Source organism: Zootoca vivipara, chromosome 9 (assembly GCF_963506605.1).
Source record: "Zootoca vivipara chromosome 9, rZooViv1.1, whole genome shotgun sequence".
In the NCBI taxonomy this organism is placed as follows: Eukaryota; Metazoa; Chordata; class Lepidosauria; order Squamata; family Lacertidae; genus Zootoca; species Zootoca vivipara.
The window spans coordinates 25136679-25208767 of NC_083284.1; positions in this window are offsets into that span (position 1 = coordinate 25136679).

Sequence of the window (72089 nt, forward strand, 5' to 3'; positions counted from 1 at the left end):
TTTGAAAGGAGGTGGCTTAAATTTGTCAATGTTCAAATAACAGAACAGAGCAAGAACATAAGCTCAAAGTTCTGGAAGTGATTTACAAAACCCTATACAGATTGGGACCAGGTAACATTATATACCCAACTGATCACTGAGCTCTGTAGGAGAGGGGCTCCTGCAGACACAATCTCACCAGGTCCATCCTGAGTAATGCCTAGGTACAAGCCACTTCTGTTAAAACTTCCAGAGTTGCATTGTGCTTCTTCCTTCCATTTGCTTCTATGACGGGAACCCACGCAGATCAGTGGACCCCTGTTGACATTATTATACTACGTGGAAAGGCACAAGGAAAGCATTATGTTTTTGCATGTTTTTATGTTCTGCGTGATATTTAATTTGTGACTTTGTCACGGTGTTTCTTCCCATCCATTTTATCCATTTAAAATTCAAACGAGCTGTAAACTGTAACTTTTATTACAGAAAAATTGACAACTTGCAATTGAGTTAAATCTTTGCAGAGACTAAAACTTGATGTTCATCTTATTGCTCTACTTTCCTAATGCCACAATGACTCCCCCCCCCATTTTCTTTCTTTTCAAGATGTGCTTATATGTTTTATACTATAACTTTCACTGTGGAGAGCTGTGGGATGATTTAGCATGCACCTTTTAACAATGATGACTTCATTCGACATGAATTAGAATGTGGGTTTCTAAACTCAATAGCACTTGCATTCTCCATGTTAAACATGAAGCCTAACTTGTCTGCCCTGTGAAATGAGTGAATCTGAACACATTAATCATAATTATTAATTTGAAGGCTGTGACATCCATTTGAAAAGAAATAAACAATGGCTCTTCTGTAGCATGAGTAATTTCAGCCCAGTAAAGAATTGTTTTGATAATGCAAACCAGAAATTGCTCAGGATGTTGAACATACATTGGGCCATTTCACATGGGGTGTGTGTGGGGGTGTGCCTGTGTGTTCTACCGTGTTTCTCATATTATAAGACATGTCTTATATTTATTTTTTCCTCAAAAAAACACACTATGGCTTATTTTCAAGGGATGTCTTATTTTTTTCCTCCTCCTCCTGCCACAGCCGGCATTGCTGCTGCACCTATCACTATGTCTTATTTTCGGGGTATGGCTTATATTCCTCGAATGCTTAAAAATCCTGCTATGGCTTATTTTATGGGTATGTCTTAAAATATGAGAAACAGGGTACTTTGCAACTTACAGACACGATTTGGAGACTGGAATCATTTGTTACAGATCACACATTTCTACAAGCATTTGTCAGGTTGCTGTTGTCTCATTTTCTTTTCTTTTCTTTTTTTGGTTGTATCAGATAGTTAAGGAAAAGGTTGGTGCTAATGGAAAAAGATTGTTATGTGAGGGCAGTCATTCTCGGACAAAGCAGAACTTCAAAGAGGAAGCACATATGGTTTTGACTTCTATAAAGATGGCAGGTGGACATGAAAAAGGTTGATTTCAAAATTTATTTTCATGATAGCAGGAACTTCTTAAAAGTCCAGGGGGAAGATTAATTTTCAATTTGGAATTCCTAATAACTGAAACAAGATCATGGTTTTACAACTTCCTGAGGTAGAGTTTGAGAGAGGCTAGGTCATGTTGATATAATAAACCAGTGGTAGGATAAAATGTAAGAGCCCAGGGTAAGCAATGTTTGGGGAAAGCTGTTCTAAAAGCAAAGCATATGTAAAGGCCAAGTCATTCCATTATTCTTTCCCCTGTAATATACCTTGAACAGAAAGCAGACTAGTTCAAATGAGTGTTCACTACAGGAACAATCCTGGAGAATGCCTTGTCTCTTTAATTAAAATACAATCTAAATATGCCTAATTTTGTTTGTCACATTAAATAAATTTTGGTTTTAAGAATTCCCCCCTTTATATTCAGCCCATCTGTTAAATGTATTATCCAATACTTTCCAATGTCTACTTGCATCTGATGCAAGGCATACATTGGGAAGGAGGAGAGCTAATCTCCACATTCACAGCAAGAGTCCATGCCACAATGGGTGTCAAATATGAGGATGGAAGGGAGTCTGCTTGGTGGTCCATTTTCAATGCATTCCTCCAACTGTGGTAGTTTTGAGAGCCAGTGATGGTTATTTTTCCCTTCTGAGATGCATCACCAGGAGTGCAAACTAGGAATACTGCCCAAAGAGTTAGCATTTTTATGACCCAAGTGCAGTCTTTCATGGGTGCAGTTTAAGGAACGGGAAACAGGTACCAAAGCTTGATGTATTGGACTACACTGGCATTATTGTGGGGCTATTTAAAAAAACATTGTAGCAGTTCTCAAATTTGCATAAATTGAAGTCGGCAATGACTTTGGCATAATATTCCATTGCTCCAGGGGACTACTGCACCAACACAAAATATTGTCGTACCTTGGAAATCGAATGGAATCCGTTCCGGAAGTCCGTTCGACTTCCAAAATGTTTGAAAACCAAATTGTGGCTTCTGATTGGCTGCAGGAAGCTCCTGCAGTCAATGGGAAGTGGCGGGATTCCCATCAGATGTTCAGGTTCCAAAAGAATGTCCACAAACAGGAACAATCGCTTCCGGGTTTGCAGCGTTCAGGAGCCAAAATGTTCAAGTTCCAGGGCGTTTGGGATGCAAGGTACGACTGTACTGATACATGATATCCTGTGAAGCTCAGCTTTCATTTTTCAATGGGAGTTTCTGCCTCTTCTAGATATGAGAAAACATATGAAAATGTGTTGCCTGTTGTGGAATCTACACACATATAAAAACCATTATGAAAATGCTTAATTATTAAAAAATAATTATTATTTGCTTTGAGAAACTCCATTATTCACCTACAGGAACACACACACACACACACACACACACACACACACACACACCTTGAGTAAGGAGGGTAGAATATTTGATGCAAAGTTAACACCAGAATCACTGCTTAATTTACAAAATTCTGGTTGCAGAATTTGGATTTCCTTGGTTCAGCAGTTGGTATTTTCCCAGTGCAGAACTGTGGAAACTTTACACTCCCCTGCTTTTGGCATCCCCTTTCCCCGTCAGTGGTAGAAATTCTCCCCCTTAGGCATCATTCCAAAGAAGACACTGGGGAATATCATTTCATTCATCGCTTATCATATCCATGTGGCCCGTGGCAAATGCTGGCAACAGATCCTTCCTGTGCTCAGTGCACTATTTCTTCTTTGAAGCTGCTCTGGAGATGGTGCAATCTTGTGTAAAAGGGACTCCCCTGCCAAAGAGATATTAAGTCAGCTTTTCAGCTGCTGCTTGCATATCCCTTGGCTTTTGATTTATTGGGCTTTTGCTTTGAAGCTCATTTTATTTCACTAAAGCCCATAGGAATCTCAATTACTGTGCTGCATTTATTATTTTCTTTAAATGTAGCTCACCCTGTCATTAGGGACAGGTAACAACAGCTCCCTGCCCTATTCATCCTTACTGTGACACTGTGAAGTGCCATGCTGTTGTTCCCATTTAGCAGATAGGCAACCAATACTGAGAAGACAGAAATAAGATGGGGTAAGACCATCAGATTTGTTTCGCCTCAGTTTCCAATTTTTTTCCAATTTTACGTTCAGTCTACATCAGTTTGCTTTTTTAAAAAAGTGCCCATGAAAATTTGTCAGCATTTTTGTACATTTCTTCCCTAACACACACATTTTTGTATGCATTTTGGCTATTATGCACATTTCTTTACAAGCAACCCCCCCAATACAATGCATTTTGGTATATTTTCACGAATATATGCATTTATCCACACTTTCCCAAGCATATGCATTTTGTTTCTTATTTTTATTGTTTCTTATTTCTGTTTCTTACTTTGTTTATTATGAGGCTGGAGAACTGCATTTAAAAATTCAGAGAAGTGTAAATTTCAATGGATGGCTGTGTTTCAATCCATATATTGTTTCAGGTAATGTGAATTATGTTGATTCACCTTTACATGCAAACTGGATCAAATTTATTCCCCATTCTTAGGCAGAAACTTATGTGAACATCCACAGTGAATGCATGCGTAACCTGCAATTTGAATCCAATTCTTCACTGGAAAGCACTGGCTATGACATCCAAATTCACCTGAGCCCAGTGTTCAAGTGGGCATTAATGAGGGAAGCTGAACACCAAATGACCTCATTCAATTGGCAGTTGCTACACCCAGAATATTTGGGGAGGCTGCCACTACAAATCTCACAAACCTTTTGACAAGGTCTATTTTATCAAATGGCCTCTGGCCTTCAGGGGGGCCCATTCCACCAGCACCCTCCATCATACCTGCCAAGTTGCTGTCAGAGAATTAAGGGACCGGGCCGGAAATAGCAGACCGGAAGTAGCGCTGCCGCCATTTTGGAACTGGGCGGAGCATGCTCAGAAGTGACTTTTGATACTGCTTTGCCCAGTTCCAAAATGGCCGCCGTGCCAGAAGTCGCACTGCAGCCATTTTGGAACTGGGCAGAGCAGCATCAAAAGTTGCTTCTGAGCATGCTCCGCCCAGTTCCAAAATGGCCGCGGCGCCAGAATAAACCGGGAAAAAACAAAAAAATCCATTTTTTCAGCTAGGAACAGCTAGAAAAATAGGGATTTCCCGGGGAAAACGGGAGACTTGGCAGCTATGCCCCCCATCCCCCACATTTCAAGCCAAAGATTCTCAGTGAAAAATGTTTAGCATAGCCTTTGTCATGACGTTTTCTGGGTGGTGACATGCTTTGCATGGTGACAAACTGGCACAGATTTATCTGGTGATAGGTGTGTGTGTGTGTGTGTGTGTGTGTGTGTGTGTGTGTGTGTGTGTGTGTATCAGTAGTGGCTCTTAATAAGCAACAGAGGCAGTCACAGAGGCAGAGGCAACTGGGGAAGAGGTGTGGCTAGCTATGGGTTGGCTATCCCAGAGCTCACCTAGCCTTGCCCTGCTCCATCCCTTTCCTGACCCTGAGGACACCTCTATATCCATATATCCACTCCTTCCTTGCCACAAGCCACTCCTGCTCACAATGGAAAGGGCTTTGTTTCATGGCACATGGGAGGACATGTTTGAAGGGTCCTGCTCTGCATTTCTGAAGGGTCCTGATGTGGTGGCATTTCCTACCACCAATGAAACCACTGCCAGTTAGCTTAGAGTGGAAAAAGCAAGGGAAGCAGACTGGCCCAAGTGCCAACCCTATTATGATTCATGCCAAACTTTGCATAGCTGCCAAGTTATCCCTTTTTTACAGGGATTTTCCCTTATGCTGAATAGGCTTCCTCGCGAGAAAAGCGAAAACTTGGCAGCTATGACTTTGGGTATGGTGTTTAGCTCACAATGGGCTCAAGGATTCAAAATTCTCCCTGCTCTGGCATTCACTGCTACCAAGAACTCTATGATAGTTCTCTGCCCCCTTATCTGCTATATTATATGCATACATATTACTGAAAGGAACATTTGTATGAACTGCCTTTCATATTATTTGTGTGAGAGGTACCCCACCAACCTTCCCAAAGGATGATTTTTGTCATGCAAACAATAAATTTTGTGTTTCATGACTTTTTCGTGTTTTTAATGACTTTTTCATGCTGCAACATAAATAAAAGGTATGTATCCGTTCTTGTAAAGTGATGGCTCTTTGGGCAAATCTACACCATATATTTAAAGCATGTGGATTCCCCTAAAGGATCCTGGGAAATGTAGTTTGTTAAGGGTGCTAGCGATTGTTGCTCTGTGAGACGAAAACCATTCCCAGGGTGCTTTAGGGAAAACCGTGTGCTTTAAATCTTCACTGAATGAGCTTTAAATGTATGTGATGGATCTGTGCTTTCTCTGTCTTACAAATACCGTATACTGTCTTGAAGGTTTCAGAAAGTGACATCACTGGAGAATATGGACATGATGCATTTTAGTACCCTGTTCTTCAACACCTGTTAAAGTATTTAGTTGAGTCACGGGGCCTCTTTCCCTATAATAGCAGGGTGGGTTTTTTAAAAGCCAAATAAAATTATTGGTTATAAATTATCAAAATGATTCCTGAATGGAAAACTACTTACTAAAAATTATTTCATAAATAATCTTGGGATTAAATTAAAAGAGCAGTGTATGGGGGCCATTAAAAAGAAAATCAACCCTAAGATATTAACAATATGTTCTCTTTAAACCTGAAAAAAATATGTGAGCTGGAACATTTGCCTGCCCTTCCAAACCTTATTCCCTCCATGCCTGTTCCAAGACTTGGCCATTTGCTTTGGAAGAGAAACACACAGTGTTGCTGAAGATTGGAAAAAGAGCTTGGGGTCAAGGGTCGACACAGTAAGGGAGTTTGCTCTTTAAGAGGTTATCTGTGGATCTGCAAAGCCAAAGTGTAATTGGGTTCTGTGATGTGATTTTAGTGTGTAATTGTATATGATCTTGGCTAGTTTCAAAGACAAGCTTGGAAGATTTTTCTGGCTGGTTTGCGATAGCAATATTGGGCAGTCTATGAAAGCCTCTGATGGACAATTCGGCTACTTTGGGGCAGGGGGAGGGGAGAGGTATCTCCAATCATAAGGCCAGGGCTCTATGTTAATTATAAATTTAGCAGGCAATTTCTAATACAGATTGTGCTACCATCTGAAACTGAGGCAAACTGTGCAAATTAAGACACTTGGCTCGGTTTAGAATGATTGCAAACAATGTAATCTCCCGTTTGCTCCTGAGCATCAGCCTGTCCATTACACATGGGATGATTTTGCATCTTTATTAACACTACATCAGAGTTAACTGAATTGGTCTCCCTGGTCTCTTCCTCTTGCCTTTTGGGTTTATCAGATTTCAAGTTCCTGATTTTTTTCTTCTTCCCATCTTGCCCTCCCCCTAACAATGTGAAACAAACATTTCCTATTGTTTTAGTTGTTTAGGCTTTCCTTGATTAAGCTGTCACCGCTGTCAGTTATGCTCTTATAAGCCTGGTTGGATCTATTTCATGTTAAGAAAAAGCTCAGATAAATCCAGGAAAGCTTAATGTTTATCCAATGTGAAAATAATTACTCAAAAGTGTTATTCTTAATCCAGATAATTAGAGTGAGGAAGGAAAGATCAGTGTCATTGTGAATTATGCCCTGGCAATTGACTCTTGGTCCTTGTAAGTTTCAGGTGAAGATGTGAATGGATAAAGGTTAGATTAACCGTAATCCAAAGTATCTGCAACCTTAATCTGTTATGATACAAGGATGATCAGTTAAAAAGAGCTGGATTGTGGGATTGTTTCTGGTTGGATAAGATGCTGCTCAACTGGGACTCATCTTAAAACATGCTTAGTACCATGTCACTGCAGCTGTAAGCACTTCTGCACGGCGGCAGACTGTCACACAGCTAAAACACAGCCAGCCTACTGGCCTCATAGGCAGCTCTTGGTAACATTATCCTGCACAGTAGGATCTGTGTTTTGAATTTACATGCCTTAATGTTGGTCGTATGGAAAAATGGACAGGGGTAGTTAGATAGAAAGGCTTTGCTTGATGACAATTAGAGTGTGTTTTGTAGAAAAAATGACATTCGGTGCAGATTCCCACAGACATAGGCATAAATAAAATAATTTGAAGCGTTACACATAATCTGTAAAAAAAAAATTTTTAAGTAACTTGCAGACTGAAATTTTACTTTAGGAAAAGGTGCTCTTCTGAATGAATGAATGAATGAATGAATGAATGAATGAAATTTATTACGGTCCCAGACCAGATTCACATACTGTACTAAGCGAACTTAAAACACAATAGAATTAAATTTGAATTAACAATCAATATAACAATAAACAATATGAATATGACAGCCATTAGAAATGTGGTTTAGGTCTTGGTCTCTAAAATATTTATCTAGAGTTTGCATCTGAGGCCTTAGTCTTTGTAATAGCACAGCTTCTTCCCTGAATTTTATGGCAGCCGTGCAAAATTTGGCCACCCTTAGCATGATCTCTGGATCCTTATCCTCCATCAGGGATTTTAAGCATTCAGGTTCAGACCCACTTGGAATTTTCTGTATAACAGGGGTGATAAAAACGGAATTATTTCTTGATAATTCGTTGAGCAGTTCATTAGGCATGTTGTTAGCCATGTTGTTTGGGGCTGGTGAGAATTGGCATCCAACAACAATTGGAGGGCACCACTTTGGCAACCTCTGCTGTGGAGGCAAAGAGACCAAGATGTCAACCAGTGAACCCCAGCTTCAGATCTCACCACCACATCAAGCCCCAGATCCCTCGCTCCACCACCTCCTCCCACCTGCAATATGGGTATAATACTGGCCTATCATAAGAGGGAGTTGTAAGGTTTCCTGAGATGTGAATGATTGGGAGTCCTCTTGAGTGACACATACATGCTAAGTATTACTGAAATAGGTCATTAACCCGTTATCTGCATTGGCTTTGTTTGCATTGTCCATTATATTACTCATGTTGACTCAAAACCATTTAAAAACTCTTAGTGTGAGTTACTAACTACAGCATTAGCTACAAAAAGCCATTTATTAGTCATTTAATATCTGTGATGATATTGCTTCTGGTAGCAAACCCAGAATGTGGGACCCAGGAGGTGGCTCAGTCAAGGGAATGGAATCTTCTGATAGTTTCCAGCTCCTGTAGGCCTTGCCAAACATGGTACCTTAATGCTCGAGGGGTTTGGAAACAGAATGAAGGAAAACATAAACTTGCTGTGAGAAATCCTATTGCTAGCTGGACAGAATGATCATTTAATACCCACAGACCACTAGGAAAGAAGAAAATGTCCAAGACAACCATGGAGAACGGTACAGATTAGCACAGATTAGTCACAGTTCCATCTATCAGGTGTCTCAGATGTTTACTTTTTTGTTTCAGACAGGACAGGTCTGAATGAAATTCTGTGCATCACACTTAATTTTCCTCTTCTTCTTTTTTTAAAAGGGGAACTTTTCTAAAATGATTGTCAAATGAGCCTTAGAAAAATAAGCGAGATATAATTACCTTTCACATTTCTTGAAAAAATTGTAGCAGTACTGTGGAGAAAGGAGGAAATGTCCACTTATTCAAGCCTAATGTACCTAGTAGTGATAATCTAAGGTAAGCTTCCATCACGTGGTCTGTTCCCCTCTCCCCAGGGATTGGACTACAATACCCATGAGCCCTTGCCAGCAATGTCAATGGCCAATAGGTTTTTTTCCTTCTTCTTCAAAGAAGAGCATCTGCTGTTGGCCAGAATTATGAGTGGAGGACCAGTGGGTATGAGGCAAGGAGCATTAGCTCTGTTGAACCTCCACCCCCATCGTTCTGCCCGGACACTGAGGTCCAGCGCCGAGGGCCTTCTGGCGGTTCCCTCGCTACGAGAAGCCAAGTTACAGGGAACCAGGCAGAGGGCCTTCTCGGTAGTGGCACCCACCCTGTGGAATGCCTTCCCACCAGAGGTCAAAGAGAATAACAATTACCAGACCTTTAGAAGGCATCTTAAGGCAGCCCTGTTTAGGGAAGCTTTTAATGTTTGGTGGATTTCTGTATTTTGATATTCTGTTGGAAGCCGCCCAGAGTAGCTGGGGGAACCCGGCCAGATGGGCGGGGTATAAATAAATTATTATTATTATTATTATTATTATTATTATTATTATTATTATTATTATTATTATTTATTACAAAATAAGTCATGTGCACTCTTGCATTGAGTCAATTTGGAGCTATTTCATTGAAATCTCAGAGAAAGCTTAAGAACATAGGAATAGGCTTCTGGATCAGGCCAAAGATCCATCTAGTCCAGCATCCTGTTCTCACAGTGGTCAACCAGATGCCTATGGAAAACCAGCAAGCAGGATTTGAGCACAAGAGCACTCTCCTCTTTGGTGGTTTCCAGCAAGTGGTATTCAGATGCATTGCTGCCTCCAGCTGTAGTGGCAGAGCTTAGCCATCATGGTTAGTGGCCACCAATAGCCAGTGTGGTGTAGTGGTTAAGAGTACAGTGGTACCTCTACTTACAAATTTAATGTGTTCCGAATGCACATTCGTAAGTAGAAAAAAAATTGTAAGTCAAATCCCATAGGAATGCATTGGGAGAAAAAATTCGTAAGTCGAAGCAACCCTATCTAAAATTCGTAAGTAGAAAAAATCCTATCTAAACCGCATCCAAGATGGCGGACGGAGCTCCATTCGTAAGTAGAAACATTCGTAAGTAGAGTTATTTGTAAGTAGAGGTACCACTGTAGTAGACTCGTAATCTGGGGAACCGGGTTTGCGTCTCTGCTCCTCCACATGCAGCTGCTGGGTGACCTTGGGCTAGTCACACTTCTCTGAAGTCTCTCAGCCCCACTCACCTCACAGAGTGTTTGTTGTGGGGGAGGAAGGGGAAGGAGAATTTTAGCCCCTTTGAGACTCCTTCGGGTAGTGATAAAGCGGGTTATCAAATCCAAACTCCTCTCCTCCTCCTCCTCCTCCTCCTCCTCCTCCTCCTCCTCCTCCTCCTCCTCCATGAATTTGTCTGATGCTCCCTTAAAGCCACCCCAGTTGGTTCCCATCACCACCTTCTTTGGAGATTTAGGAAAGCAAAAGGGTATGATGAGTTCCTTACTTTTATCAGAGTGTGGAAAGTTGGAAAGTTCATTTTTAAAAAGGAATTAATTTCAACATGCTCCAAAAGGAACTAATTCCAGTTCACATCCATCCCTTGCAAAATGAACTAGTTCACGTTAAGTTCACAGTTCAGTTCAAGTTCATCCAAATGATCCTTGGTATTTTTTGGTCAGCATACAGAATGTTACAAGCTGGGGTGCTAAAATATAAAATATACCAAAAACAAACAAACCAAACGTACAGGTGAATGTGAATAGTTAATTTTAATTCTCCCCAACAATTATGATCTTTAAACTGAAAGTCCCAAAGAGTTTAAAAAATAAAAAGTAAGAATTAGCCTGAAGATGAACCCCAAAATGAACTTAATTCACATTCACTTCACCCAGCAATTATGGGAACTACTTTGGGGTGTAATCCAGAGCTTTTTGGACTTGTTCAGTGAACATTAAACCAAACTAGTTCATTCCCAAGCACTGCGTTTTACTTTTGCAGCCCAGAGATGTCACAGCCCTAGCTTCTTTCTAAAGGAGAAGTCTATCATCATAAACTGGCTTAGATTTGAATAAATAATGGGAGGTGTTGGCCAGTATGGAGCAGAACATGAGCGAAATATTACCTTAAGCAGTTTTTAGCTAGAATAACTAATATTGCCAATTTTTGACAGCAAGTTGAATCAGATGAATGCACTGTTTTTGTCAAAGCATCACTCTGTTTGTGCCACACCATCTCATTCTTTATAACCCCCTCTTTTCTCCCTCTCTCTTTTTACATTTACTTTGCTAATGTATAAAACACATGAACCCCCTTGGACTAAAGCAGGGTTTGGTTTTTTTTTTGGTCTTTGTCTAATGGGGAATCAAAACTTTAGTTGGAGACAGAAAATATTTATGGGGTTGTCACATTAGAGAAGTGATGACAGAAAAGTCCTATAGTCACAAATGAATGTGACATATCACACTCAATTTTGTGGTCTCTATGGCTCTTGCCTAGCTAGTGTTTCCCTTGACATATATGTTAGCATGCTCAGATTCTATTACTATTACTATTTTAATAGTTCTTCGATATGGAGAAAAAAATGGTAACACGTGGAAAATGAAATCAGCTCTATGGAATCTTCAATATGCTGGGTTATATGTATTAACATTTTTAAAAGTCCATTTAGACTTATCCCAGTCAAAAGTCTGTTAGGACAATATGACTCCAAAATGGATTTAACATTCTGATAATGTAAAAAATAAAAGAAAATCACATGTTGCATGTATATCCCACATTTTCCCCCATGATAAAATCAAAGTGGGACACAGTATGTCCAGGTAGTCTCACATCTAAGCAATGGTCTTATCCAGACCCACTTAGATTCAGGCAAGGTGGCTGCATCATGTGCCTTTATACCAGCACTTCCATTCTCAGTGCAGCTGGTTAGAAGGAAAAAGTAATTAATGTCACCAAACAAAAGGGATTTTTTTGGGGGGGGGAATGGACTTCTGCAGCATTAAGGCCTGTTCACATGTTCACATGACTAAAAAGAATAATAATAATTTTATTATTTGGACTCTGCCCATCTGACTGCGTTGCCCCAGCTACTCTGGGCAGCTTCCAGGATGTATAAAAACATAATAAAACATTAAGCATTAAAAAGCTTCCCTATACAAGGCTGCCTTCAGATGTCTTCTAAAGGTTATATAGTTACTCATCTCCTTGACCAACTAACACATCTCATCAATGCAATGATTTCTTTCTTTTGCAATTTCAGTAAACAAAAACAAAACAAACGTCAAGCTAAAAGCAATAATAAAAAACAGTCATAAACAAATGAAGAATACAAATACAAGATGATAAAATAATAACCATAACAATAACAGAAAGCTTAAAAAAAAGAATGGGTAGTGTAAGATATATCCATAGTGGAACACAAGGTTCGTATTGATACCAGACATATGAAATAATCACGAATGCTGCCAATTAAACTCTTATTTAGTCAGAATGTGCCATCTGTTAGATTGTTGAGTTATACAAATCACAAATGGTTCCCAAACAGAAGTAAAATTGGTTATGTCTGCATCACCTCTGGCAGCATGTATTTTATGAGTCAGTTTCTCAGAAATGGCAATGAACATGACTTTTTAAAACCATCATTCCATAGATCAGTGCAAGGGTTTCCACTTGCACAATTGAACTTCCTTCCCTTTCCTCCACCTGCATCTCACCTAGATCTGTTCTAGGTGTTTTCTCAACCCCGCAGAACAGATTGGGAGGAAGTTGGGTGCAGGCATGGGGAGGGTAGAGGGAAAATTCCACTGCATAAATGTTAGTTGGAGACTGCCTATAGTTTGCCGTCATTTGTTGCTGGCTTTCAGCCAACCTACCACAAGCTGGGTAAGATGGGTAAGTGTCCCATTGTTATGCAGTGATACTTAGTATATATTAAGCTCTGACAGCTGGAGGGAAATTGTGGTTGCAGTCAGGTGCAGCTGCTGCAGTGTCAGGCAGTCTCCTGGCTTCGGCTTGATTGGGGAAGGATATCACTTCCCCCTCCACCAACTGCACTGGCTGCTGCGGTTTGCCGCAGGTAAGCTAGGGGGTGTGGTTTGGGGAGCGGACCAGAGGGAAAACTTCTTGCCTCTGGTCCACTCCCTGGCTATAAAAGCCAGATGCACCCAGGACTCAGTCTCAGTTGATTCCCCACCCACCCTAAGCATTATGTTGCAGGAATTCCCATGGGTAAGCCAGCAGGCCTTGTGTAAGACCATGCTGTAGCAGTCTTCAGTTGCCATATTCAGAACCAGGGAGGAATTTAGATTGGACCTACCTCATAGCAACTGTCACAACTTGATGGCGGATAAGACATTGGGTTGGATCCTTAGTCAAGTGTACGGGGGAGCCCCTCCCTCTGTTCCAAGGGATCAGGGTATCCCGTTAAAGGAATGAACTCCCAATATGGTGATCTTGAAGGGGTCACCCTGATTTGATGTACTTCAGGGGGCGATCCTTAACCTTGGTTAACACTGCCAAATAGTGAACTAGTGGACCCTTGGTTTTGATCCAAGCAGAAAATAAGTTCATACTGAAGTGGACAAACTAACTCAATACCTGCACCAAAACTTGCTGACTTCTGGAATCAATAAAATTGAAGCTTGTTTAATCCCAAAATAACCTGTGTTTATTGCAACGTCCCATGCCTTGGTCCACAGCCCACAGTTTCACTGTGCCTGGAAACAATTCACACAGCTGTTCTGTCATGTGATGGACTGAACAATGTACTTGTTTGAATAGGCCATGAACAATGAATTATTGCTATTGTTATTATTCCTTTATATATCACCTTACATCACAAAGGTCCCATGTTGACTTACCGGTACAATACTGCAAAAATACATACAAGACACATACAATAAAAGTCAAACTGACTAATGGAAGCCACACTTCTATATCCAAAAGTTAAAACATCTAACCTCTCACAACACTACAGAGTGATCCACCATTAAAAACAACAAATTAACAAACCTTATACCAACCAATGAGAAAGCACAAATAAAGATAAACTCTTCCTCAAAATATGGGCTCCCTGTTCAGTCTTTGCCTTTATTTTTTCTTTCTTTCTTTCAGAGATACATTAAGGAGTTTAATAGTTCACATTGAAAGTCAGCATGAGAAAGACAAAATACTTTTATTGTATTTCACACTGTGCTTTATGGCAATTTATCAAATTAAGAGCATCGTTTTCAAGTGACCCCAAACAGTGTAAGTTACATTGGAAAAGCCCAGCTAAACTTCTCATTTTTAATATCACTTTCCTACCATGGGGCAGCAAAGTCTGAGAACTCCACTGTTAGCACCCGCTAGGCAGGTGTTAGTTATTGACTGTAAATATCAGTAACACATAATAATCTAGAGGCACTCTGTAAAATCACTTCTTTTCCTCTGTAGCTATTCCTGTGGATAGGAACATAAAACGGTTACACCACATAGAATTATAATGTGCGTGTGAGAGGCACCAAGGTTGATTCCCAGACCTATTCCACCAGAGCCACCAAAAGAATGCTCTTTGTTCAGTACTGACCTGCGGTGCTTAATTTCAGCTGGATCTCAGCACGGCTTAACCCCGGAACACTATGGAAAATATTTCAGGATCAAAAACCCATCCCTGGAAATGTGTGTCCTAACCAAAATGGGAGGTTTGGGAAGACTAAAAAAAATCCATAGGATCAACTTCCTTTGTCAATTGAGCTCCGTATGTCTACTCTGCTGGGCAGTGGCCCTCCAAGGTGTCAAGCAGAGATCTTTTAACATTGCTCTCGAGTTGGGATGCAATGCAACTAAGTAATACTACCTCTCTAGCACTTGCTGTGCAGTTAAAATTGGGAAGAGGGGCTTTCAGGACTGTAAAGATTTCTTACAAGCAGTTTCAATTCCTAGCATCTTAATATTTGGGAGCATTTTATAGTAGGATAGGTGCCAGGTTGTAAGTTCCACTTCCTTTGCCTGTTGCAGTTGGGTGGGATCTTGGCTGCCTTTTGAACAGCCAGTTATGACCCCAGATGTGGAGGGTGCATGGGATTTCACATCATTATGGATAATCTGATTGGCTCCTGGCAGTGGCTTGTTGTGCTTCTGTGCACTGACTTCATTTCAGGTATAATGCACTGAAAATGTGTTGCACCAGGATGCTGCTCCATACCCTTTGGTGGATGGCATCCGCACAGATTATTTAACAATATTTACCCCTGAAAATATTGCTGCTGTTTTTAACGGGAGGGTTCGTACATAAGGTTTCTATTGTCCATGCAAGAAAAAAGAGGGAAGCAGAATCAATTTCCTCTTTAACATATTGATAAACAACTCCAGATATAGGGTCTGGAGTCAAGGGTGGGGGAGAGGGACACTTGATTTACCTTTGTATGACCTGCGTAGGAATGCTGGAAAAATTAATTCCAGAATATTATGTCAACATTCCTTGAAGTTGTGGATATGATTTACATAGCAGGTCTTCTCTCTTTGTCCAGCTTCTTTCATCTTGATACTGTAAATTGCTTTCATTTCCCCCCACCCCACCCCACCAACCACCCCACCCCAATCTGTATGCTTGAGGTATTGTTGTGATAAATTATAGAGGTAAAGAACTGAAAATGGTGTGTAGATTGTCTAAGAAATTGAGTGCAGTCAGCCTTAAAAGTGGTGAATGATGTGCTAAAGCAGCTACCTTACCCTGGTCATGTCACATATGTCGTCAATGAGCAGCTGCTTTTAACTTTTGCCTTTGCCCAGGGGCACTCCAGAGCAGCTGGATTTATTGAATTAATAACTGCTCCATTTGGGGGTGTTTTGTTTTCCCGTGACCGTGAAATCTGGCTATAATGTTAGCAAAGTGTAAGACAGGGCTCCTTTCACCCAAACAAGGTGATGTCTTCTCTTTTCTCATCATTTACCTCTGCATCTTCAAAGTGGAAGATAATTGGGAAATCCCTGATGAGTTGTGGGATGAAATCATCCCTGGAATCGCGGGGAGATGGAATTTAGTGTGGAGCAGTATGTCCACCTACAAGGGGAAAGCGATTGCACAGAATTCAAGAGTTAACTGGTTTCTCCTGCAGGTTTCCAGAGACCGCTGTACCTGTTTGAACATTCCCACTTTGTAATCGGATTCTTCATACTGACCTCCTCATATCCCCCAAGTCTTTCGATGGTAAGTTATAATCAGCTGTACCCTAATCTCTTTATGTGATTTGGGCACATTCTTCAAGGGGGAACCAAACCGAGAGGGCTGTCTGGGAAACGGTGGCAATATGCCGCACACATGGAGAAGGTTGAATCAGTGACCTCTCGTGCCTTTGACCACAGAAGAGTGAGGTAAGCGCCCTACCGCAGCGCAACAGGGCAATTGTGATTAATGGGCTTTTGTTTTGAGTTACTATTATTCATGGCTGCTCATTTTTCAGAAACAATACATGAGGTAACACTTTCAGATTTCAGCGACTATGGTACATATTAAAGCCCACGCCACTTTACATGGGTCTTATATCTCACCGAAAGTACTGGCATCACCTTCGTTTTATGAAGGAGGGAAAACCTAGGGAGATTCAGTTTGCTTTTTTCTGGTCTGTAACTTGTTTTATTTACATACAGGGCACTGATTTTATCCTATGTGCGGTGGATTTTGTTTGTCTTATGTATGCACTTTAATTCCTTTATTTAGTCTGTCTCAGCAAAGCAAGAGGTCTACCGAGGCCACACCTATTTGATATTGAGCAACAGAACAATCTGTCTGGCACAAGAAAATTACGTGCTTGGTATAACCGTTTTCAGCGTGGTCCTCCTTGTACTATGGCATCTTATCTACAAGATCTAACAGTTTGCAGACTCTTAGAGTTTGTAGAAAGGTTTTTTCAAGTGCGCAACTGAATGTACTGCATTCAGTAGTACTTGAAGGCTCTTTGAAGAGAATTCCATTCCAAAATTGAGTCTGCCCATGTGGAAATGGCAGTGTTGAAACACAGGTTCATGTATTGCTATTTCACTCTCTCTCTTTTTTTACAGACATGTCCATAAAAAGGAACTTATTCCATTACTGTTATCTGATGCAGCACATGCATCTCATTTTTATGTGGACTTTCCCCCTTGCAGACCACGTCAAACTGGTGACAGAAGAGTATGCAAAATGTCCAGCAGTTGCCATTAAAGTAAGGTGCGGTCTGATTCTTAAATTTGTATCGTTTTAAATTTGTAAACTCTGGGTGGCATTCACCACTAGCCCTCCTCGGGTTAGACCCTTTGAGGTTAGCAGGCATGGCTAACTAAGGTTCCCTAATTTCAGTGGGTCTAATCTGAAAAGGACTTACTGTTTATTTATTTTTATTGATCAGATTTGTATACCACCCTTCATCAATTGATATCAGGGCAGTTCACAGCATACCTACCACTCTGTATCTCTTCAATTCAGTTTTTACATGTTTGACGTACTCTCTCTATAAATTGCAGTAGCTGATGTAAATACATTTCTGTCTATTCATGTTTCTTATTGTCTGCATTCACACTACATTATGTTAGAAAGTTTTTATATGAAAAATGTTTTTTTTAAAAAATGTTAAGAAATAATAATAATAAAAGTTTTCTGAGGGTTGCAAAAGAATGAGGGGATTACACAGCAGATGTATCACCAGGGCTGAATCCTAGTGATTTTCCTTTTTCTTTCCTAAACCTATATTTTCATTGCATATTTTCTGGAGGAGTCAAAACTGAAGAACGGAGAGCTTTGTGTTAATGTTTGTATCTGCTAGTTTTGGGGCCATTTGAATTGGCTGAATACTTGTTGCCAGTGGCTAGTTGCCATATCAATAATAATGTGAGATTAATTTATTTTTAAACGTGTCCAAACCTCTTTGTCCTGGGACTGACTTTAAATGGGTTTCACCTCCTCCTTCTGTGGCTTCCCAGACCTCCCTGCTGGTCACTCCTTCTCTGTATTTTATTCTTAACTACACCTGAAACCAAGCTATGTAACCCCAGTTCTGAAGTTGGCTTGGTTATGCATCCATGATGGCTACGGTCTGCCTCCACAGTTGGAGGCAGCAATGCTTCTGGATCTCAGTTGCTGGAAACCACTAGAGGGGAAAAGGCTCCTGTGCTTGAATCCTGCTTGCTGATTCCCGCAGGCATCTGGTTGGCTGCTGTGAGAACAGGATGCTGGACTATATGGGCCAATGTCCTTATCCAGCAGGCTCGTCTTAAGTCACATGGATACTCCTAAAGCTCTAAACTAGCTCAAAAGAGGGCCTTCTCAATGTTGTGGATGTGGAATGATCTCCCGTTGAAAGCACCTCTGGCACTCAAAGGATTGTACTGCTTATTTAAAATACCTCTGTTTTACTCAGGCGTTCTCAGGTCCTCGTTCTTAATACCAGCTTTCAACGAACCTCTGGGTATATTGTTGTCTATTTTGATTCATTTTAGCTCTACGGCCTTATTGCATCGCTCTTACTTTTGCAAAATGCCTTGTAATCTTTCTGGTGGAAGGTGGTATATAAGTGATTTGAAATGCACAAATAATAAGTAAGTATCTGGATTTGCCGTCTTTAGTGGCAATGCAAAGTACAATTTTTCATTGCTTACAACGTTTCCCTCTACATTTCTGGCAGACTAAAGCAGCCTTCTGCTAGGGCTGCTTGGATGTTCTTGGGCTACAGTTCCCATCAGCCCCAGACAGTATGTCCAAAGACAGGGATTATGGGAGTTATAGGTCAAAACACCTGGAGGGCACCAGGTTGGGGAATGCTGCTCTTGAGAAACATTGGAGAGAACTTTGATTCTGTGAAATAAGATGACAGATAGTTTAAGGTTGATTCACATGGACAAAAATTGTTGTGCTGGTTTATCACGCCAGCTGTAACCACAAAACAAACATTGAGAAGATAGAAAACTGGGACTTACAGCTGGTTAATACATTTAGAGATGAGAGTAGAAATTTGTTTGAGTTCACCTTTAAAGGTGAACTTACACAATTCACACCCTCTGAAACAGGCAAACTCAGCCCTCCAGATGTTTTGGGACTACAACTCCCATCATCCCTGACCACTGGTCCTGTTAGGTAGGGATGATGGGAGTTGTAGTCCCAAAACATCTGGAGAGCCAAGTCTGCCTATGCCTGCTCTGAAACAATACAGAAGCTGACGTGCACACGACCCTAGGTACAACTGCTTCAAAAATGGGCATAATAAGAGAAACTCACCCTTCAATGCTAAATGAATTTTCATGAGGACTTAAAAAATAAATAATAAATAAATCACAAACTAATATGGAAATGTGGAGAAGGGAACTTAAGACTGGAAAAAATGAAAAAAAAAACTGACAGAAATGGACATATCCAGCAATCTCTGAATAAACCAATCGGGGGGGGGGGGATAGGTAAGTGTTCATTCATTTTACAACCCACCAAAAAGAATATGTAACCACCCTACATCTGTGATTTTTTTCAGGGGTAGAGATTTTGCGAATCAAGATACTGGAGGTATGGGCTCCTGTGTGGAGGCCTCATATAATACTTGTTTTTAGGCACATGGAGGCCAAATCCCCCCCCCCCCCCAAGTGATACTGGGGTTGAGGACAATGGACGATGACTCTCCTAATGATAAGGCCATCAGTGGTAATGAAGTCCTATATATTGGATCTCTTGAAAATGAATGTTGTTAGAAAATATATTCATTTCAAAAGGAAAGAAAGAATAATATCCCATAAGTATAACCTGAGTGAGAGTATCCTATTAGCTGCTGATTTCTTCTTTTCCTTTTTTTTTTTTTTAGGACAAAATGATTTAATCCTTAGTAGTTATAATAAAATGATTCGCCTGTCCAGGGTATAAATGGATTCCTTTCTATCCGCCCTGGATTTATATATAGAACCAAATTCTACATGGTCAGGCAACTGATTTATCTTTTGCATCTGGCACAGAGCAGTAATGATTCACTCCTTTTCAAGACTAGTTTGGCAAGTTTATCTTGCTTGCCGCTTGCATTTTTGAAAATGAAAATATATTCCACCGCTTTTGATGTGTCGATTGGGAAGAAGGTAAAGACAGCTGCACACCCATCCCAAGGGAGCCAGCTCAATGGCTAAATGAAGACCTCGAGTGCTTTCTTGTTAGCCAAGATAGATCTACATCCAGATGAACCAAAAATTAGTCAATAGTGAAGGCTCTTAGGAGCAGGCAATCAGAAGCCACAAATCAGTTTTCCTGGGGACTTTGTTATTGGCAGATTGTGCCTTAGGCTATGCCCTGCTGCTGCTTGCCTGGCCGTAATTTTTCCCTGGGTGAAGTTTTAAAGTCACAGGCTGAGGCTATAACGGCAGTCTCTTGACTATGAGGCTGTCACCAGCCCATCAGATATCAATCTGTTCTCAGACAAATTGTCTGTGGCTTTAATACAACCACCTTTTCACTATAAGCAGGTTTTAATACACATAGGTGTTTGCGCATGCATGCTCATTCCTAACATGACCTTACAGCCCAAGTTTTCGCATGTTTACTTAGAAGTAAGCTCGCATAAGAGGACAGCCGAATTTCTCTAGATGTAAATTCATGTATTTTCTTATGCAGCGGAAAGCATTGAATATGTGCTCTTAGTTTGAACTGGTGGCAGTGTATGGAACCTGTCCTATGTGGGACGGAATGATGGGCCCATCTGTCTCAGTCAATGCGCTCTCCAGTACCTGGATAGTAATAGATGTTACACAACTCCAGAAGTGTATTAAAAATGCCAAGACTGCCACCTCATACACCATGGATGGGCGACTTTTAAAACTAGTATCATAGGGCTTTAATGCATGGTGCGAATGTGGCCTCTGTCAGGCACATAGACTGCGCACTCATTGAATATTCAGTGTGGATTACTGTTGACGTATACAGTTCGACTGTTTGTGTGCACAGACCATATACAGTGGTACCTCTGGTTATGAACTAAATTCATTCCGGAGGTCCGTTCTTAACCTGAAACTGTTTTTAACCTGAGGTACCACTTTAGCTAATGGGGCCTCCTGCTGCTTCTGGTGCGTGATTTCTGTTCTCATCCTGAGGTAAAGTTCTTAACCCGAGGTACTACTTCTGTAACCTGAAGTGTTTGTAACCCGAGGTGTTTGTAACCTGAGGTACCATTGTACTCACTGAATGTAACATGTTGGTCTGGTCTGAGTTCCTGAACCCTTTAATTTTGACCACGCTTTTTGGAGCAAGGGTCATCCACCACAGGTGTGTACGGATTTCATGCCAGTGCAGTGGAGACTTGAGGTGTCCTCTGTCCTAGCCTGTAAGTGACCTCCCCAGTCCTCTAACCTAAGGCAGATTCCAAAATGAAGGCTTTTCTGGGGCAGTACATCAGCTGAATCAAGTCACGCATCTTTTTCAGCACAGCTCTGCAAACAAAGGAGAAATTAAGGCTAGTAAGAAGCAGGTGTAATTCTCCTTAGATGGTTTGAGTGTATCTCAGAAGTGCTGCATAATTTTTTTGCAGCACCCTGCAGTGATAGTGATTAGTTAAAGTAACACTATGGTCCTGTTATTATTAAATCTCCCCCCCCCTTTTAAAAAGAAACCATTTAAATTATACAGATAGAATAAGGAATTAATTAAAATGTTGGACAATAACATAATCAGGGATATCTCTATTTGCAGTCTTTCCCCTGTGCTTGCATACATCTTTTGTCTGTCAAGTACAGCAAATAGCTAATTAGCCCCCTTTTAAGTGCTTCACTGCTTACATTGGTTGGAAGGCCTACTTTAGCCCAAGAGAAAGAGTTTTCAGATAACTTTGCCATGTGCAAGTGCCTATTATACAGAGGCTTTAATCCAGTAGGGATGATAAAAATCCAGCCTTACACAACAAAGGAGAAGACGGGTAGCTCAGTGGGTAGAGAGCATGGTAGAGCATGAGGCTCTTAATCTCAAGGTCTTGGGTTTGAGCCCCACAATGGGCAGAGCTTTCATGCATTGCAGGAGATTGGATTGCATGACCTACAATTCTGTGATGGTTCTCAATAATCAGTGATGGCCCTGTAGGTGAGTGGCTGCTGGCTCCAGGAATTGGGAAGCATGCCAATTGTGAACAGGGTTGCATTCCTTCTGAATGAATGCTTTCAGCTGCACAATCTTTGCCTATTGTAATGGTGATTTGATGTTTATATTGGATTGGTTTCTGTTGCAGATTGCCTGCACGCTACGCCTCCCAGCATTCACTAAAGCAGGTAGGCTGCTTGGCATTTTGCAAAAAAATAAGCATATTGCCTGACTTTGGATCTTTGTCTGTATGCCACATAATTACTTTCCGGAAGCTTTACCAATCAAAATAATGGCCTGCTTCATTCTGTTTCTGCACATCTCACTCTACTCTCTTCTCCAGGCTTAAATGCCTGCTGCAGGCACAAAGTTTGAGGTGCTGACATGTGGCCAGATCCTGAACTAGTTAGTCCTTGCTTAGCATCATGCTCACCCAAGTCAATAATATGTTTTACTAAGAACAACTATCATTGCAATTTGTTTCAAATGCTTTCATTTCTAACATTTGCATGAGCTGTAATTTCAGATTCTTGATTTTTATTCTTCTTCACAAAGCCCAGATTAGTTTATCTTAAAGCCTTATCTCAACATGATGCCCACACATTTTCTCAAGGTACCATTATTGGTTGCAGCAATGCCAACAGCGGTAGTCAAACAAGAAAAATGAACATTTAAGAACATAAGAGCTCTCCAGATCAGGCCTAGCGCCAACCTGTTGCCTATGGGGAAACTGGCAAGCAGGAATGAGCACAAGAGCACTCTCCCCTCCCAGCAAGTGGTATTCAGAATCATTATTACCACCAATCATGGAGGCAGAGCATAACTATCATGACCAATAGGCAACATTTTGAACAAACCTGTGCGGGGCAGGTGCATCCTCTAGCAGTTTGCAGAGTCGGCACAGTATAATGTGCCAAATAATACACTTTGCAATGAAACCATGCCTTTTTGTTATAATTATCCCATGTGTTAAGTCAACCAAACAAACCCATCATGAAATCAGCCCCTGACATTAGGCTGATTTTAGGCATGCAAAATTCTCCTGACATTGTCGGTGCAGCACTATTCGTACAAAGCACAGTTGATTATATATAAATACTTGTGCCTACAGATTAAAGCATCGGGGAAGGATATTTATGTAAACTTTCAGGATGGGGAAGGCTCCAGAACAGAAAAATTGTACTATACAATGTCAGATGTCAGATGGAGCTGACCACAGAAATAGCTCAGGGCGCCACTCTGCTGAAATTAACAGCTGTGTGGTGGTGAAGTTTCTACACAGGTGAAGAAAAACCTTAGAGCACAAAGCAAAAGGAAGGTTAAGCTACTGAACCATTGCCTAAGAAAGTAATTATTTCATAGTATACAAACATTGCACTCCCCCCCCACGACGAATCTAAATCCAAAGAATTAGGGCTATTGTATCTGATCCTATTCAGTGATGGCATTCCTGACACTGAGAAAACCAGGCTGTAAGATTTTATTTTATTCATTCCTGCTGCCAAGACAGACTTGTGCACACATCAAGATTTCCCAAAGAAAAGGGTGACTCATACTTGAGGAAATCATTTCCCCCCATGCATGTTTACCCAGGAGTACTTTCCCGGTATGTTCAGTGGGGTTTACTCCCAGGGGACTGGGCACAGAATGGTAGCTGCAAGCGTTTGTTTTTCTTCATTTGCAAGTAATAATCAAAAGGTTAAGGTGCATTTCTGCCCCTGCCAAGAATCTCCCTTAAAAGCAAAATGGGGACAATGAGTTGACAGGTACAGGTACAGTGGTGCCTCGCAAGATGAATTGAATTCGTTCTGTGAGTCAATTCATTTTGTGAAAAAAATGTCCTGCGAATCCCATAGGAATGCATTGAATTTTTATTTTTTGCCTATAGGAACGCATTAATTGAATTGCAATGCATTCCTATGGGATACCGCAATTCGCTAGATGCATTTTTCACAAAATGAATTCATCTTGCAAGGCAACCTCCGATCGCGAAACCCATTCGTCTAGCGAAAAATTCGTCTAGCAGGGCATTCGTCTAGTGAGGTACTACTGTACCAGTAACAGGAGTTGACCCTGGTGCACAGAGACAGTAGGAGAATGTATAAAGAGGGGGGGAAACACTTCCTCACTTCTACACTGTCATGCTAGTAATGTGAATGGGCAGCTTTAAGATTAACATTGGAAGAATGTAGGACACAACATTATGCTGAGTAAGATCGCTGGTCCATCCAGCTCAGTATATTCTACACTGATTGGCAGTGGCTCTCCAGGGTTTCAGGCCCCTACTTGGAGATGCTGGGGATTGGAACGGGGAACTTCCGCACACAAAACAGGTGCTCTGCCAATGAGCTGGGACCCTCCTTGTAAAAACCAGCTGTGTTTATTATGACATCACTCTATTTGAACTACAGAGAAGAGGAAGAGATCGCCATATAGGATCTCATTGAAACCCAGAAGTTTGTAATGCAAATGTCAAAGCTTTATCAGCTTAAATGTCCTATTGCTCCACAGATGGCTCCCCTCCACATTCTCTTCCATGGGAACAACAGACCTTAAAGACTCAAAAGTAATCTTAGTACATGAAAGCAACCATGAGAAGGAATTCACTGTTGCGCTCTTCTGATCATTCCATCAGAGGCTCTTCTCCCATGTGCTATTCGGGGGGGGGGGTTCCTCCTGACCCTCAAAAGTGAACTAGGGGGAGAGGTAGGGACTGCACAGCAAGAGGAGGGGTACTAGCGGGTGGGGGACTTCCACTAGCATCCCTGGTTAGTTGAATCTAGGCCTGGGCACATGGAATAACACACAGTGAAGACTTTTGCGCCACTGCTCTTACTTTCTAGAGGCATGGTTTGCTTACTCTATTTATTAATTAAATTTGTATACCACCTTCGTCTGAAGATCACAGGGCAGTTCACAACATGAAAATACAAAATGAGTACTCAAAATACATAATAACACAACAACAAACCAATAACCCTGCTCCCACAAAAACAATTAAAAGGCCATAGAATGTAGATCAGCGAAAGGCCTCGTTAATCTACAGAAACCTCATTACAGCTCTTACCGGTATTTCCTCTATATAGTCAAGTTTGACTGTCTTCTCAGTGCTCTGCCAGGGCTCTGGCTGACCTCAGTGGAGATGATCCAAGGACCTCACTAAACCAATCGGTAGTAGCAGCAGGCGGCACATTCAAAGGGCAGTACAAAACACACAATTGTGATATTTAGTTGTTCCAGTAGGCTCTTACAGGCTGAAGTTTTAATTACCGCTGCTGTTTTATAACAGTTTCGTGACTGTTGAGCTTTAGTCTCTCTCCCCACTAGTGACTAATTTGGATTTGAATTTAATAAACTATTTTTAATAGGCTTTAAAAAATAATATAAATCTGTATGTGTTGATAGCCACTCTGTTCTTAAGAATGGTGGTAAGTATAAGATTAAATAAATAAACAGAGATTAAAAGCAACATAAAACTAAAGAAATAGCCGCTTGCCAATTCTGTTCATGCAATCTAAGAAGTCTTGTGGTATTTACAATGTACAAATGTTCTGCATTCTAACGACTGAATTTCATGGTCTCATATTTTCTACTTTTGAATTTGTAACTGGATCTCGACATTTTCCAAATATCTGGAACACACACACACACAGCATTCAGGATGTGATGTGCAGTGTAATTTTATCTTCTGTTTTTAAATTAGCACAAATTAGTTTGCATTTGTTTTAACCAGTTGTGCAGTTTTTTTTATATTCGTCCCTTACAAATGGCATCATTTAATGGTATTGTATGTCCGTTTACACAAGTAAAAGCATCACAACTGCTTCAAATATTAGAAGATGAAAATATTTATGATCAAAGAGGTCTGATCACTGATTAACAACTAGTAATGGCTCTTTGCAGGAATTTATCCGTAATAATGCCATCCCAGTGTATTAGTAGTTTATTCAGCAAAGAAGTGGGTCCTATTTTTTTTAAAGAGTTTCAGCACTATTATATACATGCCTGCTTAGAAAACTTACTTCAACAGTGCTTCTCAGTTAGAAGATTTCAACTTTAACCCAATTAAATCACTGGGTGGTATTAGGCAAAACACTGTTCTCTCAGGCTTAGCAAGAGGGAAATAATATTTAATTTATAAACCTTTGAGCAGGTCTTTTTGTTTTTCTTACTAACATACTTATTTATAGATTTATATTCCTGCTCCTCACAATTAAATTGACAACTCCAGATTTAAACATCGTAGAATACCAAAATAAAATGGAAGCAGCCTTAAAATACCTCCAGTTTGGAGCTACCAATTTCTTTGCTTTTAAGATGCCTGGGGAAAATGCAAAAATATTTGCCTGCCACTGAAAAGATAACAGGGAAGTTACGAGGTGGGGAGAGAATTCCAAAGGGGAGGGCGCCACCAGGGCCAGCCCACCCATGAGCCAAGATGAGGCAACCACCTGGGGGGGGGAGCAGGATCCATAGGGGCAGCAGATCCAGCCTCTAAGGAATGCATAATCTGCTGCTGCTTCTGCAGTCCCAGCAACCGCTGCAGCACACTCTCTGGAGGCTGGATCTGTCACCTCCTCAGCAGCAGCAGCCCCCATGCTGCCTCTATAATGGTGAAGGGGAGGTGCTGCTGGTCTCCTCAAACTCTTGTTCTCAATGTAGATATTTATTGCCCCCATGTTCTTGATGTAGTTCATCACTAACTCCTTCTTCCCTGGTGGAGTGTGCATGTGTGGATGTGCTAATGTGTGGATGGTCCACCTCAGTTGCTTCCGTTCCTCGTTCGGCAGGAAACCTGACGAAGATCCTCTGGTGTTGACCTTAATGTTCAAGTAGGTCAATGTAGATGAAAGTGACCCTCGGGGTATGTTGTCCCAAATCACATAAAAGCAAATGCATTTTTGTTTAGAACTAAGGTCATAAGGGCCATAGCTCAGTGGTAGAGCATCCACTTTGCATGCAGGCTGCCCCAGGTTTAAACCCTCAGGTAGCACTGAGAGAGGACCCTGCCATGAAATCCTGGAGAGCTATTGTCAGTTACTGTAGACAGAACTGAACTAGATGCACCAATGGTCTGACTTGGAATAAGGCAGAGTCCCTTGTTCCTATGCTTTTTCTCAAATGCATATTTATATAGAGTTTAATTAATTGATCTACCTATTGGCTAAGATTCATTTAATTGGTGGCTAGCCCTGTTATTGAAAGTCTAAAAAGTTGGAAAGGCAAGGCAGAGAGAGGAGGGATGGAGGTCATAGGCATATGTATTTTGGTGTACCCAGTTCTGTGAAACTGGCGTGAACTGGTGTTCCCAGTTCTGTGAAAGGAACTGGGAAGAAGTGTTAGACATTGTGTAAAGAGATGGCAAAATGTGGGTACTCTCAAAGGCAGGTCCCATTGCAGGTAGCAAAATGAATAATGTTGGTGAAGGGAATAGGAAAACTACAGCTTGGATCAGAGGAATACTAAAAAGGAAACACATGAACACAAAGAATGTCAATAGTCAGGATGGAGCACAGTTTAATTTGGCAAGGTATCAATGTTTACAAGGCCTCTGAGTGAACATTGCAAGAGTTCCCTCCTGGCTCGAGGGTTGACAGGTGTGCTGGTGGTGTCACACATATCATCCTAATGCCCCTTGGAAATTGTAGTACCAGTATGCTGAGATTAAGATAACATTGCACAAGCACCCATTTCAGTGCAGCTGGCCTTATAGTTCACAATGTTTCACAGCAATAAACTACAGGCTGCTTGACGAGATTCTGCACCTGTGTCAGGAAGAAGCTAACTTCGGGCACCCAGTCTGCTGAATGCACATGCACATAAAATCTCTTTCAACCTTCCATGCTAGAAAAGCACTTTTGGGGGGGAAATTGCACTTGATAACAGAGCTGAGCATTACAAGCTGGCTAAATTAAAACACCAAACTGAGAGATTGTGAGTATCACTGATTGGGGCAGGGGGGGGCGGGCAGGACAAGCAGGCATTGGTTTGAAACTGACCCAATGTCGAAATCTCCCTGTACAACACAAACGTACCTGTCAGAGGGGAGGCCTTTGCTCTTGTTTCTCAGGAGAAGAACAGTTTTTCTGCCTTGCAGGCCCTTGTCAGAAAAAGCTTCACTAAGTATGCCATAACTCTGATCTTTGCAAATGCCATTAAAAGAAAGAGAGAGTTATTGGTGTGACCAGAACCCTTTATATCCCCTCCTTTTTTATTTTTCATAAACTTTTCCTAAATGATAAATACGAAGCGTAAAACACCTATTCATATAAAATATAGCTATATTTAGTGCCTTATAACCATATATCACGTCCAGTCGTATCTGTCTCTCTATCACCAGAGAAGAGTTTTCTTTCATTATGTTCCTTTGTTTGTGACCTGCCACCAGATTCATCTGTATGCATCATCTCCAGTAATATTGAGAGTTGTGTCTTCCATGATGCTTTGCCACTGCATGATAAAGCGCTCTATTTATATTAAAATGAAGAAGTTCCTAAGGGAGACATAGAAGCGAATGAAACAACAAACAGAGCTTTAGAGACTGAATATGTGAAGCGACAGTGACAGCAAAATGGTAGCTCTTGTTACAGAGTGGCCCAGAGGACTGCAGGAAGACTTATAGTGTGAGCCATAGTGCCTCCAGCTTGGCAGCTCTTGCGGGCTTAAGTACTTGCCAATAGAAAGATGTTTTACAATACACAAGCTAATCAAACAATTTCTCAGGACCGGCATGTCTTGGCATGGTGTGTCATTGTCATAATATGTTGCTTGAGGAGGATAGGTGTGTGTTTGTACATAGAACCAGTTAGTATTCTGCAGGGGTTATACAGTCTTAACTTTAAGCTACCTGGTGCAGCTTTGGTTGCTCTTAGATTGCCAGGATTTTGCAGGTGGGAATCTAGTGTATATTGGAAATTTAGGTTTGCACAATTGAAGTGGATTGAACTGCTCTGTAACCCTGGTACAGCAAATGCACACAAAAATCCCAAACATTTTGCAGTTAGGAAAGTGACAGGGAAATGCACTGAAAAGTGTGGGGTGAATGAACGACTCGCGAGAAGATGTATAACCACAAGGGAAGCAAATCCAGATGAATTCAAGGTGCATGTTCATTGATCTATCACCTCTCTGCAAACAAATAAGAAGAAATGCTCTATAAAGACTGGACATGATCTTACTTCTGTGTAAACTTTGTAGAAGCAAATCAAAATTAATGATAAATAAAACAGAGAATTGAGGAAGCTCCACAATTAAAAAAACCAAGAACAATTCAATGCTGTTGAAAATGCTTACCGGTAGTAATTAAAATGTGCACTGTTCCCCTGACTGCTTGAGCCATGTACACAAGTGCATTTTGTCACAAGAATAGATAATCATTCTTTGGACTTGGAATGAGGCACTCTATAAAGAGATGCCCAACGACAGGCTGTGGTGAATTTCACCATGGGGATATTGCTGGACTACAGTGCCCATCAACTCTGACAAGTGGCCAAGCTGGCTGGAACTGATAACAGCTGTGAGTCCAAGTAATCTTTAGATTACTTCAGTTTAGATTCCTACATTGCATGGGTTTCGACTGGGTGATCCTTGGGGTCCCTTCCAACTCTACAATTCTATGATTCCATGAACACCTGAAGGTTGTTCCTAATCCCTGATGTAAATAAATGACTGAGGCTCACTTCTACTTGGTCTTGTGTGTCCTGCATATTTGTTACAAAAGTAAGAGAAGAAAAGACCAAAGGTGGGATAGGTGAAGTATATTGTTATAAAGTCCTGGAAAACTCTGGACCAGTTTACCAGAAAGACCAATTTCCCCTCTGGTTCTCAGCAAAGGTATTGATATCAGCAGATGGAACCTGGTTAGTCCTACAATGGCCTAATGCTTATCAGCTTATGGTGACATGGAGGTGGGCCTTTTCATGGATGGCCATAGCTGCCAAGTTATCCCTTTTTTAAAGGGATTTTCCCTTATGCTGAATAGGCTTCCTCGCGAGAAAAGGGAAAACTTGGCAGCTATGTGGATGGCACTGATGCTATAGAATGTTTTCCTTGCTGGTAGGTGAAGGCCCCTGTCTGTATTAGCATGACATCTGTTTTTAAAGATGCACCTGTTTACACAGGCTTACAGTTGATGGCTTGACCCAAGTCTCCCAATTCAATCACTGTATTGTTTCAATGGACCCAGGTGGCGTGGACGCAGGTGGCGCTGTGGGTTAAACCACTGAGCCTAGGGCTTGCTGATCAGAAGGTCGGCGGTTCGAATCCCTGTGACGGGGTGAGCTCCCATTGCTTGGTCCCAGCTCCTGCCAACCCAGCAGTTCGAAAGCACGTCAAAGTGCAAGTAGATAAATAGGAACCGCTCCAGCGGGAAGGTAAACGGTGTTTCCATGTGCTGCTCTGGTTTGCCAGAAGCGGCTTTGTCATGCTGGCCACATGACCTGGAAGCAATACGCCGGCTCCCTTGGCCAATAATGCGAGATGAGCGCGCAACCCCAGAGTCGGTCATGACTGGACCTAATGGTCAGGGGTCCCTTTACCTTTACCTTTATTGTTTCAATGGGATTGTTTTATTGTGTATTTTAATAATGGATGTTTATATTTTAATGCCTGTATAACGGGTTTTTTGTAAACTGCTTGGAAGTCATTTTGGCATAAAGCAGTATATAAATAAAATAATAATAGCATACCCATAACTTGATGAAATTTACCATGTCAGAATGTTTAAAACAATTAAAACCATGACACTGGTGAATACACTAACTGGGTATAAATTATAAGACATTTCCACAACAGATAGAAAGCTGGAATTTGGTATACATGCAGTCCAAACATCCTGGTTGCTATGAAGTTCTGTAAAAAGGACATGTCACTGTCCAACAGATGTAATATGCTTTGTCCCAGCTGCTGCCAACCTAGCTGTTCGAAAGCCCACCAGTGCAAGTAGATAAATAGGTACCACTGTGGCGGGAAGGTAAACAGCGTTTCTGTGCTCTCTGGCACTCATCACAGTATCCCATGCACCAGAAAACCTGGAAAAGACATGCTGGCCACATGACCCGGAAAAGCTGTCTGCAGACAAACGCCAGTTCCCTCAGCCTAAAAGCGGAGATAAGCGCTGCATCCCATAGTCAAATTTGAATGGACTTAACTGTCCAGGTATTCTTTAGCTTTACCTTTTTAAAATATGTGAGATAAAAGGGAGATGATTTCACAGAGAGCGAGCCACCAGACTAAACAACTGGCTCTAAACAATCCTTCCTAGAGGGCTTTATCAACTGATCATAGTGACATAGTGACACTAGAGGAGAAAGGATCCATACAGGTAACCATTAAAGAGTATTAAATACATACCCAGTTTATAAACATAGTTGTTGGTAAGAATTTGGTCTATCGCCCCGCCCCGCCCCAAGCTCCAATGAATCCCAATTTTCTTGTCAGGATTCAGTTGATCAGTGCTGTTTCTTGTCTCTCATATATATTAAGTGCTAACTTTGGCTGAGATGTCCCCTTGTACTCAAATGACATGCACTCATGGAGGTGGTGGTGATATGGTTCATGGACATGTGCATAGGGCCTCAGATCCTCCAGCAGAACCTCTAAATACAAGCAAGGAAAACTCATCGACATTACTAACGGAATGCCTGCTTTCACATCAGTCTCCCTGTGTGCTGAGCAGATCACCTGGTTACTAGGGAGAAGGCCTTTCTGTGATAGTGCCCTGCTTAAGAAAGTCTGGTCCTATGGAAGCTTGCCTCCCAAAGGCTATGCATTACTGAAGTCCTTCTATAGTGGCCTCTGGAAAAACAAATATATTGATTCCCTTTCCCTGACAAGCCAATACTGGTTGCTATAGTGGCAGTAATACATGCATTAGTTTCCAAATCTGAGAAGTGCAAGGAAACAATGCATGGAGTCCCTATAGGTTATAAGGACATTGCAAATTATAGGAGGCATATATTTGAACACATAGCTTGCTGATCAGAAGGTCGGCGGTTTGAATCCCTGTGACAGGGTGAGCTCCCATTGCTTGGTCCCAGCTCCTGCCAACCTAGCAGTTCGAAAGCACATCAAAGTGCAAGTAGATAAATAGGAACCGCTACAGCGGGAAGGTAAACGGCATTCCCACGTGCTGCTCTGGTTTGCCAGAAGCGGCTTTGTCATGCTGGCCACATGACCTGGAAGCTATACGCCGGCTCCCTCGGCCAATAATGCGAGATGAGCGCGCAATCCCAGAGTCGGTCACGACTGGACCTAATGGTCAGGGGTCCCTTTACCTTTTATATTTGAACACATAGCTTGGGATTCAAAGAACTGCTTGGTTAGTTCTGCATACCTAAAATGAGTTTAGGAAGGCAGTGCCCAGTGCCACAGAGCAAACAACATTTGAAACTGTCAGCTCTGGCAAGCAGTGTGGCAGTTCACTCCCCAACCACAACGGGGAGCTTGCAGGGGAGGCAGAGGGTGCTAGCACCATGCAGGTGCATGTTTTCTGATGGCTGACATCAGCAGTGTTTACCAGTGGAGAAGATCCTTCCAGTGAATATTTCCTTGCACAATGCTGGCTGAAGTATGCCCTGATCTCACTGCTACCTCCTGGCACATTAAGGTATGGGTGAGAATCCCCCTGCCTCTTGATCACCTCTGGTGGTTGCAACTAAGAGAGACAGTGATGACCACCGACTTGGATAGCTTAAAAATAGCATTGTACAAATTTATGGAGGGCAAGGCTGTAAAGCAGGTTCTCCTTCATGGAGAGCCTGGGTTGCGGTGGGGGCTAACAGGACAACCCTCCCTTTCTGTTGGGTGGGATTGACTAGATGACCAGGGCTGCAATTGGTGGATTTGTGTCGTGGGGTAGATTTGGATGTTGCAATTTGGGGACAACCCACTGGTTTTATATTCCTTGGTCACAGCCTGGGCTTTCTCTTTCTCTTTGCTGCGAGCTTCAGATCACCCGCCCACCCTCCTCTTTAGGCTGTTGCGTTTGACCTTGCTGTGCCTGTCATGGGGTCGTCTGCTTTTGAGGCAGGGGCCTGGCAGGAATTTTTCCATTTGGCTGATTGGCTGGTGCCATCTGGTTTTTGCCTACTGCATAGCAATTAGTCACAACTTGTAAGGTTGCGGTTAGGCATTGGTTCATAAATTGTTTGGTGGAGGGATCACGATTGGTTGTGCCGGTCCCTCCAATGCTGTTGGTTGGTGGAGGGGCCAGAATTGGTTGTTGGTTGTGCCGGCCCCTCCTATGCTGCTGCTGCAAGGGTGAATTCCATTAAAGGAATCCAGGGGCTCGACATGCTTTAGTCCGTACCCCAACAAGGGGCTAGGGCCAGGGCCGTCTTAAGTGCCCCTGGCGCCGTGGTGCGCCGAATCCCTCCGGCGCCCCCCGCCCCGTTCCCAGCGCGGTGGGCGGGTGGGCGCAGCACGCAGCACGGCTGCCACAGGCGCTGCTGCGTGGCGGGCGGGCACAGTGTGGTTGCCGTGGGCGCAGCTGCGTGGCGGACCGGCCGGCCAGCGGGCGGGCGCAGCTCGTGGCACCCTCCTGGCGGGCTGGCACCGTGGTGCCCTGCGCCACCCAGCCTGGCTGTAGGGCCGGCCCTGGCTAGGGCCACGCAAGAGCCCCTGGGAGCATTTGGCGGAGAGGCAAAGGGCCAGCCTTCCGGCTCCATTCTCTCCCTAAAATGCTTTCCCCGCACTGACTTCAGGAAGCGGGGAAGTCAGTTAGTTCTGTCTTAGAGACAGATGTATGTATGATGTATGTATGGAACCAATGTCTAAACAACCACTCACATTTTTTGTATTTAAATAAAGTTGTGGCCAAAATTATGCCAAAAACCTTAAACTTAATTTATGTGTGAAGTGTGATTTATTGGGGGGCGGGTCCTGGGGACCTCGACACGCAAATGGCTCTAGCTCCACTGTCAGGATGCCTCTGAATACCAGCTTTAGGAATCACAGCTGGGCAGATTCCTGTTGTGCTCATGTCCAATTTACAGAATTTCCAAAGGCACCTGACTGCCTAGTGTTGGCACAGGATGCTGGGCAAGATGGGCCCTTGGCCTGATCCAGAATGCTTGTCTTATGTTCTTATGAACCATCCCCTCAGCCACCATTGAACATACAGAGTTTCAAAAGTTATTGATGTAGCTTGCTGCTCAAAGAAAATAAATTAGTGGGGGGAATCCCATTACTGACTGCTAGACAAGCATAAGTAGTTCTTCAGATCTCTGCCACATATTATGTATCTGAACCACAAATGTATTTTTTGCTCTGCCTGGATACTTCTGTAGATGAATGGATTGTAACAACAACAACAACAACAACAACAACAACAACAACTATTATTATTATTATTATTATTATTATTATTATTATTATTATTATTATTATTATTATTTATACCCCGCATATCTGGCTGGGTTTCCCCAGCCCCATATTTTCCAATAAAATATTAAAATGCACTTTTAAAAATGTGTTCATAATATTCCACATATAAATTTCTCCCTGGATTTAGGAGTTACTTGGTTGGTTTCCAAACTGGAAGTGATATAATAGGGCCATTGCAACATAGGACACATGCTTTGTTTTTGTTTTAAAATCCAAATTTTGTAGAGTTCAGTTTACTGAAGCTTTCTATTTCCTTCATCTTGTTTGTATCTTTCCTTCCTGCCGCCCCCCCCCAACCCCCATGTGGCATATGTATGTGCATTGATGAAACACTGCAAAAACATGAGGGAGCCTCATGGACATGATTGTATCAAGGTTCTCATTGTACAAAGTGTTTTGGATGCATGTATACATTTTGCTGCTCACTGGAAGGACAGATCGTGAAGCTGAGGCTCCAATACTTTGGCCACCTCATGAGAAGAGAAGATTCCCTGGAAAAGACCCTGATGTTGGGAAAGATTGAGGGCAGAAGGAGAAGGGGACGACAGAGGATGAGATGGTTGGACAGTGTTCTCGAAGCTACTAACATGAGTCTGACCAAACTGCGGGAGGCAGTGGAAGACAGGAGTGCCTGGCGTGCTATGGTCCATGGGGTCACGAAGAGTTGGACACGACTAAACGACTAAACAACAACAATACATTTTGCTAAAATAATCTGAAAAAGCAAAACTGATGTGGCTGTTTTTGAGGCTGCACCACAATTCTTTTTGTGCAGTGTTTCCCTAATGTTTAGAAGCACTAGTGCCCATCAGTAATTGTCTCAGAAAAAAGAATCCTCAGTCACATCATCAAGTTTGCTTTTCCCTTTTGGGTATGTGTATGTACTATGAAGGGACAGGTAAAAAGAATATTCAAGGAAATGGAAGCTGTGGCAGAATGTGCAAGCACCAATCTATGGTTAATTTCAGAAATGTATTTATTTATCTGCAGCATTCATCTAGGCCACCCATAACATTGTTCTTTAGACAGCTCACCACATACAATTTCCCTAGTTAAGCCAGAATTATTGAGGTGTGCACACAAGGCAGAACTAACTCATGGTAAAGGAAAGGACTAGGTAGGAATGGGGAGACGTGGAATTCTGTTTACATTTTATTGCAAAACTACCTACTTTGCACTTCGTGAACCAACATACAAAGTAATACATCACTATCCTTTGAAATCACATTTCTCCAAATTTTGCAGCAATGTTATCTGATCAAACAATGTGTACAAAAATGCATGTAGCTGGGGAAAACATGAATAAAAATGCAGATATTAGTGAAAATGACATACAATAATGTGTTATATTAGGGAAATTTACACATTGCAAAAAAAAAGTTTATTCATTAAAATGGTGTGCAAAAATGTGCACTAAAAATTTGCACTAAAATGTTGATGAAATTTCATGAGGTATAAATAAATAAATAAGATTGCTGCATTTAAGACTGAAAATGAGTAATAGGGAGAAACTAGAACTGACAGATTTGTCAGTCACCAGGACTAAGTGAAATCACCCAGCTAACGAGAGAAATAGGAAAGGAATGGACTCGGAGAAATACCAGCATCCTGTCCCTTTTTGTGGTATCATTTGAATGTCTCCATGGTTATTATTAGATCTCATCACATGAGTAGCTTGATTACTGAGTCACTTAATTACTGAAAGGTTCTGTGTATGCCTTACATGGTGCAAATCTCTATTTCCCCCACCCCATTGTTTGCTCATTTGTATGAAAGATAGACGGGAGATCTCTTATTTTATTTTTAATTTTTAAATGGTTATTGCATGGGAGGTCAACAGATAAACATGGCGCACATGATGACAAGCCAAATTTGTCTCTATAGTATAAATAAGTACCAAAAGAAATTAAGGTGCAAAAACATGCCTGATGCAATTGTTGCATACTTATTAGAAGCTTTCCCTATCCAGAATCTCTTGGTATTTGTTACCCATCTTAATGTGCATACTTAAGGGGAAAGTGTAATTAGCAACTGTGTAGTTCATTCAGTAAACATTTCTTTGCTGTTTGATGTGACTGAACTGTGCATCACATATAATTTTACACTTTTATCCTACCAAGCAACTGACAGGTCTCTAATGTCGCTCTCGGAGCTTTTGCTCAGCTTGAACTTTGCCTCACAGAGGTCATTTTCTCGCCACTTGGGGAAAAGGAGCCACGTCCGTTAAATCCCACAGAGTCGATAGATACGATAATAGCTTTAGGCACATTTTCTTAGAACGTGGGAGGAAAGAAAGGGGGGAAGACAATTTCAATGAGTGTAAGACTATACTATCTCCAGTCCGCAGAATAAGTAAGCAAATCTTTCTCGGTGCAAATTTCCCCTTGATTTTATTTGTTTGCTTTACCTCCTGGCAAGAATCCCTTTTAATAATAGCAGGCGCTGCTTATTTTGCAATAGAATTGTTAAGGGCAAAAGGAGATACTAAGCGGCGCTGGGGAGAAAAATGAAATGGATGGAGTGAAACAGGAAAATCTGTTCCAGAGTGGCATCTTGCATAGTGATTATGTGCCCCTTAGCCTTGCACACTAAGACAGACGGGGAGATACTAAAAAAAAGTTGTTATCCAGCCTGGTTTCAGCAATATAAGCAATCCCAGTATAATTAGCATAGACACAAAAGAAAGCACTACACACACACACACACCATGGACAGACAGGCTATTTACAAGAAATTATTAGCAAAAGATAGATAATATAAATCTGAAACATATTTATGATACAAAAGTAGCAGGATATTTCCCTCTCCATTTCTGAAACCCTGCTCTCAGAGGCTTATATGCATGTTGTGTCTGTCAGGATAATTAGCAGATGACTTGTCTGCAGCAGATGTCTGAAATAAGTTGCAAAAGGTCTTTTCATCCAATCATATAACATCAGGAGGGCAAGGGATGTGAGTAAATATTTTTTAAAAATAAGTTAATGTGAATGCTATTATATTACTCACATATGCCTAGCATTTGGGGTGGGGGGTGGGACTTACACAATTGGTAAAAGCAAAACAAAATCCCAAAGCCTTTAAGAATATTTGATTTTTCTGTTTTGTCTTTGATTCTCTCCCCTGCCCAACCCTCATCACTCCTTTAGTATATTTCTTATGCAAAGGAATGAACCTTGAAAGGAAAGTATCCCCTCCAGCAAAATATTTTAGTCCGTTTACCTTGGAGAATTTGGCTGCCGGGAGGGGAAAAAACTGAATGTCTGGAACAGCTTCAAACTCAATAGGCTGTGAGATCTTCCTTCAAATGATCTTTCTAAATATATCAGTTCAATAGATCAGCGGCAACTATGCATGTTATCTGCAAAGGAGGGCTCTTAAATCCTACAATCTCACTCTTTAATAAAAAATGCCAAATGGTACCCAAATGTTTCGTTTGCAAGCCTTATCAGATGTGCATTCAGACATGCTGTTTACAGGAATGGGCACCGTTTCTTGGTGGGTGGGTGGGTAGGGGCATGGAGGGTACCCAGAATTTTATTGTTTGCCATTTATATATTTAAAAAACCTCTAATGTACAAAGTGGCCACCCCACCCCCACCCCTGCAGCAATGCCTTTGTCCCTTTAGCAGTAGCATTGCCTCAAAGTTGAGCATCTTTTGCTATCACAATACTGTACCTCCAACACTGAGGGGGGGGGGAATCCCCCTATCCATTTTTGTGTTTCAGTTTGCCATTACATAGGAGCAACGTCAGTAAATCAAAATAAAAGCCCAGAAGCTCGGGTGAGTTCAGAAAGTGTGTGGAGGCTGGATTTTTTTGGCACGGGGTGGGGTGGTAGGGCGGGGGGAGAGAATGTTCATTAAAGAGAGCGAGGGATTTTGATAGGCAAAGATGAAAGAGAGAGGAGTATGAAAGCATATAATACCCAGGAATCATTTGCCTGCTTGTAATACTCATAATAAGGCATGACAAATACACAGAAGCATCTGTCTTTCAGTGAAAGGTCAAGGGCCTAAAGCCAAAAAAGATTTTTTTTATTTATTTCCAAAGTGGAAAGCATATCAGTCCTTGGTAGAAGGGCAGAGCTCGGACCTGGCATGAGCTCCTGGTGCCTCACCAAATGTTGTGCTCATTTACGTACCAGGAGGGGCATTCTTCCATTCCTGACTTTCAGAATGACAAACTCTAAGAGATATGCCAAGTCTCTTAAAGACCCACATCCTTTCAGGTCAAATAGGAACCACAATTCCACTCTTGATGAGAGATTAGGATAAAAAGAGGTTAATCTCTGCCCACCCACCAACTCAGATTGCATACAATGGCCACATTCACACCATACATTTATTTAAACAGGCATGGCTTCTCTCAAAGAATTCTGGGAGCTGTAGTTTGTAAAGGGTACTGGAAGTTATTAGCAGGCCCTAATTCCCCTCCCAGAGCTGCAATTCTCAGGGTAGTATAATAAGCAATCCCTCTGCCCCAAATCACTGGGAATTGTAGCTCTCCTAACAACCCTCAGCACTCTTAACAAGATACAGCATTTAGGATTTTTTGAGGGGAAGCCCTCAAGCTTTGAAGGTATGGTTGTGAATGTGGCTATTCTTTTTCTCAAAAAATTCTGGGTTCTGTAGTTTACCCCCTCACAGAGTTACAATTCCCAGAAACCCTTAAGAACTACAGTTCCCAGAACTCTGAGAGAAAGAATGTGCTTTGAATGTGCTTTAATGATGTAGTCTTGTATCTACAGCCTCATTCTTCTGCATGCTTTCTGTTCATTTTATCTGCAACCCTATATCTGCTTGCCTGGGAGGAAGTCCTATGGAACTCAGTGGCATTTATTTGACCTGAATAGGCTTCCGTTGTAAACATTCTTTAATTTTCATAGGAAATAGAAGACTCAAAGAGAAGTGCCTGCAACAGTTTGCAAGCACCATGAGAAGCAAGGTTTAAATGGTAGGAATCCCAACATCTTCAGCTTTTGTCGCAGATCTCATCAAGAGTATTGACGGCAACCCTGCCAGACCCATTATGAACCTCTACATTTTAAAATGCTCTGCATTGTACAGACAACTGCCAACTTTTTTTTTACCGGGGGGGGGGGGGAACTGAACTCCTCAGTCTTTATATAAATATGTCATCCTCCCTGGGCAGAGTGATGATGATCCTATTCTTGAAATGAGGTTCTTGCCAGTGTTTAATAGGTTTATCTGCCAACCAGCGAATGAGATCATGTTTAGTCACATTAGTCATGTAAGGCCTGTTAATGAGAGCAGCCAAGTGGAAAGACTCAGCACTGGGGTCAGAATACACAGCCCACCGAGTTACAGAGAGATCTTTATTCATTGTTGTGCTGCTCTGTAATTGGCCAGTTTCTATGGGCAGAGCTGTGGTTTCTTCTGCTGGCATTTGGGGCGGGGAAGTCAGTCAAGTGACACAGGCTACATTCACACAGCCTTTTCTTCCGTTTTCCTGACTTTTCCTGACTAGCGGTTGATTTCCATATCATATTTGAGCTTTCACACTATGGAAAAGCCACTTCCAGAAATATAGCACAAGCTTAGCACTCCTTTCCATGCTATTTGCTTTCAGGGGAAAAAAATCTGGTTTGCAAATAATATAGAAAGGAGTGCTAAACTGGCGCTATATTCCACCATGTTTCAGGAAGTGGTTTTTACATTGCATGAAAGCTCAATATGATGCAGAAATTAACAGTAGGCACTTGGTGGGCTTAGTCAAGCCAACTTTCATGACCATCGTCAAGGGAACACATTAGGTATCATTGTAGCTATAATTGTCCCTTGGTTTTGTGATCCCAAAGTTCATTACTTTCTTTCCTCTGATATCATTCAAGATCCAGGCCACTTTATCCAGTTGAGAAAGAAGGTACTGGTATTTGTCTAGGTAATCCCAAATACAAGTGGTCAGTTTGAGAAAGGAAGGACTTGTGAGAATTTGTCTTCCATGTACCCACCCCACCCCACCCAGTGCAGCAATAAAGCTGCTAGCACATTTGCCAAAGATAAGCAGGGCATGGTTTAAAATTGGTTGGAGCACCACGTGTTGAGATTCCTGTATTGTAGAGGATTGTACTAGATGTCCATTGGTGTTTCCACCAACTCTACAGTTCTATGATTCCATACGATGTTTACCATGGCATAGGATAAATTTGATGAAATATTTTCTAGATAAGCTGAGGGATCCCATCAAGTATGGTTTAAATATAGTTAAGTCACTGCATTTAATAGAAAAAAAAATAACCTAAATGCCAAAATGTGTTCAGTATTTATCAGAATTTACACATAAACTTCAATGACCTCACTGAAGAACATTTTACCTTATTAGGAAATGGCCCAATAGGAGTAATTTTAAAAGAAGGTTCATATAAAACAGAGGCTGTGACACTAATCTACAAATGGGATCAATTTGGTACCTTAAGCCAGCGCCTTGAGAATCAATGTTACAAGTCAATTTTCCCCCAAATGAGGTGCTGATTGAGTTCCATTGGCTTCCAGAACCAGGAAGAGGGTAGCTTTCTAAAACAATGGATTGGATTCAATGAAGGTATATTGTTGTGTCAGATTAAAGGAATACTGCCCTGTGAGATTGATCACATAAATTGCTGAGTGATGCTGTTAGAATTAGCAAGGGGCTGCACTTAGCAAGGGTGTGATTTACTTGTCCCAAACCAGTATATCTCATTTAGGAGCTGGATGAGTTGGCTTTCAACACCACACATGAAGTTAACAAGATCCATCTTCTACAAGAAAGGACAGGGGCTATGAAACATATCTGATGGACTGCACCTTTGACCACAATTGCCACCTGCACCACCAGGTCCAGGAACTGTTCCAGGCACAAACATATTACAGTTAGGCAACCCAATCATCCACAATAAAATTTCACTCTTAAGTCAAACTCCCCACTTTTGGGAGATGAAGTCAGGTATTTAGATTGGGAGAAGAAATTGATCTCAAATCCAGCCCTAATATTTTGTAAGCACTGCTAATAGAGGACTCAGTTCCTCTCTAGCTTGGGAAGGTCATGTTGCCTTCCTCTAATTCATGTTCAGGACTCTGAGTTGACCTGTAAACTCCCCTGCTTCATTGAAGCTGACAGCTATGGTGGGCCCCTTTAAATGAGGCGTCTCCTCTCCCTACTCAGAGGTGTATATGTAAGTCTCAGTCAGAGGTGGACTAGTGCTGAAACAGCATTTGAGCTCTGCTGTTACAGTGTGCAACCAACCTGAGTCCTCTGTGGCGCTGTCCAGGGTCCCACTGAATCCTGAAACTCTTGCTTCACTTGTACCCAGACCTTGTCCTGCTTCAGTTCTCCTTGCTTTGCTTTTCAAAATACAAACTTTTGCCTTGGGTCAGAACCCCTGTTATACTGAGGCCACTGAGGCCATTGCTTTGAACAGAACACTCACCAGAGCCATTGGCCCCAACTCCAGCAATGTCACCTCTATCTTGTCTGGATCCAGTCTCTGTGTGTTCAACTAGATCATCATCTCCAAACACTGATTTAATATTTTTTTCCAATGGGTCTTTTCTTTTTCATTAAGGTAAATTCAGCAAAATTTCAAACAATGAGTATATTCAGTCAATCTGATTCTTTTATTTTTATTTTTTGACAAAGGTGTTTTTTGTATTGCATTGAAAAAATGATTAATTTTTAAAAATTATTATTATTCTCTGAAGTGTGCCAAAATAGATTTGCATCTAGGTTACATGATTTCAAGCTTCCTAGAATTTATCATGAAAATATCTCAGCAACACACAAACCTCCGAAAGGTCTGACACATTTGTTTTACAATGCTATTATCACCGTTATTTCAGACTTCCCCGCATAAAGAAAACCATTTAGCACATAACAAGGGTAAAAATTCAAAACCTTGCGTGATCTACAAAACGAAGGATTATATATGAACAAAAGTCAATAGCTGCCCATCAGTGATTCTTTCCAGGTGGCATTAAATTATGACAATCACAAAAACAATGATCTTATTTGTTTTTCTGTTGGTTCATGTCACAGTAACTGAAATGAAGATGTTCCATAATTAAACCCATGCTTTAAAAAAACAAGGATTTTTAAAATAGATGATACAAAAATATTCCTCTTAGCAATACAGTCTGGAAGTATGGATACAAAATGGTAGGAGTGAAATGGGGTAAAGTTGTTACTTCAACTTGGTTTTCTTGTCAGACACTTCAGCATCCAGTGCCTTACGTGCTGGCAGTTGGGTCTCTGGCTCTTGTTGATTTTTGGCAGCAGCTTTCTTTTCTCTCCCCCCCCCCCAAATATTCATTTTATAATAATAACACAAAATACACCACAAAATACAACACTCAAATACAACTCAAATATAATTCTTGCTCTCCCCCCAGGTGAAAACAATTTCCCTGGGAACTTCTTGATGTATTTTTCCCTTCTCTTGACCTTCTTCATCTTCATAAATGGTTGCTTCCTCGCCAACATCAAAATCCTTAGTTTTCTTCTCTTTTTCCAACTTTTTCCAAATTTCCACTCCTTTTTTAGTCCTCAGAATATTCCTTAATCCTTTGAATCTCTTGTCCACTTGCTTCCACCTCTGAATTAGTTTCCAACAACAAGTTTATAACTGTCTCATAAAAAGCAGATGTTGTTTTGACAATTGGCATTTCTTCAAGGTTGCAGCAGGGTTTAGAAAACAGGGAACGGAGGGGCTTGTGTCTCCGGACTTAAGAAATGAAAGTTATATCCAATCTGGCCACAAAGTATCAATATAGTCTTGCTTCTTTACTGAACTCATTGTACAACAAATCAGGAAACAATATGTTGCTATTTCTTACATTTACCAGTCAAATTGTTTCAATTTAAGTTGCCACAATAGCTTCAAACCAGATAGGAAACAAAAGTTAAAAGTATCCTCTCTATTGTCACGTCACAATGGTGTCTAGCCACTCTGACTGGGGTGTGCCACTTCCAGAGAAAAAGGCGGCTTTTCTCAGTCCAAATTTCAAAACCTTCACAGGTATTTTAAGCAATTTCTAACTCATCCCCCCTTACCCTGCTTCTGGCGGGAGGTTGAAGTTCAATCTTTGGGAGTTTATTTGTTTCTAAATACTTTTTCTGGCTTCGGAAAATGCCACTGCTTTCCAGTTCTCTCAGTGGGTAGGGACCAACTTCTGTTTTTAAGTCCCTTTCCCGTGTCCGAATTTTCCAAATTTTATCCAAATATTGGTACTCACAGTACAGTCCTTATTTTGAAATTAGTCTTAGAAGAATTGGCTACTGTTGCCACTCAGGCCTGCAGCTTAGTGCCTTCAAAGGAAGCGTTCTGTCTGATGTGCTGCGGCTCTGACCCCCTCGCTCTTGGGGCTCAAAACAGAGCTTGCCGGGGAGAGGAGAGCTCGCTTTTGCCGCCCGCCGGATCCTGAGTCCCCAAAACGCATGATTTGGGGTTTATCTGGCGGTCCACTGCGCTGTAGCAGTATCCCCCTGCCTTTGAAGCACCGCGGTCCCTTCAGCCGAAGGAATCTCCACCTGAGATAGCTGTGCGATCAACCATAACTCCTTAGCAGCAGCTTTCTTAGGTACTGGCAGGTGGGTCTTTGGCTCTTGTTGATTTTTGGCTGCAGCTTTAGCAGCTATTCTAGCCGATCATCTCAGTGGCTTTCGTTTGGGCATAGTTGAACTTTAACAGCTGATTGCAATCAATCAAAAGTTTATTGCATTAGCCATAAACTATCGCACAACAACATAGAATAAAACAAATACAACTATAACATTAAATATAAAATCCAGCTGAGTGCGACTGGTAAGGTAAAAGGCAAAGCAAGGCGTGTCGACTGTGAGTATAACAGGAATTTACATAGGACTAAGCTAGGCAAGTTAGCCAAAAAGGTGGCCCTGAGTTTCAGGGCCTGTAAAATGTAGATGGCCACATCGTGTGAAACCAAGGGGTTGGCGTCCACCAATAAGTACTTCATGTGGTCGATGTCCTGTGCGATGGTCGTCGGGATTAAAGAGAGAAGCCTGGATCTTACTGAGGCATATAAAGGACAGTAAAAGAAAAAGTGTATATAGTCCTCAATCTTTCTCTCATTGCATGGGCAGAGTCGAAGGTTCGATGGTGTGTTGGAAAAAAACGCCATGAGGTCAGGGCAGCAAAGTCTGGAAGGGAGTAGCGGTCACAGATGAATTCCATGGCCTTAGACCAGGTACTGCTGCTGTAAGGGCTGTAAAGGCTTGTTTAACTAGTTGGGAGTTTTGAATTTCTGCAAGGGATTTGTAGTAGATAATTATCCTGGTATGGGCTTTCGCTACTATAGATGGTAATCCCAATTCTAGTCTCAGTTGGGCGGCCATGGACCCATTAGGGAGGCCCAAGATCTTTTTTGCCAGGAGATTTTGCAGACTCCAGACGCTGGATTACAGTCATGTTCCATCCCCATGTTTCCACCCCATATAGCAGCATTGGGGGTACTTTACTGATGTAGATCTTTCTGGTCAGCGCCACCAGTTGTCCACCATTTCCGAAGAAAAAGTTCACCAAAGCACCGATGGTCCAGCGAGCAGCCAAAATAATCGTGTTTAAATGGGCTGTCCAAGATAATCTATGGTGAAAAGTGATGCCCAAGTATTTAAAAACTGAGCATTGGTCAATGGTGTGACCCTCGAGGTACCACAATGGGTTTGGTTTTGTCTTGCCAAAAGGGATTATTTTGGTTTTGGAAAAATTGATTGTTAGGAAGTTTTCTTCACAAAATTTCATGAGTCCTCTCATCATGTTGTTAAGTCCCCACTTTGTTAGCGAGAGGACTGCCATGTCATCGGCATACAGTAAGATGGGAATTTTTGCTTGTTGCAAGGATGGGGCAGGTTGATTAAGGGCTTTAATAGCTATTATTATATCATTTATGTAGAAATTAAAGAGGAAGGGTGCCAGAAGGCAGCCTTGTTTGACACCCCTGGCAAGGACAAAGGGGCGAGAGAGAGCTCCCTGGGGACCAAATTTCACTCTGGCAGATATATCCGAGTGGATTTCCATTAACAGCCTTGGGGGAGCCTTTTGTCGATGTTGGTTGTACTGAGCTTCTGCCAGAGTCTAGATCTATTGATGGAGTCAAAGGCAGAGGACAGATAGACAAAGGCTACATATATCTTGGAGTTGAACTTGATTTGATATTCATCAATTAGAGATTGGAGGACTAGGCAGTGGCCTGAGGTGTTATGGCCTTTCCGAAAACCTGCTTGTTCTGGGTGGAATAGACTAATTTCATCAGCCCAGTTGGTCAACTTCTCAAGAAGAAGTCTAGTATAGATCTTATAGGTTATATCCAATGGCTTATGGGTCTGTAATTGGAAGGGTCTTGGGGATCTCTTTTTTATAGATTTTATAGATTTTTATAGATTTTATAGATGATTATACTCTGCTTCCAGTTTGCCAGTAATGTGAGGGATGAGTTTATTGCAGTAAAAATAGGGGCCAATGTGGTTGCCCACCAATGTTGGTTAGTTAGAAAGACTTTGGGGGACATCATGTCTCCCCCGGGTGATTTACCACCCTTTAACAGGCCAATCAGCTGGCTGATTGCAAAAAGGAGGGAAAGAGACATAGGTGTATGTGCATGTATATCTCTCACTTTTAAAAAGTAAAATAAAAATGCAGCCGCCCACCCCTCCCAACAAATGTTTCCAAAGAAAAAAAAGCACCACGCTCAAAACAAACATATCTTCTTGGGAAAGGGTTTGGGTTTTAAAACAAATTTGTTTGCTTGCTTGTTTTCAAAACTGTGAGAGACCAAGAGTTAATTGCAGTGGAAGCAGAACACCCCACCTCCAGAAAAAGAAATACATATGCATATGTGCATGTATATCTATATATCTATGTCTATATACCCCCGCTTTATTGCAAACAGTAACATACTGTCCACTGATTTAATATTGAGGCAGAAACTTCACTCCTGCTGCTTGTTAAGAAAACACAAAACTAGGTATCACCCAGCATACTGGCCATAAAGGTAAAGGTAAAGGGACCGCTGACCATTAGGTCCAGTCGTGACCGACTCTGGGGTTGCGCGCTCATCTCGCATTATTGGCCGAGGGAGCCGGCGTATAGCTTCCAGGTCATGTGGCCAGCATGACAAAGCCGCTTCTGGCAAACCAGAGCAGCACACGGAAACGCTGTTTACCTTCCCGCTGTAGCGGTTCCTATTTATCTACTTGCACTTTGACGTGCTTTCAAACTGCTAGGTTGGCAGGAGCTGGGACTGAGCAACGGGAGCTCACCCCGTCACAGGGATTCGAACCGCCGACCTTCTGATCAGCAAGCCCTAGGCTCAGTGGTTTAACCCACAGCGCCACCATACCCAACTCTAAAACTCAGGGCAGTCTCATCTAAAGGCTTCGTATAGATGTCAAACAACAAAGATAACAAAATGCTGGCCCTTGTGCACCTGATTCAGGAATGCTGAGCTCATCTCTCTGATAACTCCAGATGGCACCACATCTTCTCAAGAGGAAAACTAGTAATGCCCACTAGCCATTCTTAGCAACAGAGCAAAATGTGATGGTCCACAGTGCTGAATGTTAATAAGACATCCAGAAGTTGTAGCAGGGAAGAATTCCCCCTATCAGCCTGCAGTCAAAGTTCAACCAACTGGAATGCCAAAGACAGAACAGTGTAATGACAATAGGGGGTAAGTTAAGAAGTGATGTTTGGATTAATATTCGACTTTTTTTTTTTACTTTTTTTTTTTAATATTTCAGATGCCAGTTGCATAAAGGGGTGAATCAGTTCTTCTTCTTCTTCTTCTTCTTCTTCTTCTTCTTCTTCTTCTTCTTCTTCTTCTTCTTCTTCTTCTTCTTCGATATCCCACATTGACTATATACCATTGCATTTCTATATTCTTTGCCTGCTTCTTGGCCTTTGTAATCTACGGATAACATTTTTAATTTTTTTAATTTAAATTCTGCTCCTTAAAAATGTTATAGCGTAGATCAAGTAATGGAAATAAAATATGAGACATTTTTTAAATTTAGCAAGTTGCTTTACTGAGGATATAAAGATCTAGCATTGTAAGCTCAGGATATTAAGGTTTTAACTAACATTCAAATCAAGGCATAAGTAAGACTGGTGTTCTTCCATATTTGCATTAGCACCATGAAATTGTCTTCTTGAGCCACAAATCTAGAGCTTTAAAACAGTGCTATATACTTGAAGCAGTAACACTAGCTTTACATTTTGATTTCTGGGCTTCTCTGTATAAGATTTTTAGGCTGCAATCCTACAGCTCAGCGGGGGAACCAAAGGCAGTTCTTCCACCTGATCGAATGCCCCTTCCCCAGGGTTCTTTGGAATGCCATCTCACTTGTATGTTACAAAAAAGTACACTTTCCCTATACAGAGACAGCAGGGCAGAGGAGTATCCTCACAATGGGATGGAAATAAATGGGATTGAGCCATGCCAGTTCCTGAGGCTGGTATAATTCAGCCTTGGCTTCAGGATGTGTTGGGGAACTCGGAACATGGGAAGACCCTGTCCTGCTCCTAAATTGCTCCAAATATCTTCCTTTCTGGCCCTACAAATGTTGGAGCAATGATATCAATAAGACCAGGGCCAAGGGAGTTTCTGCAGTGGTGGGGAAGGAAAACCAAACATTGGATCTCCCCATCCATAGTTGGAGTTTCTCTCCTTTGTGCAATTAAGGAAAGGTTGTAGCTCAGTGGCAGACACATTACTTTGCATGAAGAAGGTCCCAGGTTCAATCCCTGCCATCTACAGGTAAGGATGTGAGGGATCATTGTCTGGAAACCTGGATAAGTACTGCCAATCAGTGTAGACAATACCAAAATAGATGGACCAAAAGTCTGACTCAGTGTAAGGCAGCTTCCTATGATCATGGAGAACAAGATCCAAAGTATCCCACTGTTTCTGGGACTGCTGGGATCACCTCTGAGTACGAAAAGGACATATTCTGTAACGTATGACGAGGGCTGCTTGTTAGAGGAGGCATTGTATACAACCCCAGAGCAGAGGAATCACTATCATAGCCCAGGTCATCACTCAGAACATCCTGAGTGAGAGCAGGAGGTGGCAGGATCCTAGGGAGACTGTCAGAAACTAAGAGCAAGCCAAACAGTGATGGTATCAAAGAGCTATGGCCAATGTAAAGAGATGCCAATTCACTGAATGCTAAAGATGAATATCATTAAAAGTAGTTATGTGGACAATGGGGCAGAACTCCAAGGGAGGAAGACTCAGGACCATCTGAGCCTTTCCTGGCTATTTGTTAGGATTAATGGAGGTTAGTGGAGGGTCCATCACTGCCCATAGCTGCCAAGTTATCCCTTTTTTAAGGGATTTTCCCTTATGCTGAATAGGCTTCCTCGCGAGAAAAGGGAAAACTTGGCAGCTATGATCACTGCCATGGACCATCAAAGTCTTTGGCAGAGGCTCTCTTCTGGAATCTAGAACAATTTTGCATGCTAGCATTGAACTCATTCTCTCAATGGGGAGCCACTAATGTAAGTTTCTGGCAGATGGGTTATTACTGTTTTCTGGGAGAGAGGAGGGTGGGAAGGTGGGTAGCACCTTGCTGACTCCCCTAAGACTCACACCTCCACTTTACATTCCTGGTAAGCAACAGTAGCCCATCTGCCAGGAAGTTAGTGTTGTGGCTCCGCCCCACCTGGCAAGCCATTTCTGACTCTCAGACAAGAGTCAGATATCTGCAAGCTTGAGAAAACTCAAGTACAGACTTTTTTGAAAGAAAGAAAGAAAAGAACGGCAAAGGGTTAACACCCCACCACCAAACAGCCCAATGATGACTGAGCATGCTCAGCAGAGATGTAGACAGGCCGTTATGAAAGGAGAACAGAAAACTAAAAGAAGAGGAATAGAATTGAATACAGTATTCTGAAACAGCTTGGCTGGTTATAACACTGAACGTTTCTCATTTCCCATCTCCCCTCACATGTGTTTTACATCGAAAAAGAATTCCTAAATAGGACTATGCTGAACTAATTTAGAAATTGCATGTGCCTGCTGTACCTTGGGTTGCAAATCCAGTTGCATCCCCACAGCTATTAAGATTATTTCACTTACATGCAGAAAAGTATTGAGTGACAGCAGCATTTTATTCATGAAACCTTGTGGGTAAAATTTTGCATTTCATTCTGTGCCAGTTTCTGCAATGCAATGAGAACATCACAAAACTGAGACAATGAGCTAAACTTGACAGCACGCCTGCTTCCTTAAATAAGAGACATCAGTCTATAAGGTGTAGCAACACACAATGAGTGTGTAGCGTATAACAATATGTAATGTGTGCAGAATATATAACAATGTACGATATTTAGGCAAACCTATTTTTCCACTGAAAACTTCAGGTCCTGGCAATGTAGAGCCGGTTCATCTAATTACAGATCAAGCCAATCAGTTAATATCGTGTAAGGCTAGAGGTCATCAGGCCCAGCATAAGCAATTAGCTCAGTTTCCCCAGTACTGTTAAGACCTGCACTGCACTCCCGATCTGCAGGACTATTCCCTAGGCTGATTGCCCTCTGTCCTATTGCTTCAAGTAATGTAAATTGTATCTTGTCCCTAGGTAATCGAGATCAGCGTTGTCTTGTCTGTCCACTCGCTGCTGCTGCCCTCTCAGTGCTGCGTTAATGGTTTTGGTGGGCAATCAGAGGAGATGCCTTCTTGACTCATCTCTCATAATAGGTTGTCCTCCTCAGGCAAAATTGAATAACCCCCGATATGGCCTGGAGGCAAGCAATACAAATTCAATAAGTCTGCAGTGTCAATGTCCTGTCATTTTTTCCTTCTTCTTCTTCTTCTTTTTTTGAGAGCAAGTAATTATTCTGCACCAACATTCAGTAATAGGAGGGGGGCCAGAAATGCTAGAGAGACCTTGGTCTACATACCTAGAGTTGTCACATTAACGGGATATTCCTCTAATAAGAAGGAATTTCATCTCCTTCTCATGCCCCTTTGCTCCCAGATTCCTCCCCTCCTGAATGTTTCACGTTGATGTTTTGCAAAGGCTTTTACCAGCAGCATCTGTGGGAAAGTTTAACAACTTCACTGCCTGTTGTTTAATATTTTCCACTTTTATGGGTTACAGTTGTGCTGTCTATTTGCTTTTACTGATTTGTCAAAGATTTATTATAAACCAAATACAGCTGTTCCTCCCTTTCCATAAACTGAAGCTATTTTGGCAAACCTATTTTTCCACTATGAAAATAAATTCAAAATCGCTCTCCTTCCCTTGCAAAGAGCATCAGCATCCAGTTGTTATTTAGTGGTGCCGATTGGGTGCCAAATTGGTGGTCGGCTCACTTAGAGGAAAGAAAATGCATATGATTCAAAAATAAACAGCAAAGGAGACAAGCCATGGCTTTCTCCCGTCTTCTGGCAAGGTCTAATATTAATCTGCTCAGGTCGCCGAGAGGAATGAATTATAATATTAAGGGGGAAAACTGTAAATTCAAGCCATTTATGTTGCATTTACTTTTGGGAAGCATTGCATTTTTAATTTAGTTACCTAACCTTTACCTTTGGGTAATGGTGTTATTAACCTTTTAATAAACTTAGATGCATTTTCTCGTCACAAGTCTTTTCTGACTTTAAAAGGTCATTCATTTGACTGAGACATTTTTTACATCTGGCCGAGGACAGTATGTAAGGCCTTTCTCCACCCATAGGATCCTGCTGTAATCTAAGATCTGTAGCTGAGATCCTGCTTGTGTGGCCAGTGGTAAAATCAGTTAACTTGGCGAGGACTGAGCCTTCTCAGTGGTGGCCCTGTAGTTGTAGAAATCTCTCACTTGGTCCCTTCAGTTTTGGTGCTGAAGGAAGCCTTTAAATCAAATCTTTTCACCACAGAGAATTTTGGTGATCTCAGTCTCTCATACAACTATCTATCTCTTTCTACTGCTTTTCTTTCTCTCTGCAGGCTGCTTTGTGAGGGCTTAGACCTGAAAGGTGACTGAGAAATAAATGGAATGAACAAATAGTGAGTAAAAGAATATTTTTGTCAACTACTTTTTGATGCAGAGGGGAATGTTATTTCCTCCACTAGAAGGTTATTTCCCCCTTTCTCCCCACAGGTAGGGTAGCAGGAGAACTTCACTTTTGCTTCAGTTTGTGTTATATGGGATCTTTCTCAGGACAGAATAAAATGTTTGGGCTGGTTGATTTGTTTTTCACAGCAAGGAAGCTATTGCTTTATTCATTGAAAGAAACCTTTATCTCTTCCCTCTTGAGAACTATACAAGGAGAGTAATGAAGAGTGCTGCATAAAAGCAGAATAAGCAGTTTCCATGACTGATTGACGATTGATTATTGTGGGATGTCTCCCTATGGTAGCTTGTCATGATCCTTTTTTTGACAACCTTCCTCCTCTCCCAACATGAAGAGGGCATTTTGATGTGCATTAATTTGCTTTGCTAACTGGGACAAAAAGTGAAATGCTGCTACCCATGTTCTGATGTTTATACTGATTAGGTTTCCCTAAGCACTTAGCTTCAAAACAGAATGCCAGAAATAAACACATCTGATTCCTTGCAAAATACATTCCCCTTATTGGGAAGGTTTAATAGCTAAGGGTTTTCTCCTTTTCTCTCCCCTCCCCTCTTTCCACCACTAGATTAAAATGCCATTTATAAGACAGCCTCAATATAAATTCATTTAGCCACAGGAACTTGCTGCTCATTTATTGTGGTGACATTCCACCATAAAATTAATCTCCACTTGTGCTTTTGCAGGTTAATCTTCACCTTTTGCTCTTTGAAAAATTTTTAAACACTGCCTTCTTTTTGTTCACAAGCCCTGGCAATGAACTGAACTGCATTGCAGCAGCCAGCACAGTTTGAATATATATATTTTTCTCAATGCAAAGCTGGGAAAAAATTTCCACAGCAAATCTAGACCATTATGTGACATGACAAGGAAATATAAATTTAGACAAATAATATAGTGGAAATATTCTGGGCTGCTGCTGCTATGGGTCTTTTACACACAATATAACATGTTTATTTGCGATCCTCTGGCATTGTGAATGTTCAAACAGTGATCACTTGTCAAGCTGCAACACTCTAATATTTTACTTATATTCTCCACCCCCATCGTTCAGTCCAGACACTGAGGGCCTTCTGGCAGTTCCCTCCCTGTGAGAAGTGAGGTTACAGGGAACGAGGCAGAAGGAACATGGAACATCCTGTGGAACATCCTCCCATCAGATGTCAAGGAAATAAACAACTATCTGACTTTCAGAAGACATCTGAAGGCAGCCCTGTTAAGGGAAGTTTGAAATGTCTGATGTTTTATCGTGTTTTTTAATATTCTGTTGGGAGCTGCCCAGAGTGGCGGGATATAAATAATTGTTGTTGTTGTTGTTGTTGTTGTTGTTGTTGTTGTAAATTCCTAAGAGGGATGCAAAGGCAGAACCCTTCAGATAAATGATGCTCTTGAACTACCTTCAACTGTCAATTTTTAGAGACTTGAATTAATATATTCTGCATCAAGCAGGTTGTGGGGTTAAGGGAAGACCTGGGTGGGGAGGAAGAAAGGGATATCTTTGTACGACAGGTTCTCAACTGAGAGGGCAAAAGTGGTAGTTTCACACAATGGAAGAAGTTTGAGTATAGCAGTGGTGGGAAGACATTGAGCGGAAAAAGTAGTGGTTGAAAACAAAGGCAGAAGTTTGAAGAAAGCAAGGATGGAGGACAATGTCTTTGTATAAAAGGACTTTCTAGCTGCCAAGGCACAGCACAGCATGGTCCTGGCAATGCCAGGATACCTCGTCCAGAATATCGGATTCTGAGAAGAAACTCCTTTGACCTTTTATTAGGGCTCAGTTGAGGCAGAGAGATGGAAGTTAGAAACAGCCAGATCGCCAGCCACTGTGAACAGGAGCTGGTCCCAGGAGTGAGTGAAAGAATGGCAAGTGAGGGTCCTTCTGAGTTTGGGCCCCTCAGCTGATGCCTGACCTGACAAACTGCTTTTGTTGGACCTTACCAGAACTCCCTTCAGCTGTGTTGGCTAGGACTGATGGAAAATGTGGTCCAAAACATTTGGAGGGCACCAGGTTGGCAGAGGCTGGTCTATACACTCTCTGCCTTTAGACTCTACTCATAGGAAGGACTCTCAATTGCATACTTATAAAGAATAAGCTCTTTGTTGCAAGGAGGAAAGGTTCTAAAACCACATATATCCATCAGGTTTCTTCAGCTGGTGTAAGATCCTGAATCTCCCATATAATACATTAACTGGGATTTTCTCTGCATTTGTATGATTAATTCTTTCATCCATTAGAGAGTTTCATTACCATACTGACCTTACTGAGGCTCAAACGATATGCAAACATTTGTAATGACTTCCAATGATGCATTCAGATCAGGAAAAGCTGCTTCTCGTGGATTGGGAGTAGCGGAATGGTAGGCGATGGGAAATATTTAACTGTCTCCCCATCTGCTGTTTCAACATCTAAGTAGTTTCCTCCAGGTGACTTGTAACTCTGTGAGGGGTAAACCACAGTCCCCAGAATGCTTTGAGAGAGAGAATGCACGATGAATGTGCTTTAAAAATACAGTGTGTACACAGTCTGATATTCCAAGCAGGTTCCCCTTTGCTGTGGAGGTGTAACAGCTATTTCAGTAGGGAACTATAAGCATGTACATTCATTTTTCAGTTGCACCAGGAAAAATTATTTACATAGAAAATTGTGTGTATGTTTACCGACAACGCATTTGCCTGTGATCATCTCTCCCAACAAACTTCCACAGTAATCAGGAAATTGAGGGATTAGGTTACTCTCTCTACCTATATGAAAACCCACACATCACAAGAACATCAGTGGGAAATAAGTCAGAGAAGTATGTACTTCTTAGAAACTTACTGGGTAAATAAATTTCATTTCTTATTGAATTGTTCAAAGGGAGAAGCCCTGTCTTTTCCAGGGGATTCTATGGAACTCTGGGACATTTTCGCCACACCCGGTATTAGAAAGGATAATGGCCTCAACTGCAACTGGGTATCGTGTACACACTGTCTGGTTAAATGCACTTTAACTTTTTAATAGAGGGCTGAGGGTTTAAATAAAAATGAGTTGTAGCAAAGCATCTCAGACAATGATCTGATCAATCATCAGCGGGTCAGGCAAAAGCAAAACAATTTTTCTTCTCAACCAGACGTATTCTTGTGCCTGTAGAAAATATACTGTTGGGGAATTTATTGTTTAGGAAACATAGGTGACAGCAGTTTGGATGAAAGGGAAGGTATACACCAGCAATATCACAAATCTTGCGAATGAGTTGTAAAACCAAATTCCATAGCATAAATTAAAAGTTCCATTGTGAGGTTTGCCTGCTAATTTTTTTCAGTAAAGAGCTTGATGTTTGGTTTGAAAACCCTGTGTCAATTTTTCATTCCACTTTTCAGAAATAGTTGCAGCAGTTTTAAAAAGAGAAGGCGAGGGGGACTGGCCAACAATCTAGCAATGTATTTTAAAATCAATTCCCACCACCCGCAGTAATTACAGGGTAACCTTGTGGGAAACGGTGCTGCCTCTAATGTACAACATTCTGATTAGAGCATCTGTTGCTGGTCTGTTAAATTACCTTTTAGACGTTACTGAGGCACATGAGATCTGTGTGAATTTCCCTTCATTTGCATTCTCAAGGGACAAATGGAGAGCAACGTCTTTTGGACATTGTCTTAGAACAGCCTCACCCAGTCTGGTGCTCTCCAAGTGTTTTGAACTATAGCTCCAGTCAGGCCCAGCCTGCAGTGGCTGGGGGCTGATGGAAGCTGTTGTCCCAAACACCTGGAGGACACCAGGTTGCCAAAGGCTGCCATAGAATATATAGTGGGATAGTGGAAGTTGAAAAGGAATCCATTTTGTTTGAGAATGATGCTAGACAATACATGGTTCTTAAACCACACAATATTCAAGGGAAAGACCCTCATCTTCTGTAAACGGACCGCATGGTTTTTAGACTGTGGTGTCCTGTAGGAGTCCATATGTTCTCCTGTACCATTTGACATCCGTATAAAACTGTTGGGAGTGGCCATCTGGGAATCTGGAATATAGTGCCATCAGCAAGCCAGTGACACACAGCTCCATCTCTCCATTCCATCTGAATCAAGAGAGCTCTGCAGGTGTTGGACTGGTGCCGGAAAAAAGTGGAGTTGGATGGGAGCCAATAGACTGTGTCTGAATCCTAGTAAGAAATGAGTGTTTTTTTGTGTCTGGGAATGCAGTTTCTCCTTCATGGAGAGCACGTATTGTGGTGGGGGCCTAACAAACTATCCCTGAGTTGATAGGGTGGGGGCTATGAGTTGGCCACCGTTCTGATTGGACCCTGGCTGTTGTTGGGGAGAAAAGCATGTTTCAATTTCTGAGGGACAGCCAGGGGCATAAAAGGCAAGCACGTGATTTGTTCCTCCTCTTGGCTACATTCTTCGGATCACCCTCCCTCCCTCCCTATGTTTAGGCCTCTGTGTTGACCTTGCTGTGCCTATCATGGGGTTGTCTGCTTGGCAGAAATTTTTCCATTTGGCTGATTGGCTTGTGCCATCTGGTTTTTGCCTACTGCATAGCAAATAGTCACAACTTGTAAGGTTGGCGGTTAGGCATTGGTTATTTTGGTTGTATGAGGGGTCTTGTTGACCCCTCAAGTTAATGCCTGAGTGTTGGGGAAATTCCGGTCAGGAATACAGGGGCTCGATATGCAGTGTCCGTAACCTTCGCTCGGGGGCCAGGGCCGCGTGAGAGCCCCTGGGAGCCTGAGGGGAGAGGGGAGGGCCAAGCACCCGGCTCCCTGTCTCTCCCTGTAGGGTTTCCCCTTGTTGACAAGGCTAGTTTAGTTCTGTCCTTAGGGGACAGTTGGTGGAACCAATGCCTACGCAACCACTCACATATTTTGTATTTTAATAAAGTTGTGGCCAAATTCATGCCAAAAACCCAAAACAAAAATTCTGTCTGTGGTGTGAATTATTTTGAGGGGTGGTTTTGGGGACCTCAACACGCAACTATGTGGATGACCTGCTTTGGGAGGGAATGTACAGGTTCATAGCAACAGCCAACCTGAAACTGAGCCCCATCTAGGATCAGCACTTTGTTGATAATTGCAAGCTCCTCCTCCATTGGAAAGTGACTGTTCGATTATTAGGGCCCAGACCAGACCAGGAGTCTTTTCCTCTGACAGAGCAGAGGAGACCCTCATTGTACTGGGGCTTCTGAGATGGAGCCCACTGAATCAGAGCATGGCAGTGAGATATCCTCAGGCCAGAGGGCCACTGGCACTATGGTCTACTCTTGTGGAAGTGATTTTGGGGTTTGCCCTGTATGCAATTCCTCTTCTGGCCAGAAGAAGGGGAATCTAATCGCAGGGATCATGGCATTCAAGGGAATTCATAATCAACCTCCAATTCTTAAGTGTGGTGATGTACTGTATATAAAAACATATTTGCAACTAAATTTTCACACAGAGCTTTGACAGAATGGATTTAGAAAAGAACATGTGTAAAATGTGTAAAATTAGAAAAGAACATGTGTAAAATGGAATTTGAGTTGAACATGTGTAAAATGGAATTTGAGTTGAACATGTGTAAAATGGAATTTGAGGAGACTCTTGAGAGTCCCATGGACTGCAAGAAGATCAAACCTATCTATTCTTAAGGAAATCAGCCCTGAGTGCTCCCTGGAAGGACAGATCGTGAAGCTGAGGCTCCAATACTTTGGCCACCTCATGAGAAGAGAAGAATCCTTGGAAAAGACCCTGATGTTGGGAAAGATTGAGGGCACAAGGAGAAGGGGGCGACAGAGGACGAGATGGTTGGACAGTGTTCTCGAAGCTACGAACATGAGTTTGACCAAACTGCGGGAGGCAGTGCAAGACAGGAGTGCCTGGCGTGCTATGGTCCATGGGGTCACGAAGAGTCGGACACGACTAAACGACTAAACAACAACAACAGACCTATCCATTCATTCTAGTCAGAAGAATACTGTATCTCTAATTAGCAAAGTTCTCTTCAGTGCATTTATAGTGAGCGGGCAGGCATATCAGACTAGACTGGAAGAAGATGCATCAGGAACTTTATCCTTTAGCCACTATAATTCTCTTTTGAGTGTATCATGTTCCTTTGCTTGCATTAACTCTGAACATTCAGAAATCAGCAATGGACGCATTAATCCATTCCTGGGGAAAGGCCATCCAAACTTATTTATCTGCCATGGTGAGTCCAGCACGACATCATAAATTGCTTGAGCCATTGAAAAACAATAAACTGAACATGTTACAAGAGGAGCCAGTGTCTTTCATTGGTATTGCTTCTTTCAAGATGACAGGAGACCTCAAGAGGCCTGAAAATTCTTAGTTGTACGCGTTTGTGACTAATAGGTGGTTTGATGTGACAAGGGCTAACTGTCTAGGGAAATTGAAGCATCTTTAAGCTCAAAACCCTTTGTGTCTCATTCTTCTTTACATTATTGTTGTGAGGTCTGTGGGGGCCTCTTTTACAGTTTGCATTTACAGACAATATGCGATCAGCAAGATCTCTGTAGTTTTACTGTCAGTATTGATCTGCTGTCATTCAGTTCTGTAGCTAATTTGCTTGTTAGCAATAGTTTTTCAAGTAAGTGATAGTATGGGTTACATTTTAAAGACAGCCTACTTATATAATTATGAAATTATTTTCTACAAAGATGAAGCAATATGATACGTCCACAGAATGTTGCTGAACTTTTAAGGTATGAAAGAGCATGCTTTCTAAAGCTGACATTATTTTGGGTGGATGGGGAGTCTCATGCAATTTTTTCAGATTTTGGATTTATGTGGTTATAGAAATGCAAATATCTCAATGTCAGAAATTAAATTGTATATTTTTGGTGCCAATCTGAGCAAAATTTCAGATTGGAGTGGAGGTTTTAGCTTTTGGTGATTTTTGTGTGTACACATGCTCAAATCTAGGTAAGAGTATTTTTGTGTCAGGCTGAAAAGTCAAATATGGAAAACAAATGAGGCTAGACTATAGATAATACATTGTATCCTATTTGAGGAAGATTCTCCAATATTCTAAGCATGGCTGATATGAATCTGAAAAAATGTTATTTTTTTATTAACAGCCAGTTTCTGGGCCATTTTCAAAGATATTAGAAAAAGTGTGCATGGATCATAGCATTATAGAATTGTAGTTGGAAGGGACCCTGAGGTCACCTAGTTCAATCCCCCACAATGCAGGAATCTCAACTAAGGCATCCGTGACAGATGGCCATCCAAACTCTGCTAAAAAAAACCTCCAATGAAGGTTAGTCCACCACCTTCCAATGGGGTCCATTCCACTGTCAAATAGCTCTTGCCATCAGAAAGTTCTTCCTTATGTTTAGTCAGAATCTCCTTTCTTGTAACTTGAATCCATTTGTTCAGGTCCTACCCTCTGGAGCAGGAGAAAACAAGCTAGCTCTATCTTCTATGTGACAACCCATCAAATATCTGAATATGACTATCATATCTTCTCTCAGTATCTTCTTTACCAGTGTAAACATACCCAGCTCCCTCATAAGCCTTTGTTTCCAGACCCTTTATCATCTTGATTGCCATCCTCTGTTCCACATTCCAGCCTGTCATTATTCTTGTTACATTGCAGCATCCAGAACTGGACACAGTAGTCCAGGTGTGGTCTGAGCAAGGCAAAATAGAACGTATCATTCTACCCAGTTTCTCACAAAGAATAATGCATTTAACACAATCCTGCACATTTATACTTACAAGTAAGCATTGCTGAGTTCATCTGAACTTACCACAAGGTTACATGTCTTTTTCTTATCCCCTTAGAGCTTCTCAGCTTGGATCCTGTGATTCTTTCTCATCTCCTACAGTACACCTTTGTGCCCTCTTCCTTTGTAATGGAACACGTTGAGCGCTTGGAGTCAAAATGGAGACTTTGAAAGAACAGGCAACATGTCACCCTATCTGAATTTATACATTACAAATTCATTAGTCAAGTAGGGGGATAATTTTACAGTACCAATCCATTGGGTTTAAACTGTGGCCTGGATAAGCAGTGGACCTCCAATGCGGACATTCCAGAGATTTCTACATACATACATACATACATACATACATACATATGCTGAAGAATCAACCAATTTTTGGGAATTAAAATGTGACATTTAAACAGAAAGGCAAACCAGGGCAGTCATTGTCAAGATAACAAAGTTAAAGAAACAATGTGCAACTGTGAATTTAGAAATTTCTAAATGTTAGACTATTGTTTTAGACAGCCACTGAAAATCTTTTTATTTCAGCAAGCTTAATTAGATATAATTTAGTTACCCATATTCATTTTAAAAGTTTCACTGATTTTATTTGTGTTTGAAGGATAATTATTTCACGTATAAATGTTTGTTAAGTTTTTGTGAATTCCAGCTGTGTTTTATTTACTGTTTTATTGTATTGCTTAAAGGGGTTTTTTTATTAAACAATTTATAAATGTTCTAAAATAAATAAATACAACAAACAGAAATATACTGTTGTGAGGATAGCTTGTTAATTGATGACACAAACCATTAGCATTAATATAAAAGTTAGATTCCGGATGTATTCAAAACACACTTATTTTACATGATTGACTAGAATTGCAGATTTAGTGTAAAATCCTAATTAGCTGAAGTCAATGTGAAAACTCCTATTGATTATATTCCCAAAGCAGTTTGAGACTGCATGTCTTCTAATTACAGTAGGCAAGAGATGTGATTTAACAAATGTTCCCCTATTGAATAGAAATAAAAAATGCATAAGAAAAGTGTTTCTTCCATCTTGTTGATAGCTAAAGAGCATCACTTTTCTGCTGCAGGTTTGTTTGTTTAGTTCCTTCTTCCTGTAAAAGCTCCAGCCTTTTTCAGTAGTAATAAGCTAAATATAAATATCTCAGACTCTTACCTATTCAGTGCTAACTCTAACATGGCTGCATTCCAAAGGTGTTTTTTTAAATAAAAAAAATCCACTATATATTTTGGAAGGTGGTTTGTCTGTCCCTTTGCCTGTTTGTTTTTCTTTATGTTTGGACGGCTCTTTTTTCAGGGTAGGAGAGCAGCGGGAGAGCACAGCAAGAGAGCTCGCAGGGCCCAAAATGGCTGCCACAATCTCATGGGAACAAATGGGATGTCCCATTTTTTTCTGGGGCACTTAGTCGGTATGCTATTACTAACATCAATAATAAAAACAGATTCACAAAGTTAAAAACAAGCTCAGAATTAATATGATTGCAGCTTCTATCTAGCAAATACTGTAGGGGCAAAAAAATTACTCTGGGAAGGCCACTTGAAACAGGTGAGTCTTTAACACCTTCTAAAATGCCTAGTGAGACTGGACATTGCAGTGTTACTGGGAGTTCCCAAAATGTGGAGCCAGCACAGTACTGTACCGTCTCTCTTTCTGTCTCTCTTGTGGTTGCCCACTTCATAGACCAAGGAAGTGGACACAACAAGAGGTCCTCTAGTTGAGATCTCAGTGTGCTGGCTATAAACCCACTGGCTATAAACCCACTGGTATAAACCCACTTAAGACTTTCAAGGTTCAAATCAGCACTTCAGATTTGGCCTGGAAATGCAGTGGAAGCCAGTGAAGGTGGTTTAAAAGAGAAGTTATCTTTCTCAACTGTCTTTAAAGGCAGCGCCATGCAGAATGCATTGCAGTAGTCTAGTCTGGCTGACATCACCAGAGCCTGCATTACTGTGACTAAGTCTGCCATCTCCAAAAAGGGCTACAGTTAGCATACCAGCCCATACTGATAAAACTGTCCTGGCCAAGTCCAACATTCTTCAGCAACAATGTCAGATCTTCAGCTGGCTTTTAATGGCAAGCTACATGGAGGGTAGGCAGTTACTAAAAATACCTACATAGGTTTCATATGCAATGCAATATGCCTTCAGAACACAACAAGGTACACATAAATAAAAGGGCAATGCCCATTTAGTGTTTTCTCACCAGGTTCCTTAATGATGGTACTTTGTTTCCCTCTCTCCCTGGCTAATAAGGGAAAAGAAATAATTTTAAACACAACAGGCAATTAAGTTGTCGGGAAATCAATAAGGATTCTTCTCATTTGTAGATCAGATTTAGGAAGAATTAAAACTCAAACCTGCTTAATGACTTTTTAAATCTGCCAACAGCCTGCATGAGCCACTTTTTCATTTATTTATCTGTTCATCTAGCTACTTATTTATTTTAAAAAAAGCTTTATCAATGGGAAGAGTTAATTATAATGTTATGAATGTGATATAGACCACAGCTTAGGCAAAACATTGGCTGAAGTAGCATGTGCTATTCAAATCGCTTGTAAAACTTAGTGGAACAAGTGTTTTACATATTTCGTTAAAGATATATTAATCTCATCTCACAGGAGCTGTCAGTGTTACAACTAACCCCGGAGCTGTAAAATGAGCTGTAAAATGGATTTGATGTTAGAATATTTATTATAAGTTTTGTCATTATGGGTAAGATTAACGATACAGCCCGATGATAGTCTATTGCTCTTTGTGATACAGTGATGTCTAATACAAGAACTGCTTAGTAATTATAGCTGACTTAGTGGAAATAAAAGGGCATGGAAGGGGCATGCTGGAATAATTATGAGTAATAGAGAGACAAATGCTTTGAGCAAGGTAACAGGGAGATAGCAATTTCATGGGGGCTGATTGTAGAAAGGGTTAAGTCCCAAATAAGTTGGCAGCTTTGATGCTAGAATAAAGTTGTAATTTATTTTTGCTCAACTGAATTATAAACCAGAGATTTGCTAGATATGTGAGATTTGTCTTTAGGGCTCTACGCAGAGGGCTGCATATAAGCCACATGGTTAACTCTGTCCCCAAGATGTTACATGCACATTATCAAATCTGAAGGCAGACTTTCCAATCCACCCAAGGTGATCTGTGCATGGGAACAGGGCTTCTCTTCTCTTTGATGTCTGTGTTTGGGAAGGGGGAGCCTCAATCACATTTTGGTGGGGCTGAACCCAGACACTCCCTTCCCCCAACTTTCCCAAACACGAGTTGACAGCATCGATCATTTGGTCAGCTGGAAAAGCTTTGCTTTGGAGAAACAGGTCTGCAGGGATGTTAGCAGGATTTCCTGGGTCAGGTATACTATATGTGCATTGGGGTCCCTGCATTTCCCACACAATATGTTGGCAAGAACTGCTGATTAATTTAACCTAGCCTAACTACGGTAACAGGGATGTTGCAAAGATGAATGGGAGAATAATGTACATAATCTTGAAGTCCACACCTTTTGCAGCAATATCCTGTAGTGATATAAATAACATTTTTGGAAACAACCAAGAAGTGGAACATAGTGACAGAACATGACATGTGATACAGACTGAATCCCATCCTCATGTGCATATCAGCATCAGAACTCATGAAAAGTAAACAATTGTCCAGTAGCACCTTATAGACCAACTAAGTTTGTTCTGGTATAAACTTTCATGTGCATGCACACAAAAGCTTATACCAGAACAAACTTAGTTGGTCTATAAGGAGCTACTGGACAATTTTTTAATTTCTATTTTGACTGCATCAGACCAACATCAGACCAACCTGAATCTAGAATCATGAAAAGTAGCTGGTGTTGACAAAGTAAAAAACAAAAAACAAAAAAATTCCTAGAATTGGTCCACTGGCAATTTGAGAAAACCTGGGCTGACTTTTGATGGGAGTCATGCCATGATCCGTGATTTCATTTTGGCCTTGATTATTGGAATTAGCAGATTACCATCTCTGTGGTTTGCAAGCTATAATATTAGGTCATCTGGGTTTGTGGGACTCACCTCCCCCAGCAAGATAATAGGTAGTGTTAATTTTTTTAAAAAAGAATGAATGACAAACACTGACAGTTATGATCATGCAGTGTAGTTATTATTTAAAATACTTACAGATTTGGTATCTATAAGGGTTATTGATGAGATAAAAGATCAGTGTTAGGCTCATGTATACAGACCACCACTTCATCAACTATAAGATCCTGTACTTCCTTGACCTTCTGCAATGGTAATGAGATTGACTTCCGTACTGAGCTGTTTTCTATACCTGATAAAGAACAACTTATACAATCAGCAGAATCAAACAGTAAAACTCTATACCACCTCAAGCTTCATTGGGGGAGCCATCTTTATATGCTCTCTAGTTGGGTGGGGGTGTGGAGAGAAACCTCCCTGAATATTAATTTCTGCTTAACCTATTGTCTTCAGATCTTCAGGCATTCTTGCTCAATGTCCCCTATTCTGTGTTTTCTTTCATTTTAAGGAGAGACCATAAGCTCCTTCTGGACCAATGGCATGTTCCATCTAGTCCAGCACCCTGTTCTCACACTGCAGGAAACCCACAAACGGGATCCAAGCACAAGAGCACCATCTGTTCCTACAGTTACCAACAACTGATATTCAGAAGTGATATTGCCTCTGACTGTGGAGGCAGAGGATAGCCATCATGGCTGCTATGCTTCGCACCAGAAATGAACCAATCTTATTTTACAAAGTAGTTTAGTTGAATGTGCATATATCATTTGAAGTATGTCATTGGAGAGATTGGTGAAACCCAAGGTAAATGCACTGAACACACAGACCTGAGCAGGGCCGGCTCTAGGTAGACCCCTGATGGTGCAGTGCACCAGGGTGCCGGGCGGATAGGGAGGGCGCCGCACAGCAAAGCCGCGTGGAAACCATGCTGTGCCCTGCGAGGGCGGGGGCACCGGAGCAATCTCCGCCCCTCAGCGCCAGGGTGCGCGACCTGCTCGAGACTGCCCTGGACCTGAGTCAGGTCATTTGTCCATCTAGCTCAGTAGAATTGACTGCTCTGACTCACAATTCCTCTTCAAGGTTTGCTTGCCTGTTGAACCTCAACGACTAGATTTAGTTTCCACACGTGCTGTTGGGATTCTGGTGAACACAGAGTTAAAACACTCTGGAGGCGTTCTGATTCTCTGGGTGTCTGCCCACAAGTGATACATGCAATTTCCCTTGTTCTGAGTTCAGTTGTTGTGTTTTGAGTCTGAGAGTCTGAGTCTGAGTTTCTGCCAGAGACGAGTGCGTAGGAGGGAGAGCTAGAGATAAGAGCTGCAAACATACAGGTAGCTTCTGTTGGTTTTGCTGTTTCTTTTATGCTTCTGTAATAAAGTTGAGTTAGACTAGAAGCAACGGAGTTGAGTCTGTTTTATTGAAGACACAGACTGCCATCGTTCTAGCTGCACTGTAACTCTGCTGGGTCCGAACAATTAGAAGCTTTGCAGAGCGAGCTGGGGAGCGTTCTGGGCGACCATTGAAGATTGGCTGCGTGGGTCTAAGGATTTACAACCCACTAATGAACTTTACAACACTACAATTTATCACAACACGTGCTGTCAGGGTTATCAAACAAGGTCATGTAGAACTCACCAGCAAGACTCTAAGTGCCCTTGAGGGGACAGTGCGGAGTTAATTCACTGTGCCAAAAACAACAACAACACTAGAGCCACCCCAGCCCAGAAGGCCAGAAGAGGAATAAATATGAACATTAGGAATCTGTGGGATTGGGAAATGGGGTTTCTGTACTGAGGGCATCATCAAGCACACAACCTTCTTCAACAGAAATCTCAGGATCAAGTGAAGATTTGAAGTCCTGCCATACTCTTGGAATGCCATACTTCTGTGAATCTCCTTCCCGCCCATCCCTCCAGCTCCAGCCTTTTATTTCACTGATTGCCAGACTAGGAGTAGAGTTTCTCTCTCCCGCAATGAATGGCATCTGATTCCCAAAACCCCTCAAGGCCAGGCATAGTTGCTATAAGCATTCCTATCAAGCCTATGGTGAACAAATAATTGTATCTTTCTGATTGTACTTACCACCAGTGTCTTAACATCCTAGCCTTTGCATAATGTTTTAAGCTGTGAGGTTTATTTTAGAATCAGGTGTGCAATTAATCGGAATGAGTAATTATTTTAACTAAATGGACTGTGTGCCTGGCCAAATTAATTTTAAGCCCCAAGTGTTTTTATTCACAGGGCCAAGGCTAGGTGTTGAATAATTATCTACATAAACTTCTGTTTTATTTTAGGGATTGCACTCCTCAGTCTGTTTGGCACTTGGAAACGGCCCTGGAAATATCTGCTGTTGCTCACTTTATGTCTGTCCCAAATCTAAAGCAATTGCAGTGGAATCCTATGCAGGTGAACTATTATGCAAGTCCAATGGCGTTTACTCCCAGGTAAAGGGATATGAGATTGCAGTCTTATGTTGCTTAAAAAAAGACCAAAGAGATTGGCAAAATGAAATCCAATATATTTATTTGTTTACTTATTCGATTTAAGGTATTTACATGTTGTTTAATCATTAGCGTGGAGATAAAACAAAACACACATCATTGGCACAGGTGAATACATAATAATTCACTCCATTATTTAAATGTCTGGTTACATCTATTTTAAAAATTCCTTCCTAATTTGCAAAATAAAAAATGTAATATTTAAGGGTAATCTTCTGATACTATGAATTTGGCATCAAGTGCAGAAAATGACTTAGTGAAATGTTTTAAATCCATGTATTTTATTCTTTCTTTATATAAATCCTTAGAAGGGGCCATCTTTCAAACGCCAGAGAAATCACAGTATTTATTGGAATTGCCTTTTGTTTCATCTGAAGACTCTTGCATATAAAAAAATTGACCAGATTTCAATCTTAGTTATTGCATTTGCTGTGCTATCATTTGGTTTCTGCACATTTCATATACAGATGTTGGGAAGTAGATAGAAGTCTCTGGTTTGCAGTTCTCTAACCTCTTATGGCAGAGTGGCCCTGCACTGGTTTCATGGACAGCAAGGAGACTGCTATAATGTGTTTGCAAAGAGATGGTGTGCACATATATGTAAATACGCATGCAGGATATTCAGAGAGCTTCCCTTAAGAGATTATAATTTAATTTTGGGACACTGCTGCTCTGTTTACTACCATTCCCTCCCACCTGGAGCTTCATGCTCCGGCACCGGGGGGCGGAGAGCAGGTGCAGGCGGGGGAGGGAACCACAATGGCACCCTACTGGGATCACGCTGCTGGGGGCGGTACGCTCCCCCCCCCCGCACTCCTCTTCCTCCGCCAATGACCTGGAATGATCAAGGATGGGGAAAAGCTTCAGAGCCTAATTTGCATCTCAAAAGTTTTCAGCTTAGGCTGGGTGATAGTTAAATGAACAACTACATTTGCTTAACTTAACTCCATCTAACATAAGGTTCTTATTGACTCAATCAAACTTTAGGTGATGGTTTTAGTGTATACCACGTATTCAGAGTAAGTTTTTTGGTATCTTGTCTTTTCAAATGAAAAGCATTAAAATGCATAATCACAGAAGTATCTGTTGGACTAGCACCTTTTGAGACCTGGGAAGAAAATGTTTAACCAGCCTTCCCACCCACTTCTAAAAATCCACAAATAGTTAAAAGCCAAAGATCTGGGGAGCCACTACAGAAAAGGCCCGTTCTTGTGTTGTTCGTCTCTGAACCTCAGATGGTGATTGTAGGGTCTAGATCAGGCATCCCCGAACTGTGGCCCTCCGGATGTTTTGGCCTACAACTCCCATGATCCCTAGCTAACAGGACCAGTGGTCGGGGAAGATGGGAATTGTAGTCCAAAACATCTGGAGGGCTGAAGTTTGGGGGTGCCTGGTCTAGATAGATTCATATGGGGAGAGGTAGTCCTTGAGGTACTGGGGGTCTTGAGCCATTAAAGGATTTATAGGTCAAAACTAACACTTTGAACTGGGCCCAGAAACTAATTCACAGGCAATGCAGTAAGGACAGGATTGGTGTTATTGCCTGGTGAGCTGCTGAATTGTACAACAATGGAAGGTTTATAAAGCATTGTTCGAAAGTTGATAAAGCTTGGCTCCTTCCCACCTGCCCTGGTAATGTAGCAAGCCTTAAAAGCTAGTGATGGAATGGGGAGTTTGACATCATCAATTCCTCCTAAATGACTTCCAATTTTTACATTGCCAGAGTGGTTCAGCGTCTCCCACAACACTAAAGAAATGCTAGAAACTGATCTAAATTATTTACAACCTGCCCAGGGAACTTTTGTTATTGAGTGGGATATAAATATTGAAAATGAATGAATAAATCTGATTCTGATATTGCCTGATCAGTAGTTGTGTGTGTGTGTGTGTGTGTGTGTGTGTGTGTGTATGTGTATGTGTGTGTGTGTGTGTGTGTGTGTTTAATGACATTCAGATGTGATTAAAAATTCAACCAAGTGCAGGTGTCAGAATCCCTGGTGAGGCTGAGATGATCCTTTAGAAGACTGTCTCCATATTATAATGCTGAAGGACTTTTGCACTTTCACATTCCATTTCATTTTATTTGACAGCCCCATGAATTGGTGGGTTGTTTATTTGTTTTCCTGTTTGCTTTTAAGCAAAAGCCCTTTCCCTTTTCCAGCATGATGACCCCCTAAGTAAATAACAGAGGGCCTTATGGAGACTTCACATGCTTTTGTGTGATTATTTAGAGGTCTACGGTGAATTCTCCACTTTAACGCTGTTTATTGGTGCTTATTCTTGAGTAATCCACACTCAACAGCTGGCCAATTCTTTTGTATGGAAATGCCAGCTGTTGCACCCATCCTACTTAGGGTCTATTTTGGTGGGCACCACGACACTCCATGTAGTCCATTTTAAATGTATATCCATATATGTTGGTTCCCTCTGAAAAGGTCCACATGCTCAGAGTTATAGCTCAGAGAAATGATGTTCCAAATATGGATGATTTTTGCTTGTATATTGCACAAAAGCTAGTTCAGGAAATGGAGAAGGACCGTAATGCAGTGTCAGGGCGATTTGCATGCTTCAAATCTTGGCATCTTCAAACTCTGGCGTCTTCAGATAAGATTGGAAACATTATTTGTCCAAGACCCTGGAGAGACACTCCCTGTCAGTGTCCACAATACTGAGCTGGACCAGTGGTACAACTCTGTAGAAGGCAGCTTTCTGGATCCTGTTCTGTGCATCTCGGTGTCTAGCAGCATGTTATCCTCAGCATGAGTGCTAATCTTACTATTTTTTCCTGTTTCATTACAAAGGACAGCTCTCCATTTGAAGGGGCCCTGGGTTTAAAGGGCACCCATTTCAAATCTGATTTTCTTAGGGGACAGGAGGGACCTTGAAGCTGCCAACCAACACTTAATATCTGGACAGCAAACTAAGCAGATGTGTGAGTCATCTGGCTACAGTTCTCCCCAATATTCTGGGAATATATTGTATTTCTACTTCAGTTACAGCAATTGAGTTATAGCCAGTGTTAGACACACCAGAGTAGACTCAATGAAATTAAAGGACGTTATTTACATTGGTTTATTCCTTTCAATGGGTCTACTCTGAGTAGCACTTAGTTGGATAGAAGCCATTATTTCTCTCCCCCCCCCCAAAAAAAAAATCCCCAAAGGGGAAATTTGGTTCAGCCACAAATTATATTCACACTTTTCTTTGTTTTTCCTAGAAGTTTGTGCCTCTTTTTTTCATCACAGATCCTGCCCGGCCCCCCGCCATGTTTGTTCTAATGAATTCATGTAGTACTATTGACTTTTTCAAACTTTTTGTTTTTTGCATCTCACCCTCCCATTCAAATTATTCGGGTTATGGATTTTTACAATCTGACCCTAAAGCTGCCTAATTCCTTGAACATTGATTGACTCTCTCCATTGCACCGAAGAAACCAAGTATGCATTCTTTACCACACCCTGAAACTGCATTTTTTTCCCTTAGTCAGCATGCATAAATACTTCTTATCCTCCCCTCTCTTTTTTGGTGACCTTAAAGCCACAGATGTTAGATTTTTCTAGATTTGTCTCTCCACCCACCCCTTTCAAGGATGTATTTGAAAAATGTATTAGCTAAAATTGAACATGTTAAACTAATTAGGCTATGCAAATGCAGCTCAGCAGGACTGCTTTTAAAGTCAATTATACTTACCCAAATGTTCAAATAAAAGAAAATCTGTTTCAATAACAACCTAACAAGCATGTGGAACAAATAAGGCCTCTAATTAACTTTTCAGAATGTGTTTTAGAGTTCTGCTTTTTTCCAATGCTGAAAATGTAACTAAATCTGATTCTCTTTTAGCGTCCTGCTCAGCACTCACAAACCTCTGCAACCTGGCTATCCTTTGAGCAATGTAGCCATCAATGCTGGCCACAGGCTTGTGCCTTGTGGCTACACGGAACAAACCTTTTTAAAGTTATAGCATCCATCCTTTGCAAATCCAAGCTATAGCTGTTTAGACATTTAAACCGCCCCCTTAAATAAATTCACACAAGACTCAAATTTTTGGTTTGGTTTTTGGCAGAATTTAAGCCACAACTTTATTGATTACAGCAAGTGAGTGGTTGCATAGACTCTGGTTCCACTAGCTCCCTGCAACGTTTCAGGTAGCGCTGACCCAGAGCTCTACCATAGGGCAGCCAAGGCTGAACACCCGGAATGGTGGAAAGCCGGGGACATGCTATGTCCACCACCCAGATGTCCCCCTGGACTCAGGCACGGGCACAACCCCTCGCAGGGTTGACCAAACCATTGAGTCCCTGGATTCCTTTAACGGAATACCCTTCACATAGGGATGGTGAGAGCGTTCCCCCATCCCTATCCCTGAACCAGATCCTATCCGCCACGAGAGCACCCGTGCTCTCCGCCAACCACTCACACCTGCAACCAATCCCTTAACCCCGCTGACACGGAGGTCAGCCATAAATCATTCCCAGTCACAGACAGATGAACCCCATCAAGCCTGCAAAGGGATGCATTGTGATAGGTAATGCCCAGGTGGTGGATAACTGTTCTGCCCAAGGCCAGAACCTTCTTGGCCACTGTGCTCTGGACGTGCCTCCTGGCCCTCTCAGTGGCAGCTGGGCAACGACTTCCTCTCCATTCGCGTCGCGGCAGCAGTTGTGATCAGAATATTTTGAGGAAGATCTGCCTTCAACTCTTCCAAGTCCTCCTGCATGCGGGTCCGCAGGCTTAAGCCTGGAGCTTCCAGCAGGTCGTTCTCGCCCAGCTGCACCACCATTGCCGCAGGCATGCCTTCTGCAGACACCTTCGCCCGCACCATTGGAAGAAGCTCCTCCCAACGCATTCCTCATCTGGATATCCAGGACAGTCTCACATGGTTGGGAAGCCCGAGCCTACGTCCAAATCAGACTCCGCCGCCCTCTTGCTGGCCCAGTGGACAATGCTGTGCCCCACTATCCAAATGTGCAAGGAAGGCGGACCTAGGAACGAACAAAATAATGTTAGCAACTGCACCTCAGCGCCGTTTCCAAACATAACCTTTGTATGCTTCGGATTTCCAACGGCCCAAATCCTTAATCCTGTCGATGGACAGGTGCGACGAAAGTCCCTCTCACTTTCCGTCTTATAACTCTGACCTCTCAATTATTAAAAGCACTAGCAGGGATTTCTGAGGTAAATCAAACCTCCCACTTATCCCTCTAGCCTTTCTTTAAACCCTCTAGCACTTGTGGGTTATCAGAAATAAAAGAGAGTCCTCTTCCAGCCTAAACATGACCAGGTACCTATATAGACTTGGGGCTATAAATAAGACTGTTCCTATGTGTGCTCAGATAAGGGTTTCCCTTCACTAGAACCTCCCTTACTATAAAGCTAGCCTCCTTCCTGAGGTAACTTTATTATCACTCAGAACCTGTCTCCTCCTTTAGCCCCCCCCCTTTCTTGGTGCACTCTCAGCCACAAACTAACCTTTCTCCTCTAAAAGGCAGTTTTGACAGTTTAAAAGAGTTCCCCACCACCTGGGTTCCTGGGTACCTTAACTGGAAAATGAAATAGACGATTACTAATGTGACACTTTAAAGATGGATATTTATTGGCTTGAATCTTAATGGTTGCTTTCTGGTAACATTGGTACAAACTTAATTTCACAGGTAACGTTCTTGGTAATCAAATAACAGAATACCTATCCACTACTTCACCTACTCTAATTCTCCCTTCTCCACAACCACCCAAGCTCCCACACCAAAAAAACCCCAACCGCCAACTCACATAACTGTTCCCCTTTCCCTTAAACCCCATGCAGGCCACGCCTCCCATGGAATGTTGCTGCCAGTTAACCAGGGAGACTGGGTTAGCCCTTCAAGTGGCCTGCTTGGAGAAGCAAAATACAACAGAACATTTCTTTAAAAACAAACAAACACGTCACAACAGGCCCCAATGTGTAGCGGTAGTAGCTGCCCCAATGCGGAATGAATAAGTTGCGAACTCACGGGCCGACATGCCACACGCTGCAATTGCCTTACGCATTACTGCAGCAAATTGATGCCTCTTTAACAAGGACCCATCCTCATGAACTAGGAAGGGGCCATCCCCAGGTGGGCAAAGTGCCAATTATTTCCTGGCATCCTTAACTGGACAAGGGCCAGGCTTACCAGTGGCAGGTAGCCTCATCAAGGCACCTCTGCCCAACTGGTCAGTTTTTGAATTGCGAATAGTGAGCACCAGCTCAGCATCAGACAGCTGAATGTCCTGCAGAAGTAAGCCCCTGGAAACCTTGTCCCGTGCTGACTCCAGCATCGCTTCACCCACACACAGTGCACCAAAGAAAGCAATTGA